This window comes from Tenrec ecaudatus, chromosome 13, assembly GCF_050624435.1.
Source record: "Tenrec ecaudatus isolate mTenEca1 chromosome 13, mTenEca1.hap1, whole genome shotgun sequence".
In the NCBI taxonomy this organism is placed as follows: domain Eukaryota; kingdom Metazoa; phylum Chordata; class Mammalia; order Afrosoricida; family Tenrecidae; genus Tenrec; species Tenrec ecaudatus.
In genome coordinates, this window is record NC_134542.1 from 17,441,828 (window position 1) to 17,513,916 (window position 72,089).

A 72,089-nucleotide genomic window follows, 5' to 3' on the forward strand; every position below is an offset into this window, starting at 1 on the left:
ACGCAGGAGTCACAGTCCTGTCAATTTTGCTGATTAAAAGAAAAGGACATGGACATAAAAAGTACTCCACTACAAAATGCCGTTACATGTTGAAGGACACAGATAAGTGATTTGGGAGTTTAGAGGTCAGCTGTAAGCCTGATGTTGGCAGTGACTGCTTGGAACAGGGCAGCTTTTGGAGTGGATCTTGAAGAAGGGCGAGGAAGCGAGAGGGAAGTGTCCCAGATAAAGACTCTTTCAGTGAGAATGTACATGATAAGTTGAGCGATGAGTGGCAAGTTCTCTCTCTCCTCTTTGGTTGTCTTCAAGTGAGTTTAATATTTTTAAAATGTTTATTCTTTGTATGTTTTAGAGCCATCATCTGTCCGTTTGTCCAATGGTCATGCATTCCATATAGCTATGGCACTGGAAGCTAGGCCACTGGCATTTCAAATACTCCCAAAGTCACCCAGGGTGAACAGATTTCAGCAGAAATTCCAGACTGAGATTGAATACAAAAGTAAATTAGCCAATAAAAACTCTAGGGACTGCAAAGCATTCGTTCAATACAGCGCTGGAAGATGAGCTTGGAGGGTACTCAAGATGCATGCTGACGTCAATCATAAACTTGAGCATGGACATGGCTCAAGACTGAGGTTCTCTTCTATTGTCCAAGGGACATCATGAGTCAGCGTCAACTCAACAAATCCACGAACAACACTAATAGTATCATTTAAAGAGAAAAAAAATGAACAGAGCTATTCTTGCAGTAAAGGAAGCTCTAGCGGCATACTGGGTCCTGCGTTGGGCTACTGGGGGAGAGGTCAGCAGTTCGAACCTCAGCCCCTCTGCAGGAGGAAGATGAAGGGTCCTGCTTCTGCAAAGTCCCAGACACTCACGGGGGCAGTTCGACTAGACTCAGAATCAACCTGATTACAGTGAGTGTGAGTTTCTTGGATCCGAATAACTGTTTTTTTTTAATTAAAATATCATTTTATTGAGGGCTCTTACAGTTCTTATAACAATCCACACATCAGTTAAATCAAGCATATTTGTACATGTGTTGCCATCATTATTTTCTAGACATTTATTTTTTATTGAGCCCTTGGTATCAACTCCTCCTTTCTCTCTCCCTCCCCCCTGGTGATCCCTTGGTAAATTATAAATTATTTGTTTCACATCTTACACTGACCACTGTCTCCGTTCCTCCATGGTTTCTGTTGTTCCTCTCTGTGTGTATGTGTGTGTGTGTGTGTGTGCCATTGTGATCAGTTCCCCCTTCCCTCCTCGCCCTTCCTTCCCCCTACCCTCCTGGTATGGCTTCTCATATTCCTGTCCCTGGAGTCCCTGTGTTGTGAGCTCTTATCTGTACCTGTGCACATGCTCCGGTCTAGCTCACCGTGAAAGAAAGGCAGCACTGGGGTCATGACAGTGGGGTGTGTGTGTGTGTGTGTGTGAGGAAACCTCAAGGAACCGGAGGAATGTTGTGTTTCATCGGTGCTATACTGGTCTCTGGCTGACTCATCCCTACCTTGTGACCCTTCTGTGAGGAGATGTCTCATTGTCTACAGAAGGGTGTTGGGTCTCTGCTCCAAAGCCCCTCATTCACAACAATATCTTTATGTTTGTTAGTTTTGGGTCTCTGCTGCCTGTAACCTGATTTTGTTGACACCTCGTGATCACACAAGCTGGTGTGCTTCTTCCATGTGGGCTTGTTGCTTTTCTAGAAGGCCGCTTATTTAACTTCAGGCCTTTAAGACAAAAGACACTATATCTTTTGAAAGCTGGGCACCATCTACTTTCTTCACCACATTTGCTTATGTACCCATTTTGTCATCAGCGATTTTGCCAAGAGGTTGAGCACCACAGAATGCCAGGTTGTTAGAACAAAGTGTTCTTGCATTGAGAGTGGGCATGAGCAGAGGCCCGGAGTCCGTCCACTACCTCAGTGTATTGCCTGATAAATATATGTACACAGGCCAATACCTCTATTATTATGAATTAATCTATTTACACATGTACACACCTATAGTTATACCTCTATTCAGAGCTTTGCTCGTCTTAATTACCTCTAAGAAGCACTCTGGCTAGACATATTCCAAGACTAATTGTTTATAATTTTAGTAGTCCATGGTACTTTCAATATTCTCCTCTAGCACCACAATTCAGATTTGTCAATTCTTCTTTGGTCTGCCTTATTCAGTGTCCAATTTTCACATGCAAATGAGGCGATGTGCCATGGCTTAGGTCAGGCACACCTTAGTCCACACAGTAATATCCTTCCTTTCCAATACTCTACAAAGGAGTAGTGTAGGCAGTTTACACAGACTTCACCCCTTTGCCACTGGGAAGCTCTGAGTGAGTGGTGACAGGGAGAAAAAGAAGTCTCAGTGGAGGTAAATGTTTGAACATGCAGTGTAGACTGGTTCAACAGAAGCATTTCTTAAAATGTTCTTTTGACACTTCTGGAAAACAAGATAAAAGTTCTAAAAATTTATATTGGTGAGAATGAGGAAGTAGTGAAGAAGAGGGTTTTTTTTCTCCCCATTTTAAAATTGACCTTTGTTTTTGTTTTAATTTATTATTAATGAGGAGGTAATACATACATCATATCATTCCATAGTTCAATCACAACAAGCAGAATTGTACAACTGCTTCAATAATCAGTTTCCAAACGTTCCTTATTGTCCCCCCCACCACTGTGCCCACCTCTGCCCTACCCCCGAAAACACTTTTTATACTTGCTGCCTCTGTTTGTTCCTTAATCCTGGGTGTCATCTACCAACATAAATAAAATTATATAACACAACTTCCCAAGGAAGGTCTCTAAATGGCATAATACTTCTGAGATACACCCTAATATGAAAAACCAAAATAAAACAAAAATCAGAAAATGTTGAAAACCAGATCAGGTCCAACATACTTCAAAGGGGGGAATCAACTGACACTGTTTTAACTGTTCACCTAAGATTTATGCCTTTGATCTTGTATATTTAGCTCATCAATGAACTCTGTTTAGTAACCACTTTCCTCCCATCTCTCAATTGTGGATAGCGGGAGTTGACCGGAGGTTTGTTTCCTGTGAATATATATATATATATATATATATATATATATATATATATATATATATATATATATATATATATATATATATATATATATATATATCGTGGGCACCCACTGTCATCCATAGCCTTCTGCAAACTGCATTCTCACAATTTAGCCTCTCATACTAATCCCTCCTTTAGTTTCGGATTACATGATTTACACTCCTTTAGTGCTTCTTCCATGTGGATTTAGTTGACATCTCACCTACATGGCTGCTTGTTTGGAGACGTATCTTCAAGACCCCAGGTGCTATTTTATCTGATAGCCAGGCACTATCTAATTTCTATGCCACATTTTGCTATAGCACCTGGATCTTCTGTGTTTCCTTCCTGAATGTGAGTATTAAGCAGGGCCATCATGCAAGAACAAATTGTTCTGTTTCAATGCGTGAAATTGAACCTGAAACCTGTATTAGGTATGCTGTTTTTATTGAATACAAAATCTACTGTTTTGATGAAATTTCATACATATCGACTGCTCCGACCAAGTTTCAACCACTTGTGGTACCAAAATAATCAAAAATGAATTCACAACTGCTTCTCTCACTGAGGTCCAAAGGACATCCTTGTTGATCTAGGGAGTATCTGGGTGGTGTGTGGGGCAATTGGGCTCCCTGCTAAATGAACAGTTGGTAGTTCTAGCATTCTTAGAGCACCTAGGAAGGAAGGCCTGGCAGTCTCCCTCTGAAAAACCAGCCATTGCACACCTCCTGAAGCATAATCCTACCACGACACACATGAAGTCGCCGTGCGTTGGAGTGGACTTCCTTTTTTCAGGTCTATCTTGGGGGTAGTGAGGGAAAGCTTGCAGAACAGCATCATTTTGAAAAAGAGGTTACCTCTTAGACATGCCAACCAGTCTTTTTGGGACCTTGCTACCGTCAGGGATATTTAAGCACATTAAAGTGCTGACAAGTCCCAATAAGACATAAAACAAAAGGCTTCCTGGAGTTTGGTGGATTCCCTAGAAGTTGCTGTCTCTAACATCCCACGCAGCAGACAGCCGTGGACTATTTAAGGAGCTGGCTATTTTTAGTCTTCCCCAGTTAGTTCCTGGAACTTAAGTCTATACCATTTATTTCCACTTACTTTCTCAGCCTTTCCTCCACCAGAGGTTAACAAGAAAAGAAAAGACACATCTCTCTCTCTCTCCCTTTCTTGTTTCTTGTACCTGGTGTCAGGTCTGTGATGAACCCATTTGCTAAGGTATTTGCTGTTAGCCAGTCAGGGCCTGCTGCTGTCTGTTAGTCTTCAAAGGAACCTTTTCCAACAACCAGCCCTCTTTCCTCAGACTCAGTAGCCTCAGTCTAAACACCTCCTGTCCGAGATGCCAGATTAAAATGGCACGGTCATTGAGGCCATCATGAAATGGCCACAGAGGGACTGACAATATGGTACCCTGGTAAGGCCGCCGATGCTGCGGCTGTTGTTGTTGACTCCTGTTTATCAGTGATCTCTTGATCCACGAAGGACCCCTAGTGGCATCATGGATTCAGACTGGAGCTGAAAACCAGAAGGTGGGTATTTCAAGACCACCAGCTTCAGAGGGTGTCTGCTCCTGTGAGACTGACAGCTGCAGACACCATGGGGGCAGGTCTGCCCTCTCCACAAGGGGCATTAGGAGGCCTCAACCACTCGCAAACAGGGCATTCCGGTTTCAGTAACCCTATGGTTGCCACAACCTGTCGACAAGGCAGTTCTGGATTCGTGGTCCATGGACACGGAAACAGGCACAGACACGAAGGAGCAAAAATGCCCGGCAACCAGAGAATGGCACACTGTCATTTGAGAAAAAGGATTTTTAAAAGCTGAACATAATACATTGATAAAAGGAAAATTGCCTGCTTCTGATATCTCAGCCACAATGACTATTGTCTAGTTGGCCTACCTCTGAAAGAATGGGATCCTATGTGCAATGATGGTAAAGAATAAATCACACAGGGGTTGGTGCTTGGATGAAAGCAAAGAATAGTGTATGTGAGGATGCCATTCAGGAAGCCGTATCTTAAATAATAGTTTTATTGATTTTTGTCAGGTATTATTGAATATTTTTCACTAATCTTTTAAACTCTTCTAACATAATCTTGTTTCATGTACCACTTTTATTGTTCTCAGTTACATATTCCCTGTAAGAAATAATAAAGTAACTTTTGGGGTGTGTGTGTGTGTGTGTGTGTGTGTGTGTGTGTGTGTGTGTGTTACATTATCTGTTGTCAATTTGAGACTTCAGAGTGAAGGGGTAGAGTTTAAGTTGCAGCTTGATGACCTCATCCAAATAGGAGATAAATAGCTTGCTGGAGACTGGACATGTGCTTACTCTCTGTGAGACATTCCTCTTGACAAGACACTTGGAGCTACGCTAGAGCCCTGGAGCTGAAGGAGTCACATGGAGACCCATGCCAGCACTGAGATGCTTCCACCACCACTGGATCCACAAGACTTGTCACCCACTTGCCTGTGATCTTCCTGCATTTGGCGTCATTGCATGTGTTGTTTGAGTCTGAAGAGGAATTTATAGATTGGTATCAGACATATAGGCTTATATTGGACTTGTGGACATGATCTGGACTGGGCTAGGATGTTTTCTCAATATTCAATTGCTCTTGTATATAAGGCTCTTTCTTATATACATATATCTATAAGTTTGTTTCTCTAGTCCTTACCTAGACCATATCATATATGTATACTTTATAAAGTATATATATGTGTGTGTGTATTTATATATAATTTAAATGATCATTAGGGCAGCAATCATTTTTTAAGTTATTTCAATCCTACCCCTTCATATCATCTCCTTACAATTATTCATTCACAGTGGGGCATTCAGCCTCACAAACCTGTCAAGTAGCCTTGCGAAGCTGCCGAAAGAAGAGAGCCCCCCTGTTCTATCCAGCGTCTGCTGGGTGAAGTAAGCACCAGCTGTCACACAGGTTGCCAGAAGTGTCTCCTGATGACACTTAGAGGTTTGGGAGACAAATTTGAGGGTCCCATCATCCCTCAGATGAACAAGGTTCATCCGGGCAACTGTTTCCCAACGTGTTGTCATATTGATCTGAGTGCACTGTCAAGATGCATGCTTGGGTGGTGTGAGTGGCAGGGGGTACTTGAGAGTGAAGGGAAGCCACATTCTTTCTCGGTCAGAGCCCAGCAGTGTTTCATGCATTTGCTGTGGCCTTATGTAATGTGAAGCTGCTTTTCGTCAAGTCAGTTCTGACTCATGGCAACCCCATGTGGGTCCCAGTCGAACTGGGCCCCAGAGGCCTTCCACTGGCTTCTTTTCAGGACGTTGTTCTCTAAGACATTCTTCACTTCTCATATGTCTCAACTTCTATCCCTGGCCTCCAAGCCTGTTAACCACTTTCACTCCTCTGGACTTCTGTGTTATCCCTTTTTATAGACTTTGTGTACAATTCCAGGAATCCACGTGGCATTGCAGTTTTAGGTGATCCCAAGGACAGAAGTTCAATACCAGCAGGCATCTCATCCGGATATCTCATCCTATAAAGAGACCCACTCTTGGAAACCCACTGGGTCAGTTCTCCTTTGTCCTGTGTGGCTGCTAAGAGTCAGCATGAGTCGAATCCATAGCAGTGCATTTGGAATTTTGTTTGTTTATTTGTTTGCTTATGGATAATTCCGTTGATTCACCTTTTTTCACAAGCTACATCAAAAAAGTCACCTTCATAAGATTGCCTTTCTTGAAAGTTCATTGGAAGAAAATGCTCATGAGAAGAATTGAAATGCACTTTGAAACACAAACCCTTGTACCAACATGAGCCTCATGGGATGATGCACATCCCTCTGGGAATCTTCTCAGAGGGAGTCAGGAGAAGTGAGAAAAGTCCCTGTGAAATTTAGAAAGTACCCAAGAGGCATACAAGAACGAGTGCTCAGTTTGGGAAGTTGTAGACAATACTTGAGCCAAAGCACCAGCCCCTGCAAGCCTTGCCTCCACACTCTTTTTGGCTTTGATGAATGACGCACAATGGGAGGAGCCCTCTCAACCTATGGGCTCTCGGACCCAAAAGCTTAAACATTACAACCATGTGGTAAAAACCAAAACTAAACAAAAAACTTGATAGCAGGAAAATTTGGCAAAATTAATAGTCTGACCACTCAGACTTATAAACTGTGCAGAATTTCCTCTGCAAACCTTGGAACAACGTGGTCCTTTGCTTTAATCTTTTTCTTGGGATGACCTTGGCTTTTCCTCCCACAGGGAATTGAACATATTCGAAGAGACAGAGGTGTTAGTGGCACATCACCTTTCTCTCGATTTTAAGTATTAATTTCCCTTTATACTTAGCCATTGCCCCAGCTGGTGCAAATGGTTAATACCCCGAGTGGATAACTAAGTGTTGGCATTGCATTGACGTTCACCAAAATATGCCTTGGAAGAAAGACCTGGCACTATTCTTCCAAAATATCAGCTTCCAGAATCAATCTCCACAACATTGAAGACACTTCAGAGCATTATTCTACCCTGGCATGCATTGGGTTCCATGATCTGAGATCAACTCAATGGAAACTGCTTTAAACACATGCGCGTGCGCGCGCGCGCACACACACACACACACCTTTATATTTGCATTGGGTGAAGGTTTACAAAGCATATTCCATCTATCAGTTTCCCATTAAATAATGCTTAGACATTTTGTTCCATGTCATTGGCTTCAATCCCATGTTAAACATCGTTTATCCGACTTCCTTCCTCTCTTTCTTCTTTCTGTTTCTTCATCTTTCTGACCCTTTGGAACGTTGTCCTTGGATAAAGGCTGTTCTTTTGATCTCAAGTGACTATTTTATTGTTTGTGTATTCTGTTAATATTAATGTTTCTCTTATGCATTTGTCTATTGTTTGGTTAAAAACTGAGCCAGGAGGGTGAGCGTAGTACCAGATCTGAAGGGTGACTAATAGTCTTAGTCCCACCACTCTCTATTTGAATAGAAACTTAACTTTCTCTTTTGTTTCCCCCCCCCACTTGTTCTAGCATCTTCTAATGTATACCGTTTATAGCAGTTGTTTGTGGTAGCTGGGTACCATCTATTTCTTCTGATCTTGGGATCGTGGAGACTGGTGATTTCATGGTTCACTGGACTAATTGGTTCTTTGTGTCTTGATTTTCAACACTCTTCTTTCCTTTGCACAGGGAGAGACTAATAGTTGCACTTTATTTCGTTGCTCCTGGGATTTTTGTATGGCAGGGAGGAGGAAGTTGTACACTCAGCCCCAGAACCTACTGTAGTCACATAACAGATGATGGCTATAGCTTTTACCTGCTGAGAATCTGGTCATCCTCCTTTGGTAATACATTTTCTCATCTTGGATATTTTCACCTCCACCCTCAGTGGACCTGTCTCTCATGGTTTAATGGGTGGCAAGTAACCCAAGCCCACATCCCAGTACACTGTTAGTCATTCAGGGGAAATGTATAAGTTAAGTGAATCCAATCAGCTCTTTTCATGTTACTGCTATAGTTGCCCAAATTGACATGCCTGTTGACATGTAAGCTTGGAGGTATTTGTGTCAAAAGTGGAAGTTTATAAAGAACCAGACTCAGATGAGGATCAGAGGCAAGGAGGAATCAAGGAGGAGAAGGAGGAGGAGAAGAAAGAGAACCTAATGACTTATTATTGTAGAATAAATACAACCAAACTTGGAACCATTTTTAACTATGTCTCTGTCTGTCTGTCATCATCAATCTATTTAATAGTTAGGATATCTTGAATTAGATTTTGTCATTGCAAAAAAAAGTGTCCCCCCAAATATGTATGCCTAATATAACAAAAAAACTGGTTAGCAGTGAAAAGAGGTATGATATAATATTAAGTACTCCATCATTTATCCTTGTGATACGTAGAACGGTGTGCTGAAAGAATTAATCAAGTTTAGTCCACGCAGAAAAGAGTTTTTATAAATTTACCTAGTGTCCAAAGATAGGATTAGAAGAAGCTATTTTATGAAATGGAACTGGAAACTGGGCCATTGTGGACCAAATACAATGTACAATAAGATAGCTTTTTCGAGGCAGAGCTGCTGAGACTAAGCTATCTACCAAATCCATTTAAGAAGAGGGGCTTTTCCAGAAAGGTGCTCTCTGCTGTCTTGTGACATGTCACAAAGTGCTACCGGCATGCAGCGGAAGAGCAGAAACCCAAGCCCAATCCACTGTCACTGAGTTCATTCCGACTCTAGGGACCCTGGACAGAACAGAACTGCCCACAGGAGTTCCAGGCTGTATCGCTACTTCTACAGAAATAGATGCCATATCGTTGTTCAGCAGGAGGACTGGTGAGTTTGAACCATCAACCTTGGGTTAGCAACCACCTCTTTAAACTACAGAGCCACCAGGGCCACTTCACAGAAGCACGATGGGCTAAATCGCACTGAGTCCAGCATTGAGAAGGACTCATGCATTTCCATAGTTTGAACGGTAGCTCAGCTCGTGTTCTTATGAATGTGGGAAAATACCCGAGTCTCTTCTCCGTGATTCTATTCTGACAAGCAGTCTTGGAGTGTGTGGCCTGTGAAGCTCATGCTCAGCGGGCCCCAACTTGTGTAATGTTCTGTCTTGAAATTCACGGTCATTTTGAACACCAGGCCTGACATACTCATTTTGCAATCAGCCCTGCAAATTATGTCACTGGTCCTGTCTCCTTTATCACTGCGTTTTCCCCTCACAGATGAATCCATAGGGATTTTGCACACCGAAGATCAGTCTTTGGGGAGCTAGGGTAATTAAAGGCAGTGGACCACCAAACACAAGCACTGGTTAAGCACTGGGTTGTTATAGCAAGATTAGCAAATTGAACCCACCAGCCAAATGCCCTTCGTGAGAAAGAGGATGCTGTCTGCTTCCATAAAGAATTTCAGTCTCAGAACATCTACGGAGCCGAGTCAGCTGGACCACGCCGGGGGGAACGTGGGTCCGTTGACGCACTCGAGTATCTGAGCCTCTGAGAATCAGAATCCAGAAGGTGACAATTTTTCGGGTACAGTTCTCACTTAGAAAGTCCCATATAAAGCCTGTAAAGCTTTAAAATCTACTTAGCTTGAAAGTAAAGTATAAATACCTGTACCACTGGTTTATGATGAATAGAGAGATAAAATGATCCCTTCCAACGGGCAGCAATAGATCAGATAGAGGCGTTTCCTTCCACTGCTTCTTATGAATTTGTCATTTAGGGTTTTATAAATATAGCCTATTTCTTAGATCTCTGGATTATTTTAAGACTATTTACAACCACACAAAAGCTCTCCTAAGAAGAGGCTACTGGAAACCTAACCTTTAAAGCCAGTATTGTGGTGATTTCCCCCAGAAAACAAACTCACTGAAATAGACTCAATATCACAAAATGATTTTTAATCACCAATAAGGTTTTTAATGGTCATCTTCTCCACAGCTTTGTTCTGTAAAACAGCAAATCACCACCTTTGTTTTGTTTGTTTGTTCCATCTGAGAACATGACAACCAACTAGAGCCTCAACTATTGAAATGCATTTTTAAAGAGGCTTATGCATTATTCAGCAAGCTACCTTGAACCAAACGTACAAAAGCCCAGGAAACAAACAACAACAACAAAAAATAATGTACAACCAATATTACCACCAGATTGTAAACTTTGTTATCCTAATTCCAGTTTACAAAGTCAACATCAGCATAAATATTTCATGCATTTGCTACAACAGAGGCAAAAGGCCAATATAATTATTACGGGAAGTGTAGCTGAGGACCACCTATCTTTAATGGCGCTGTTGTGTTTTACTGCTGGGCCACCGCTCTTCCTGGGCATGGGCTAAACTGCGAGTAGATGGTTGCCAAATGGGTCTAAGAAGCAACATGCTCTCTTTTATAAAGTACTGTTTTATTTTAATTTTTTTTCAAAGTCAATACATTGTTTTCAAAACGAATCCCCTCTCTGTGGCTGCCTTGGTCATCATGCACATACTTTATTCCACAGAAGGCCTTAATGAGATCAGGCATAGAAATACTTTATCTTTATCATTTTAAAGTGGAGCGCAAGCTACAAAAGAGCATGCAATATCAGATTCCCTATTTGGCCTTGTAATACTTTAAGCATCGGTGAAAAATCCTTTACTTAGGAAGTGTTTAGAGGAGGTGCCAGGTGGTCCAGAGAGCCCTTGAGACCCATCTCTCTGGTAAAAGGAAGTGATGAAGTCAATGCTTCAAGCTTTGCTTCTTTGCCTGCGAACTTATGTGCATCTTAAAGGAGAACTTTTGTTGTAAGAGTCCTTAGTTAATACAAATAGTTGGAGGTTCAAGTCCACACAGAGGCTCTTTAGAGGAGAGGACTAGTGGAAAACTGAAAACCGTTAAGGGCTCTAATCTTATTCTGACACACAAGAAGCACCATGAGTCAGAATAGATTCATCAGCAATTGTTGTGTGTTGTTTGTTTCATTTTTATTTTATAAGAGAACCAGCTGTCTAATGAATCCTCCTGAAAAACGTGGCACAAGATGATTTCAGTCATAGATTTCAGCTCATTGGAGCCTAGGAGAAAGATTTTGCTACCTGGGAGTTATGCTGGGGAAGGGAAGGAAACTTTAATCTGGCATTGATTGCTTAGGCTTGTTTAATTGATTCTAATCATAGGATTTAAAGGAGCATCAATTCTGTTTGCTTTCTATACTGTGTTTCTGTTTAGTCTTAAAACACAATCATTCATCAGTACATTAACTGTGCATATATCCAGTTCTTGCTTTACTGGCAGCTAGTGTCAACTTGATAGTTTATAATTATTTTGTCATATTTTGCACTGTCCAACATCTTCCTTCACCCACTTTTCTGCTGTCCATCAGTCAGGGAGGAAGTTCTATGTAGATACTTGTAATTGGTTCCCACTTTCTACCCCACCCTCTTGGCACTGGGCCTGAAGGGATCATCTGTCCTGGATTCCCTGTGTTTCCAGTTCCTATCTCTACCAGTATACGTCCTCTGGTCTAGCCAAATTTGTAAGGTAGAATTGGGATCAAGATAGTGGGTGTAGGAAGCATTTAGAAACTAGAGGAAAGTTGTATGTTTCATCGTTGCTACACTGCACCCTGACTGGCGCTTCCCTTCCCTACGACTCTTCTGTAAGGGGATGTCCAGTTGCCTACATATCGGTCTTGGGTCCTGTTGTTGTTGTTGTTTTGTTTTCTTTTGTTGCTTTGTTTTACTCTGTCTTGTTTTTGTGCATGTTACTATATCCACAGATCTGTCCAAATAAGAGAGGCTGGATGAACTATCTGGAGGAGAAAACCATGGTTCTGGGGGGACATGGGATAGGGGAAGGTTGGTGGAAAGGATGTGGTGTTAACAAACCCAGGGACAAGGGAACAACAAGTGATCCAAATCAGTGATGAGGAAGGTGTAGGATGCCTAGTAGGGTGTGATAAAGGGTAATGTAACCAAGAGGAATTACTGAAATCCAATTGAAGGCTGAGCATGATGGTGGGACAAGAGGAAATTAAAACGAAATAGAGGAAAGAGCTAAGAGGCAAAGGACATTTATAGAGGTCTAAATAAAGGCATGCACATATGTAAATGTATTTATATATGAGGATGTGGAAATAGATCTATGTGTATATATTTATAGGTTTAGTATTAAAGTAGCAGATGGACATTGGGCCTCCACTCAAGTATTTCCTCAATGCAAGAATACTTTGTTCTATTAAACTGGCATTCCATTAGGCTCACTTTCCCAACACACTCTCTGAAGACAAAGCTGCTGCATAAGCAAATATGGTGAAGGAAGCTGATGGTGCCCGGCTATCAAAAGATACAGCTTCTGGGGTCTTAAAGGCTTGAAGATAAACAAGTTGTCATGTAGCTCAAAAGCAACAAAGCCCACATGGAAGAAGCACACCAGCCTGTGTGATGATGAGTTGTCAAAAGGATCAGGCATCAAAGAACAAAAAAATCAAATCATTGTTAATGAGAGGGAGTAGAAATCATCCATTTTTATAACACTTAGACCAAAAGAAAGAACTAGACCATCTCTGGGTAACAATATTAATTGTTCTGAAAAGGATCATATTTGAATTTTATGAATAAAGTGTAAGAAAATGTGAAACAGAACTCAAAATCATAAAAGAGATGAGATTTTGGGGTCAGGTAGAGACTGATGGGACCATCAAGACTATGCTCCGTAGTAGTTCTGCAGGTCTGGAGTTGAACTGACCTCACGTTAGAATAATTAACCATTTTGAATCTAAAAGGTAGCATTTACTGCAGGACAGAGAGTTAGGAGAGCAGGGATACTGGAAAGAGAACACACTGAAGGCAGTGGGATGGTCTATTGAAGGATTTAAACAAACTACATATTGTGTTAAATCATATCATAAATGTAAAACTCATTATCTCTGTCATTCTTCACTTATAAAAGCATTAAATACCTATAAATGGGATTAATGATACTGACCCTCATTAATTGACAATAATAAAGTATAATTGTGCCTCAGTTGTCAAATAGTTCCAAGCTAAAAATTTCCAGGATTCAAACAGCAAAGTTCTAAAAAAAATATCTGCTCAGTGTTTGTAACTTTGCTAATAGTTGAACCAGAAGTCCAACTTTTAAAAGCCTGTGTGGGTCAAGAGTGAGTCGCATGTCTAGTCTTGCCATGGACACAAAGGGAGGATACTTCAATCGATGCGCCTCTCACTCAGTAGGGCTGCAAGTGGATTCTCAAAACTGAAGGAGGTAGGCTTTGTTTCGATTTAACCCTAGATCCATTTCTCATCTGGCTTCATAGATAGAAGGAACACTCCTTTTTGCTTGTTAGTGCTCAGGACACAGACTAGGTCTGCAACCACATCAACGCATCACACCCTGGTAGACCTAGCAGAGGCTTTGTGCAGAACACATTCACCATGGGCGAGGCATAGCGCTAGCAACTACAAACCACTTGAGCAGCAGAGAAGCTGGGGAGTAATTCTTGAAGTCGATTGACTCACTGCCGTCTAATTAACCACAAGCTAATTGTACATCCAGTTAGTTTTCTCACCCTAACTTTATTTCTCTGTGCTCTGTGGAAGTGTCCTTGATTAACTTAGGGTGAACCAATTTCTTCCTTCACCGCAGACGATTAGGTACTTAAATGTCTATGTGCCGGTGCCTCTCACAACGCACCTATCACAATACTTACTCCCAAGGAGAGGGCCCGTTCTATCCGTAGTTGTATTTCATGTGCTTGTTTGGAATCTAGAGGACCTCTAGCATAGGTAAGTGTTGAGAAGTGTCTATTGGGTTTTAGATGTGCAATGTATTTTGCAGATGTGTCAGTAAACTCTTGCTGCTGCAACGAAAGACACCATATGTAGAGAGTCTTAAAGAGCAAAATTTATTTTCTCTGTATCAGTAGGTGGAGGATCAAATCAGCATAAACACTCCAGGGGAGTATCCTTCTTTTCCCAAACCCTAGGGATTGCTAGTAGTTTCTTCATGGCCACGTTTGCGGAAGCCATGCGCGTCTCTGTGTTTGCCATTTGCTTTGTAACTCAGAGGTCATTCTGTGTAGGACCCATCCTTAACTGGAGGAGCCCAGTTCAATTCACAGTGATAGACTGCCTGCTTCTTTATAGTCATTGTGTTTCACTTCATGAGGAAGACCATGGCCCTCCATTGTCAGTGCAGTAGTCTACTTAATTTTCAAATGCGATGAGCTTTTCTGCCTAGCAACAGTGGCACTGGGGCAGATTTCAAAGGAACTTAGACACACTAAGTTCAGTGTGTTATGGGGAGGGACCTTGATGGCATAGTGGTTATGTGTTGGGGGGGCACCTGTAGGGTTAGCAGTTCGAAAGCACCGATAGCTCAGAGGGAGAAAGTTCGATCTTTCTGCACTGGTAAACAGTTGCAATCACCCGAAACTCACAACGCAATCCCCCTCTGTCCTGTAGTGTTGCTGTATATCAGCATGAACTGGGTGGCAATGACTTTTGGTTTTGGGTGTAGTGTTGTGGTGAACTGAGTCATCAGTTAGTTCAGGGCTATGGTGTCAAACGTAACCATCACTTGCCACACATGGCTATTGAGCACTTGAACTAAATTGAGGTCGGCTCTGCTTCTGAAAACTGATTCTACAAAGAAAAGACAAAATAACACACCATTAGAAATATTCTACATGGATTACATATTGAAATATTGATATTTCAGATATATTGACTTTTAGATACTGCTATTAAATAGCATTAACATCACCTGCTCCTTCTCCTTTCTTTTCATGTAGCAACTAGAAAATTTTAAATTAGCATTATGCTTGTTTGAAAAACATTGGTCTATCTCAGGAAATTTTTCTGTTTTAGACTCTCTCCGGGGCCATAGCATCTTATTACATGGTTCTTCAAGAAGGAAGGGAAGGATACTCAATACACAATTTTCTTCTCAACACATTTTAAAAAACTGCACTTTTGAAAGTGGAATTAACCATCAATCATTGTTAGGCTATCCATGTCATCAAGTTGAACCAATTTAGATTTCTTGAAATTATATTCATTAAATCTTTAATTTAAAGCATTAAAAAGTAAAGATGTCACCTTGTAGACTAAGGTACCCTGGCCCAAGTCATACTATTTTCAATGGCATGGGACAATGGAACAAGGAAGAAGGATGACTAAGGAAGACCAAGGGAGGATTAGTGCATTGGAATTATACCACTGGCAAAGAATAGTGACTATGCTATGGGCTTCCAGAAGAATAAGAAAATATGTCTTTGTGCAGGCAAAAGTTCAGGCAGTACGTTATTTAGAATAAGGATGGTAAGACTCTTATTTCCTGTAAACATCTTGTCAGGAGGGACCAGACCAGGCAGAAGGACATCAAGCTTCAGTAGAAGGTCAAGGAAAAATTTGAAGCCGCTGACACTCAATGAGATGGACTCACACATTTGCTGCCACCTTGGTCTCCAGGATGCTCATGACTGTGAGGAGGGTACAGGACCGATCAGTGTGTCGTTCTTTTGTCTCTGCATCAGAACTGACTTGATGGCAACTAACAACAGTGCATTTATTTTTAAGCCCATATTAAAATGCTTTGATGCTCAAATTAATACTTTTATATGACAGTGGTAAGAGCCAAATGCATGTTTACAGAACTGAATGGAAAATGAGAAGTAATTAAAAAAGCGGACTCATCGGGATGTCAAGTACAATTTACAATCTTGCTCCAGAGTGAATAGAATGCAGAACTGAAGACTAGCAGACACCAAATGCCCCGCATTTTTAAAACAGTCCCAACAATTTGGAGGTTGATATGCCCTTGAGCAATTATTAAGAGGTTATCAGATGCGTCCTGCTGTCTACAACCATTTCACTCCCCTCGCTCCTCCTAGTGTAGGAAACAGAAGACAGAAATGAAAGAGGAAACAAAAAATTTTAAAGCATCATGTCATAGCCTATTGGGATATGCTTGACTTTCCCTTCCTTTTTCGGTGGGAGATGGTCGGGGACTGCTTGTTCCTGCTAAAGTCAGTGAACTCCTGGAGAATCTCTCCTATGGACACTGGGAGAGTCTGGTCACACTGATGTCTCCTGCTCTAGCTCTAGCCAGCTCAGAGAGAAGGGAGAACAGGGCAGAGCTGGTGGGATTGAAAGGATGTCATGGACAGATACTGTGTATCCACTTCTGGAACATGTAAGTTACTGATAGGACAAGTCAAGTCCCAGTGCTCACCCATACTCAAGAACAACTAGCAATGGCAGAGACTCATCAGCAAGAAGATCCAAGGTGATTTGCAGAGCGCTGGTGGAGTGGAATGAACATGTTATCATCATGTCCCTCGTCACTCCTTCAATGTAGAGTAGGGCAATTTTTCTTTAAATCATTTTATTGGGGGCTCATACAACTCTTATCACAATCCATACATCCCTCCATTGTGTCAAGCACATTTGTACACTTGTTGCCATCATCATTCTCAACACATTTGTTTTCTGCTTTAGCCCTTGGTATCAGCTCCTCATTTTCCCACCTCCCTCCACATTCCCTCCTCCCTCAATACCCCTTGATAATTTACAAATTATTATGATTTTGTACAACATCTCTCTTTACCCACTTTTCTATTGTCCATCCTCCAGGGAGGAGGTTATATGTAGATACTTATATTTGGTTCCCCCTTTCTACCCTACCCTCCTGGTATCGCCACTCTCAGTACTGGCCCTGACGGGATCATCTGCCCTGGATCCCCTGTGTTTCCCGTTCTTATCTGTACCAGTGTACATCCTCTGGTCTAGCCAGATTTGTAATACAGAATTGGGATCATGATAGTGGGGGGGCATTTAGGAACTAGAGGAAAGTTGTATATTTCTTCGGTATTACATCGCCCTGACTGGCTCGTCTTCTCCCTAAGACCCTTCTGTAAGGGGATGTCCAGTAGCCTATGGATGGATCTTGGGTCCCCACTCTGCACTCCCCCTTATCCACAATGATTTGCTCTTTTTTTCTTTGATGCCTGATACCTGATCCCTTTGATAACTCGTGATCACACAGGCTGGTGTGCTTCTTCCATGTGGGCTTTGTTGCTTCTGAGCTAGATGGCTGCTTGTTTACCTTCAATCCTTTAAGACCCCAGACACTTTATCTTTTGATGGCCAGGCAACATCAGCTTTCTTCACCACATTTGCTTATGCACCCATTTGTCTTCAGCGATCATATCAGGAAGGTGAGCACAACAATGATATGATTTTTTGTTCTTTGATGCCTGATGACTGATCCCTTCAACACCATGTGATCACACGGGCTGGTGTGCTTCTTAGGGAAATTTTTAATATTCTTGACTACCAACTAAAAGGCTAGAAATTTGAGTTCACCTAGATGCAGCTTGAAGGGAAGGCCTGGCAATCTTCTGTAAAACTAATATTGGAAATCCTAGGGAATATGGTTCTATTCTGTCACCCATGGGGTTGCCATAGGTCAAATATGGCTTGAGGACAATTAGGTTCTGTTTCTGTGTTTCTTTCCTACTAGATTCTGCAACACACATCTAGTAAGCTCACACTGAAGCTTTACTAGATATTCATAGCTTGAGAGTCCACAAATAGTAGCCAGTGTTCCCCTAAAAGGTAAGATAGCCAGAGTTCCCCTAAAAGGTAAGGTGAGTATTAACACAAAATCTAAATATAATGAGCAACTCTATAATTTTCTCTCAATGTCCATGTGTTAGAAAGGGTTCTCTAGAGTGACAAAACCAGATTGCCAATGATTATATATAAACATATATATTTATAAAGATAGCTAGATACATAACACAAGAAATGAACTGTTAAATGATACACAGGTAGATAGATATATAATACAAGAAATGAACAGTTAAGTTCTAAAGTAGTACAAATGGCTCAGTGCAACTCACTCCTGTGGGAGAGTTGTGAGACACTGGCAGTCCTTCAAGTCTTGAGAAGAGCCAGATAGTCCTCTGTAGAGAGATCCAGGCTATCCTGGCACAGGTAGCAAACAGCAAGGCAGGTCACCAAAAGGCAGTCCCTAGCTCAAGAGATGTAAATTCCATTTGTGTGGTCTTAAAGGGACCTCAGATTACAGCGACACAGTCCACAGACTAGGCATCAAAAAGGTAGTGTAGCTTTCAAATTGAGGCACAGAACAAGCAAGACAGCTGCACACTGGTCCGATGATCAAAAAGCAAGAGACAAGAAAGGCGATGCTCACCGAGCCATTTATCTCTCCGCCCTTCAGTTCATCCCACATATGTTTATCGGCCAGGCTGGCACAATAAACTAACTATCTCAGTCCACAAGGAGAGAAATGAGACACAGAAGGAAAAAAAAAGCAGAGTATATTACATCCTCACGGCAATTTTATCAGGTTCACAACTGATTGGCACTCAGAGCAAGCAGGGAACTAAATAGGAAGAACATGAAACGTAACATTTTTAACTGGTCTAGTCTGACGTTTTTGTTAAAAAGGAAAATCTCCGGAAAGTGGGGGGCCCAGTGCCTTACAACATTAAAGTATGTAAACAAAGGTACTTGACGGAGCAAATGTGAAAAGACACTGGAGAAAAATGCACATTTTCCTTCTCGGACCTCCTGGACTTCCATCTACTCAATGGACAGGTTGCTATTGGAAACCAAACATGCATATTTCCCAGTAGCCAGGGTCCTGGCCTGAAGGGTGGCAGGGATGCTCCATGGCTTCTCCTAAAATTCAAAGGGATTAGAACTGGGGGATCTTTCCTGAAGGAGGAGCGAAAAGGTGAGGTTAAGTAACCTCTGCTCCCACAGACGTCTGTCACAGGGACGGCCTCCTCCATTCTCCTTTTCCATTTCCATCCATCACTGCTGTGGTCACAACTTTCACCTCCAGTTAGAGAGGTCATCTCAACATCACGAATGTCTTCTTTCACAGCCCCATCATTCCGGAGTCCTTGGAGGTGAATTGAGGGTGGAAATTAGCTAGAAAAGCTGTGAAAAGGGATCATTTCTAAAAGTTCAAGGCGAAATATTATTCAAAGAAAAATTTCCCCAAACAAATAAAATATGAAAATAGGGTTGTTTTGGGTTAAAATGTGTACCCCGCCCATCCCCAAATGTATTGTCATCTCGCCCCCTGTACATAAACAAACCCTGGTGCACTTCTAAATACTGGTGCCTTCATAGAAAGTGGTAACGCTCGTCAACGTGTCTTGGAAGATAAGGTTGCTCCCTACCATTGAGTCAATTCTGATCTGTGGCAGCTCTCTAGGACAGGGAAGAGCTGGCGCTGTGGGGTTCCCAGTCTGTAACTCTTTACAGGCATAGAGTAAAGCCTCATCTTTCCCCCTGAGGCAGCTGGTGCTTTTGAACTGCCAACCTCCCATAACCTCTCTGCTACCAGTGCAGCTCCTTGGGAGAAAGATTGTGTTTTATATTCCAAAAACAGTTACACTTTCAGAAACCCACAGCAAGGTCACTATGATTCAGCATCATCTCCATGGAATGAGTTTGGTACATTTCTGCTTTGGGGGCTTTTGTTGTACCCAATGTTGGCAACTTGAATCCACCTAGTAGCTCTGTCAGTTTCTTACACCCGACAATGTTTCCATAAAGATTTTTGTGTTATTATTAGAGGTGGTTGAATCCATTTTGATTAGTTGCAACGTCACGTACAACAGAATGGAATGCTGCCCTGTCCTGCGCTATTCACACAAGTCTTGTTCAAGGCCATTGTTGTAGCAACTCTGTGCATCTGTCTCATGGGAGATTTTCCTTTTATTTGCTGACCGTGTACTTGGCCTAGCATAGTGGCCTTCTCCAGGGATTGAGCCCTAATGATAATATGTTCAAAGTAGGAGAGACAAAATTGTGCCACCCTTGATTCCAAGGAGCATTCTTGGTTCCTCCATTATTCTTTCCCAACATCCTACTTTAAATGCATCAACTATCCTTAACTTTGGTTAGTATCACCTTATTCCTTAACCCTTAAAAGAAGTCCTTCACAGTTGATTTGCCCAATGCAATATTCCATTTGATTTCTTGAATGCGGGTTCCCTGCACATCGATTCTGGACCTAAAACAAAATGAAATCCTTGACAATTTTAATCTTTTCTCCTGTATCACGATGTTGTCTGTGGTTTCAACGGTGATGCTTTTTGTTTTGTTGATTTTGAGTTGTAACACAGATGGAAGGCTGCTGTCTCCCAGTCTTCATCAGTAAGTGCTTGGATTTCGGTCAGCAAGGTGGTATCATCTGCATATCACAGGATGGTAAGCCCTTTTCCTCCATCCTGACACCGCATTCTTCTTCACGTGGTCCAGTATCTAAGAATATTTGCTTAGCAAACAGATTAAATTAGTGTGGGGAAAGGACACATCCTCAGAGCCTGCATGTCCTGAGCTTCAGAAATTCAGTGTGCAATTGCTAAATTCAAGTCTTGGGTTCCTTATGAGCACAACTATATGTTCTAGAATCCCCATTCTTCAGCATATGGTCCAGAATTTGCTATGGTCTGCACACCCAAATCCTTTTCATCATCTTTAAAATGCAGACAAGCCTCTGTTTGATATTCATCTGAAATCTGCCATGAAATCCTTTGTTCCATGTCCTCTTCTGAATTCACCTTCTGAATTGCTGGCCCGTCTTTGTCCTGCTGCATCACTGTGGAATTATTGTCAGAAAAGTTGTGCTTCTAGGTGCTCGTCATGATATTTTTTGTTACTTTCCACATTTTGTTGATTTATCTTTCTTTGGAATGGACATAAATATAGATCTCTTTCAGGTGGTTGGCCGGGTAGCTATCATCCATGTTTCTTACTGTATTAGTCTTGGTACTTTAGAGAAACAAATCCACAGAAATTCATGCATAAGAGAGAGTTTTATATAAAGGGTAAGTGAACATCAAGAAAGCATTCCAACCCAGAGCTGTCCAAGCCCATAAGTCCAACACTAACCCATTAACCCATGTGGCCAACACCAGTCCACAAAGTTCTCCTCCATCTCACAAACAGACACAACAATGCCGACTGCAGGAGGAAAGCCAAGTCAGTGAATGTGGAAGCATCTCAACTATGGCAGGGGTCTCCACATGAAGCAGGGAACTGGCTAAGGCAGCTGCACCCTGGTATGACCATCAGAAAGCAAGAGACCCGTGAACTAGAAAGGCGAGGGTCACCGAGCCATTTATCCCTCCACCCTTCAATTAATCCCACATGTTTTTATCAGCCAGATTGGCACAATAAACTAACTAACTCACTTACCTTCAATGAATGAGACCCTATAGCACATCAGTTGGTTGAAACAATTCAAGTGCTAACCTGTCAATGCCTGCAGCCTTGTTTTCACCATAGCTTTCAGTGAAGATTTGATTTCATCCCTCCATACCAATAATTATGGGCCATGCACTACCTCCTGCAGTGGATGAAGGTCAGCTAATTATTTTTTGTTACAGTGGTCAGTGTAGTCCTTCCATTTTTTTGGATGCTTCCTGCATCATCAGTCAATATTTTGCCCATAGAACTCTTTAATGTGGAAACTGACCGTCAAACTCTTTTTCTTCCTTCATTTCAGCGTGAGAAGTGGGGAGCATGCTCTTCCCTTTGGGTGTTTGAACTCTAGGTCTTTGGACATTACATTATAACACTCGGTCTTCCTGAGCCTCCTTGTGAAATAATCTGCTCAGTTCCTGAACTTCATTGTTTCTTCTGTTCTCTTTAGCACTGTGTGTTCAAGAGCCAGTTTTGTGTCTCATCTGACATTCATCTTGCGGTTTTCTTCCTTTCCTAGATCTCATTTCATCTTTTGCTGTTTTCATGTTGGCTGTCTTTGATGTCGTTTCACAACTTCTCTGGTTTTGGGTGCTTAGTATTCTACGCATCCCGTCTATTTTAAGCACAGTCCCTAAAGGCAATGGGATACACTCATAGTTGTTGGTTGGTTCTCCTGGACTTCTAACATCTTCTGCCAGCTCACATTTGAACAGCTACCTGAGTAATTGATGGTCTGGTCCTCAGTTGTCTGTCGGCTTTGTTCTGACTGATGACATTAAGCCTCTCCCTTGTTTCCTTCCATAATTGCAGTCGGTTTGATACCTGTATATTTCATCTGGGGAAGCCCACACATGTGCTAGTACTGTTAGGGGTCATCACATTGACTCCAAATCATTGCACACCGCTGTCAAACTAAATGGAACCCGTACAGGCACTGCTGTTCAAACAGGTGATTTCTATCGACTATTTCATTGTCTTACAAGATTCTAGCCTGCAAGCGCTGTGCCGATTCTATTAGTACGGCTCTATTTTGAAAGTGATGGCACCTCTCTGTTTCCAACTTTTGCATTCTAAACACCAATACTTCTCTAGGTATCTTAATTGCCTGTTTGATCGATATCAGACTGCAGAAGAGGGTAAAATATTCAATTTCTTCATTTAAGGTATTCGTTGTTGGCTTGTGAATTTGAATCTAGTTGGATTAACTGGTCTTCCTTTTGGATCTATAGGTATAATACCATCATGGGCAGCGTTAAACATTCAGGATACATTTTTAAATGTTCTTTCTGAATTTTAATAAGATTTGTATTAATTGACCTTCCTTGTAGACATATGGATGCTTTTCTATCCCTCACAACATCTAACCACAACAAGCATACAGTCTAAGAAATCCTATAGGACTGTTCTCCTCTGTCTCATGGGCTCAGTAGAACAATCAACTCCATGGCACCCAAGGACCATCTATTTGTAAATGGGATCCTTTTAGAAACAGGGCTTGCTTTGTTAGGTCAGTTAGACCAATTCCCAGAGGGTGGCTTCTAATCACTCTTGACTTAGAAAAATTAAGCATAGACACAGAGACACACATAGGGAGAAGAGGAAGGAAGAAGACAGACACAGATATATCAAGAGTTTGCTGACCTTAAACGTGGGGTTATCTAGTTAGAGCCCTAGGTCCATGCCTTCTAGTCCGACTTGTAACCTTCTGAATTGTGATGAAATGAATTCCTGTCTCCAAAGTTACTGTAACAGTTCTGTTAAGCCATCACCAGCTAAGCGAGATAAGGCTCATTGATAACATTACATAACACAATGGAGCCACATTTTTTTTCTGGCTTTGGTGAGAAATTATTTTGTTACTTGTGTTGAAAAGGACAGAATGATGATATTTTCCTAAGAATGGAAAGGTAATATTCACCTAGAGTTAGTATGCCTTACAAAAAAAACCTTTCCTCTGCTTATTTTAAAATGTATTGGTGCTCAATATTTAGGGAGACAAGGAATGTAAAAGATAAAATGCAACAGACTCTAGTAGAAGAGTTCATCATTACAGTTGAGGACCCTGAAATACTCTAAATCATATTAATAATTGATTTTCACTACTGCTTTGTATTAAGTTGAAAAATGACACTCCAGGGTAGGGTTTGAATGAGAAATTAATCATGCTGTAAATGATTGTGTTTAGAAAAGAGTTATACAGGACGCTTTAAGAGAGAAAACCAATGTGATATTTTAAAAGCAATAGTCAAAGGGGAAAACATATATATTATCTCGTGGGTGATACTGACTCATTGGATAATTGGATCTCATGTCATAATACGAGAGAGTAATTCCCCTGAGCTCATGATGCACTTAAACAAAATAGGTCAAGGATATGAATATCCGAAGAGGCAGTTACAAAAATTCAGAGTCAGCTTTGAGACTATTTGAAAACAGTTTCTATCTCAGGAGACAGTTTTGTTTTCATTAATAGCCAAATATTCCTGAACAAATGAAGGAAGAATGAAGGCAGATAAATGTATCCGGACTTAAACATAGATACCAAAAGCGTGTCTACATGCCCACTGAGTACATCGGCAAACAGTACAAAGCAAGCAGCAAAAGATGCGGGCTGATGGCTCATTTGTATTCCCTTCTTGGTTGAAGAAGAGCTCGTTTTTCTTCTGCAAACCCACGTTGCACTTGGCCTCCATCCAGGCCAAGAGTATCTGTCCTAGTGATCTTGGCTTTGACTTGATGCCTGTTCTTTTACTCCTCACGGAGGAGTCTCATCCCAGTGATGGGATTCAAATATTTGCTGTCTTAATAACCATTCTAAGTTAAAAAAAAAGAAGATATACCATTGTCTTACCTTTGGTGGTGGGTGGGAGGGTGGTACTATATATCCAATCTGGTAATGGGTTGCCCCTTTCTCACTCCTGACCATCCCCCTACCCTCATGCTATCGCTACTCCTATTACTGTTCCCGACGGCAAACAATAGACAGTGTAAGATATGAAATAACAATATATAATTGATCAAGTATATACAAGGGTAGGAGCATCGGGGGGAGGGGAAAAGAGAGAAGCTTGTATCAAGGGCTCAAGTAGAAAATGTTTTGGAAATGATGCTGGCACCTTATGTATAAAAATGCTTGATACAATTGATGATGGAATGTTATAAGAGCATAAAATGATTAAAATAAGGTACTCTTAAAATTAGTTTATTATTTCATACAGCTAATACATAAATGAGAATAATAAAAGAAGTCCCCAAATTAGATTATAAGAAAGATTTAAAATATTAGTGAAAAAATATCAAATAATTTTGGACAAAAAGCAATAAAACTCTTATTTCAGATATTTCTAGATGATCTCTTGATTGACCTCCACACTTGCCATAAATATTGTCCACTTCCATCTGAGCAGCATTGGCTGTGTGATTGATCCTTCATCATTTTCACTGTAGGAGTAGGATCTGATTCCTCTAGCGGTAGGCCCATCAGACAATAGTCATCGTGGTTGAGTGATAAGAAACCTTTTGGCAGCTGCTCTGCTCTGAATAGATTATGTCCATCTTTGGAAAATACCTTTCTGCTCCTGCTGAACTACCAACAATTGCTCTGAGCATATATTTAGCCCTTTGAACACATGCATCAATCACTCATCATATCGTGTAGGGATTTGAGGTGTGACACAAAGCTTAAATGAAGCACAGTGTGTCACCTTTTTGCGGTTTAGAATTTCTTCTCATTACGTTCTATGTTTCCTGAAGGAACACATGCAAGAGAATACAAATGTAGCATTTCATCAAAAGTATAGCAACATCAGGTGGCTGCCCAGCCCCCATGTTAGAGAGAACCCGTGATTCCAGGTGACATCTTAACAACTGGGTCCCTGAACTCAACAAAATGTTAGCTATCGGTTCTGCCCAACCTGTGTGGACCAGCTGAAGCACACCATTGTTCTTAGCCTCAAACATATTCTCCACAATACTAATGATGTACTATGACAGACGGCCAAGGGAGATCACTTTGCAGTGTACCTATTACCAAAGGAGCTAAACATTGAGATATGATTTCATACATGTCAAGTAGGTCACGTATAAAGTCTGGGTGAGTCCATATGTCTCACAGCATAAGACTTAAAAAAAAATCAAATACACTCTAGTTTTCTTACCTGTTTCCCCCTTCTCTCTTGCTCTTCCTCCAAGTCTGACACTTGTCTCCCTTGTGTTTTGCACGTGAGAATATTATGATGTTCAGGAAAAATCTGGTATGAAAATCCAGACCCAGATATCAGGAACCTAATTATTAGTTCTTGCAACATTTAGGGAACGTCAGAGCCAAAGCTGTGGAATTATGAGCTGAAGTTATTGATAAGCATGCTCTTGCTTTCAGATGAAATCTTTGGCTGTTTATTTTTATTGTTTCCCTAGTTTCTAAAATACATTCATTTCAGAAGTGCCTGTGGGATTGCTTGCATGTCATCGTCCTACAGTAAACAGTTGACTGCAGGGTCAGATGAATATCTGGTTACTCTTTGGGGTAATAACCACAATGTCAGCATTTGGAAACCACCAGCTGCTTTGAGGGGAAACGATGAGGCTTTCTGCTGCCATAAAGATTTACATCGATGAAACACACTATATTCCTCTGATTCCTTGAGGCTTCCTCACCGCCCCCCCCCCCTGCCCCACTACTATGACCCCAGTGCTGCTTCCCAATTCAGACTAGACCAGAACATGTACACAGGTATAACTAAGAGATTGGAGCTCATGGCACAGAATACAGGAACAGGAGTGGAGTAGCGATACCAGAAGGGTAGGGGGAAGAGGGAAAGAGGAAGAGGGAGACAATAAGGTGGGGGTGGAGGGAACGGGAAAAAGAGGTGCTGATACCAAGGGCTCAAGAATGAAGGCAATATACGTACAAATTCATCTGATGAAAGCAATGTATGGATTGTAACAAGAGTTGTAACAGTCCCCAATAAAATGATATTTTAATAAAAAATTAAAGATCAAAGGGAAAAATATTTACAGTCTTATAAAACCAAAAGAGCAGTTCTATGCCTTCCTATAGGGTCACGTGGAACAAGAGTCAATGTAATGACATTGAGCTTGGTAAATTATATGATGCCATTTCACTATTTTAGTTTGTTTGTTGTAAAATACCATTGATTTGGTTCTGACCCGTAACAACTGTATGCATGACAGTATGATATAGTGTCTCCCCCATCCTGCCCCGTCTTCACAATTGTTCCCATGACAGAGCCCATTGTTGCAGCCACTGTTTCAATCCAACGTATTGAGGGCCCTGCTCTTTCATGTGGTCCCTTCACTTTACCAGTCATGATATACTCCCTAGGGAATGGTCTCTCCTGATAACATGTCAAAAGTATGTGAGACAAAGTCTTGCCATCCTTGACTCTAAGGAGCACTCTGGCTGAACTTCTTCCAAGACAGATTTGTTTGTTCTTTTAGCAGTCCATGGTACTTTCAATATTCTTCTCCAGCACCACAATTCAAATGCATCTAATCTTCAGTCTTCCATATTCAGTGTTCAACTGTCACATGTGTATGAGGCAACTGAAAATACCACCGCTTCCTTGGCTCAGGGGCACCTTAGTCTTCAGAGTAACATCCTTCCTTTTCTATACTCTGAAGAGATCTTGGGCAGCAGGCTTAAGTGGTACCAAAAATTGTTTGTGGTTTAACGAAGTGGTCATCTTACTCTGTGCTCTTGGGTGTATGAATGTGGGTGTGTGCTTATGTGTGTGTGTGTGGGGGGGGTGATGTTAGTTAATCAGAAAGTTAATGGGTGCCTACTTCAAGAATTGAAGACATTCAAGAATGAAAACAAGGATGTGATCTTGGATGACCCAGACAATCTATACACAAAAACAAAAGGATTGAGGTTAAATTAAAATCCCTTTTTGGAGTTAAAGCTTTAGATTATCTGTAATGGTTAGGTTTTATGTCAACTTGGCTGCACCAGGATTCTCAGTAGTTTGGTAGTTGAGTCCTAATATTCCCTTGAGGTTTGACCTAACATGATGTAATCAGCACCATGATAGGATGTGTTGTGAGCAGCCAAGCAGTTTTGAGAAGATTAGGGTGGAGTGCAACCCCCTTATTCAGGTCACAGCCCTGACGCCATTAAAAGGAAATTTCATTGGGAGTATGTTCAATAAAAGTGGACATTGCAGGAATACCTGTGTCCTCTTTTGCTGACCTCTTCTTCTGTTTACTTGAGCCTGCTGTATTGCCTGCTGATAACGTGAGTCATCCTCCACTTGGCCTTTGACCCAACAACCTTAGATTCATTCACATCTCTAGATACAAGCCTAACCTACTGATCTTGGGTTTATCCACCTCGGAAGCAACCAGTCTGGAGTCTTCTATTGTTCTTGGGTTCAGCACCCCTGAAGACTCCAGCTTAAACCCTGGCCCAAGGACTTGGAACCAGACTGATTAGTCTCTCTCTCTCTTTTTTTTTTTTTTTAACATTTTATTAGGGGCTCATACAACTCATACAACTCATACAACTATTTTCTTGATAAAAATCTCCTCTTTTCCTCTCCTCTCCTCTCCTCTCCTCTCCTCTCCTCTCCTCTCCTCTTCTCTTCTCTTCTCTTCTCTTCTCTTCTCTTCTCTTCTCTTCTCTCTCTCTCTCTCTCTCTCTCTCTCTCTCTCTCTCTCTGTCCCTCTCTCCCTCCCTCCCCACACACACACTCACACATATAAACACAAACTTATAAATATTGCTTGCATTTACTTCTCTAGGGAACCCAGGCTAACACAATATTTTGCCTTGGTTTTGTGTCTCTAGAGAAACCAGCCTAATAATACCAGTAAGGATGGATATGCATTTATGTATATAGAAGGTTGGTTGCATAAAAACAGTATTGTTTTCATTTTGGGGGGCCATCCAATTGACTCTGACTCACAGCAGTCCTGGGAAATGAACAACTGCTCTGTAGGGATCCCAACGCTCTCATCATCGTCTACATGGATAACGAGGTCTTTCTCCTGCAGAGCCACTGGGTGAGTTCAAATTCCCAACCTTTCAGGTGAACAACCCATGGTTTATGCACTAGCCACTTGCATAGTACAAGTCAAGAGTGGAGCCTTGGTGGTGCTGTTGAGTAAGTGTTGAACTGACAACTTCAAGGTCCCTAGTTTAAGCCCACCCACTGACCCGTAGGAGAAAGATATGCCTGTCTGTTTCCATAAATATTCACAGCCTAAGAACCTCAATATTGGCTCATAATATTTTGGAATCAGCTAAATGGCAATGGTTTGTGGGTGGTGTTAGAGTTGTTATTTTGGATCATCAGACTGCACTAATAAATTTGGTGGATTAGAATTTTCAACCGGGATTCTGAATATCTGAATGTGAATCTAGGCTCTGCCTCTCCTTCAGGATTCATTTGACCTTGGGCCTGTCTGGAATCTTCAGTTTCCACATCAATCCATTGAGTTGCATAACATGCTGTCAGCTTACTCTAAATCTGGAATGAAGAATTAAGGAGCCAAGAAGAGCAAAACAAAGAGGGAAAAAAAGGAAAATCACTTGATTGAAAAGGAGACTATTCCACTGATAAGTCAATGATATAGCATTGTCAGGTAAAATCAGGAAGAGTCCTATGAACAAATTTGTACAAGATGTCTGTGTCTGATGCGATTGACATTAGAGAATTATAAACTCTCCAGTAAGGTAATAACGTGATGTAAGTATTGGTATCAGGGTGGATGAAATCTGAGTTTAGAGAGGGCTTAAAAGACTAAGGACCCAGAGAAGGAATTCTATTAAACTAACTGTGATATTCTTTATGATTCCATTAGCAGGTGACACAGCAACTGCATATTAATTGTTTATTTTGGGGGTCAGGTGCTGTTAGTAAATATTTCACCAGTACTATGCCATTTAAGAAGTGAATATGAGAGCCAGCTCTGTGGGGAGAAAAAAAATAAGATAGCAAGATTTGCTCCGCAACACAAAAGCTCATGTAAAAACAAGTCAGTTGTGATATGAAGTTTGGAGTCTGAGTTCTACCAGAATAATGTAATGGTGTTATTAAGTTCAGAGAGCCTCTCAGTTTGGGGAGAGAGATTTGGCAATAACTTCTGGCCATGTTGAATGGGAGCTAATTTCCCCAAGGAAATATAAATACGGAAGTAGTGATTTTGAGCTATGTTATATGGAGGGTACCCTGGAAGCAGACAAAATTTTCCAAGCAGCAAACATAGAGAGAGGCAAATCTGATCAAAGGGCTTGCAGTTATGGAGGGTGTGATTATAGGTTGACGACAAGAGGAAGTAAGGATGCCATAGAGATACAAAAAAAAAGACTTGAAGAAGAATGGTCACCAAAATTAATCATAGTAAATAAGGGACAGAAAATTCAACTGCTGTTGAGGGCAATAGGCTGGGGCCGAGCTGAACAGGCAGGAAATAGGAGCGATGAGTCAAGGAGGTTTGAACAACGCCTGGAACAAATCAGCTCCTTTGGACTAGAAGGACTGAGCTTGATTCCTTCTACTACAGGCGTCAAGACAAGGTCAGAGAACTAGGGACAAAGGAGGTGGTGAATCGAGACAGTATAGGAACGGTGTTCAATAAGAACAGGGGATGTGACTCCAAAAGTGAAGTATCTGAAAAGTCAAAATATTTCAAAGGAAAAATACTTATTTCACTTTGTTTGATGCAATTAGAAATACAGAACAGATACTGGTGATTGCTAGCCCAACCGCCGTTCCCAAACCCACTCCCCTTCTTCTTGCTAAATGAACAAAAAACAAACTCACTGGGATTGAGTGAATTGTGACTCAGAGCGACCCTGTAGGACAGACAGCAGGGATTTCTGTGAGTTTATGAGCCTGTGACTCCTAACCCAGATTAGAAAGGTCCTAAGATAATTTTGGTTTCCGTTCTTCTCTGTTCAGCCTTTTGTTTCATGAGAACTTGGCTCCATTGGCAGCTCCTAGAATAATGTCTCTAATCCACTTCCGGTGGTCTTAGAACATGGGCTGATTCGTGTTTCTGGCATGGACCATGGGCGGTGACTGAAATCTACCCAGAGAGCCAGAAGGGGGCTTCTGCTAGGGGTTTTGTAGGGAAGGTTTTTCTGATTGATTAAAGAAACACGGAGAAGAACCTGACATTGTCCCTTCCTCGGCCTGGGTGGGATACCTGGACCAGTTGCAGCCATTTTACCACCAGGATAAGCAGCAGAGCAGGAAGAGTCAAGGAATCTGAGTTCCGGAGCTCCTAGGGAGCCATGCAGCACCTTGTGCCCCACGGCATGTTCCATCTCTTGCTCTGCTTGAGTTGGTGTTTCCTATTGACTTTGAAATGTAAAAAAAACAAAAAGCAATAGATTATAAGAAGGTAAAAATGATTGGGTCCTCCCTGTCTTAATTTTTCTATAATTGTTTTTCATTCAAGTTTTTGAATTTGTTTCCAGTAAAATTATTTTTATTGGAAATTCTACTACTCTGTAAAAATCCAAATTCTAATTCCTCATATGGTAATTATGGTTACAATTGAATGCTTAGTTGATTAGGGTGGGTGGCAGCGGGTGAGGGGAGGTAAAGAGTGTGTATGGATAAAGGAATGGTCTATTATTTCCCAATTTCCCTCTCTCTACTCGTGGGACAGATTTAAGAGGTACTCTGTATAGCATTATTTCAGAGGATTACAATAAAACGCACAATCTTTATATAACTTTCACAAACCTTTTGTTTGGGGCTCCCATTTTATAGTCCTTTCATTTAAGGCATGGCACTTTCATTAACGTGAGCAAGCAAAGCTGCGTCGTTCAGTAGGGTTCTCTAATGAGAATGAATAAGACTAAGTATCAGGATTGAACATTGAGCGTTTTCTTTTACATGAGGGTTTATAGACGATTACTTCTAATGGAGATTTGGAGAGTGCCTTTACTGTGAAGGAGAAAGCAGTCAGGTGCACACCGTGCCCTCTCTCGACAGCCCGCACAGCCACACACTTCCTGACAGAATGCGGATCTGACCAAGGGGCCACTCCCATACCCAAACACAACAGCCCTCCCCAAGCCGAGACTGACATTGCCCAATGTTAAATCTCAATAAAATACAATGTCTATAGAGCGGCTGTGTGTTGAAGGCAGAGGCTGAAACGAGTGGCAGTCTTTCAGAGTGCTCAAAATAGAAATTGAGAAGGGAAAGCCGTTAAAGAACTTCACCAGCCGACGGAAGCAAGGTCATTGTTACAGAATCCAGGGTGCTGATCAGTTTCTTGTGTCCCATAAAAATCTTAAAAGGCAACTGGTGGGATTATTGTAGAAGAGTCCTCTGGGATTTTCATTTTAATAATCTGAAGTGCCCTGGTGGGGCTGCCATGGGTAGGTCTTCCCTCGCGGGTTGATTTAGCTCAGCAGCTCGGAGGGAGAGCTAACACGAGGTCTGCTCCCTTGAATTTGACAACCTTAATATCTCTTAGGTTGTTTCATCTGCCCATCGCAGATTGTTCATTTAGTCTCTTCTGATTCCTGGGCCTTGTTCTTCTTAGAGTTTCTTGGGTGATTTTCTTAACATACAGATTGAATACGTATGGTAAAAGGATACAACCCAGATGCACACCTTAGCTGATTGAAAATTATTCTCCAGCTCCCTGTTCTGTTTGAACAAGTACCTCTTGGTCAGTGGACAGTTTCTTTGGGAGCACAATGGCATGTTCTGGAATTCCCCTTCGTGGAATGCAAGCTACAATTTGTTACCATCCATAAAGTCAGAGGTCTTTGAATAGTCAATCACAAACATCTAAGCCCTTTATTGGTATTCCCTGCTTCCAACCAAGATTTATCTGACGTCAGCAATAGCATCCCTTCCTCCATGTCCATTTCTGAATCCAGCTTGAAGTTCTGGCACAGGGTACAGTTGCAACTGTTTGCTGAATTAAATTCAGCAGGACATTACTTGTGTGTGATATTAATTACGTTGTTTGATGATTTCCACATTCTGTTGGCTCCCCTTACTTTGAATGGACAAATGTAGGGACCTCTTCCAGGTCATTTGTTAGGTAGCTGATCTCATGCAGTGCTACACTCGTTTTTTGAAATATTTCCATTGGTATTCCACCAATTCATGGAGTGTTGGTGGGCTTCTTTATTTTTTTAACCAATGTATTCAGGGCAGCTTAGATTTCTTTCTTTAATAGCATCAGTTGATGATCATATGCTACCTACTGAGCTCACTGGGTCATTGACCAGTTTCTGTGGGTACAGTTACTCTATTTTTCCATCTTATTCTTCTTATGCTTCCTGCTTTATTCAATATTTTACCCATAGAATGCTTCAATGTTTCAAGGTTATGCTAATTTTTTCTTTAGTTCTTGATAACTGAAAACTAACAAGAATGTTTTTTCCTTTCAGTCTTCTAATTCCATTTCTTTGCCTAGTTCATTATAATATTTTGTGTTCTTGGGCTGCCTTTGAAATCTGCTGAGTTCTTTTAATTCAGCATATTTTCTATTTACTTTAAAAATGTAAAAATTTTACAGTAAATAGAAATATCTTTTTCTATTTACCGTATGTTCAAGAGTAAGTTTCAGAGTCTCTTTTGGCACCACCTTTGGGCATTTTTATTTCTCTCCTGCCTATTGAATGGCCTTGTGCTTTATACATGTCTGATGGCCTTGCTGTCATCTCAAAACCCATCTGGTCTTTGCTCACTAATCCTCAGTGCATGAAAGATAATTTTGAGATGATGTCTACGTTTAAGTGGGATGTATCAGGTTGTTCTGTGGCTCTCATGGATTCTCTTTAATTTTTTTTCAGCTTTAACTTGAAGTTGCTTGGGAAAAATTGATGGTCTGTTCAGTAGACAGCCCCTGGCCTTGTTCTAACAGATGAGCTTCTTCACTGTCTCTTTCTAAAAATGCAGTTGATTTGATACCTGTGTATTCTTTCCAGCTGACAAGAGCCAAATGCATAGTCACTTTTTATGTTGTTTAAAGAATGTTTCCAATGGTGGTTGAATAGTTGGTTGAACTTTCAAAAATTGAAGTGATGATCTCTAGGATTATCTCTATCACCAGGGCCATATTTTCCAACTACTAATCCTCCTGCCATAATGGAAAGCCCTGGCGATGCAGTGGGTTACTCACTGGGCTGCTCATTACAAGGTCAGCAGTTTGAAGCCACCAGCCACTCCATGGGTGAGATGATACTTTATATTCCTGTAAGCAATTACAGTGTCAGAAACCCACAAGGGCATTTCTATCCTGTCCTATGTGGTCATACTGTGTTAGAATCAACTAGATAACAGTGAGGTTTTTTGTTTTGATTTTCTAAGATGGTCTCCCTTATGGTTGCATGAGTATTTTCCTATAAATAGCAGTATTATATTTAAGGATAGATCTTGAAATAGTCCTCTTTATGATCAACATGACATCATTCCTCTTTTTTGTAACTCCAAGCACAGTATACCATGAAGTTGGCCAATTCAAATGGGCATACTTCCTATCATCAATCTTTTCTCCAATAGAAATAGCAAGTTCAAATCACCAGCCTTTTGTTTCCCAGTTGGATCTTTATCAGTTGTAACATCAGGGCTTCTGTCTGTGACAAGTACAGCCTATGATACCCTACAGTACTACCCTCGCCTATAGGATTATTACCATTCCGAATAAACTAGATTTCACACAATATACCTTAATTCATTAAAATCATTTTGTGACCTCTGAAGCCTGTTCATCATCATGCCAACCCTGGACACCAACACCGTACTCTCCGATGGCAGATGGAATTTGGTTATCATTTGATCTACTGATAGATAATCAAATCAAGTCTCCTTCTTGAAGGCTTGATATTTACCATTGAACTACCAACGTTCTCTGCAGAACTATATAGGAGAGCCGCGCAAAGGAAAAGCAAGAACAATCTAAATAGCTCGACCACACGGAGAAAACGAGGCCCCAGAGAGTAGAAGCTGGGAGACTGGGTAGGAAGAGAAGAGAAGACAAGTTTGGAGATGGAGGCAGGGCTGTCTCATCCAAGATAAGCAAACTGGATAAGGCAGGGGAAAGGTCTGAGTTGATTCATTTCTATGGGAATAAAGGCTGGCAATGGAATGAATGTCACCTCACTGCCATCAAGTAGTCAGGCACATAGTGACGCCTAAGGAAGGGGTAGACCTGCCTTTTTAAATTTCAGAGACTGTAACTTTTTAAGGGCAAAGAGAGCCTTATCTTTCACTCAAGGGGTGGCTGGTGGTTTGCAAGAACACTCTGGATTAATTATTTGAACTCATCATTTTTAGTGTGCTATGATCAGGATATGTAGCCGGGTCCAAGAAAACCTGGGGACTAGAAGCCTGAATACCTATCAGTGTTGAAGAGAACTTCTATCTTTTCTACTCAGCTTGACATCAACATGTGGCCTTAACTGTTTCGTTTTTTTTTGGGGGGGGGTGGTTCTCTTGCTTCCTCATCCGTAGAGGACCCCAGTTCTACAGGTTCTTCTCCTTTTCTTTCTTCCACGATGCAGGCGCTTGTTCGTCAGCCTTGTTGTCTGACTGTGCCACCAAGGAGCTCTGCAAACATGCTTGATTTTCATAATATGTTTTGGTCTTCTTGAAAGCCAATACATGAGCCTCCTTCCCACCTATTTCACACAGCCGCCTACAACATTTCCTAGTTACCTAGTAAGGTGGAGTTAGGATAGCTTCACTTGCATACAATGGAACTGTGCCTGTAAGAAATTCTCTTGTCTCACAGTTCTGGTGGTCTAGTGATTAGATGTTGGGCTGCTAACGTCACGGTTTGCAATTCGAATCCACCAGCCACTCTGCAGGGGAAAGATGAGGCTTTCCCTCCCACTAACAGTTAGAGTCTCAGAAACCCACAGATGTAGTCTTCCTCTGTTTTTAGGGTCACTACGAGTCAGAAGTGCCTCCCTCGTAGTGAGAGCTGCAGCATTTACCAGCCCTTTCAAACGAAGAATTCCCAAACAACCTTACATCAGGCAGATTTTTTACAGGAAAAAAGATTTGCAGAAAACAAAATTGTGTTCTATTATTTTTTTCAACAGTTTTATTGGCATATAACTCAAGTATCCTACAATTCAATAGTTCAATCACATCAAGAAGAGTTGTGCAATCCATTTTAGAACATTTTCTTCATTCTTGTCCTCATTGTTATGAGTTCCCCATTCCCCCCAATCTTCCTTCCCCTTCCCCCAAGGAACCATTAATTCAGTGGCTTTCTCTATAGATTGAACTATCCTGGATTTCATACACAGAAAAAAACATTTAAAAATAAATAAAAGCAATAACAATAACAGTAATACAGATAAAATCCTCAATTGAAAAGAAAGTAGAAAATATTAACAACTAGTACAAATTTTAAAGGATCATAAGGGAGATCAAATGATAGAGTGCTAAAATGTAACCTTGCTGCCTCTCCAACCACGCACTTTCCAACGGGTTATGCGTGACAGCAAGAGGGAGTTGTCCATCCGAGGCTGAATCCACGTGCATTTTCTCTTCACTTTGATTCAGAATATAAGATGACCCCACGGTAGCCAGACAAGGCCAGGTTTTAGGCAGCATGTCAGCAAATCTGAAACATGATGAACTCCTCTATGGAGTGTTGGTGAAGCCATGGTTAAGCACTCCACGGCTTGTTGCAGGGTAAGCAGGTCAAAGCCACCCTGCTCTGCATACCAGGCAATTTGCTCCCCTCCAGATAGCAGCCTAGAGAATCCTATGGGGGATTTCTATTCTGTCACGTGGGATCACTCCCACTGAAAATTGACTGAAGGGAATCTAACAACAGAAAGGAAGCTTTAAGAATATATACCTGCTCTTTCATTTGACAAAAAAACAAAACAAAAAGACCCTCGACCCTGGACAGACATGCTTCCAGTGGTAGGTTTGGACCATTCTATTTCTGGACCTTTCCCTTTGCAATGGAGATAACCCAATGACCCTGAATTATAGGGCTCTCCAACCATTTCACCAAGCTACATTATACCACCATGCACACTAGCAAATTGATGTGTGCAATATTCCACTAAGGGGGACCCTGTGAACATCAAAACCCTACTAGTATTCTGCCATGATTCAGGACCCAAAATGACACTAGTCATTTTTCTTCACTGACAAGTTTTCATTATGTGGTTTTCCTAGGGCCATTTAGAAATTGATCTGCAGCTGATAGAGGCTGGGAGGAATTGGGCCCAGAAGTGTTCCCAAAGCACTGGAGCAAAGTAAAAGGAAATGCTGGGGCTTTTGTGTTGCGTACCACACCAGGGACCCCCTTTCCAACCCCCCTCTCCCCAGCTCCTGTGAGTCTCTGCCATTCTGCCTTTTTTGCCGACCCGAGGTTCTGCGAAGGGGCTCCTCACTCCTGGGACATTGCTTAGGCTTGAAGAGGTCATGTAAAAGTTTCTTTCCTCATCTGTTTACTTATCTCCTGCCTACATAGGTCATAGGTTCATACCCTTGAGAAAACAATTCCATAGTTATGAGTCTACTGATATTACACAGAGAGTCTTTTGTTGTCTACAAAATTGTGTAAATCTGGCTGAAAAGCTGGGACTCCATCTAAACTTGCTTTGTGTAATTCTAGCATGGGTGGCTGGGGTGGAGCGGGTGGAGGGGGGCTGTGGGATTACGTGACAGACAGAGTGGATGCGGATGATGGTTTTCAACCCCAGAGGATGTTTGGGGAACAAGATGCTTCTAAATGTGATGCTGGGGAACTGAGAAGGCCAAGGGGCTAGGTGCAATCTCTGGCCTCAGGAGGAAAGTAGGGCGATGATAAATGAGATTTGGACTCATGTAGAGATCTTAACTTGGCATCAAATGTGTGTGTGTGTGTGTGTGTGTGTGTGTGTGTGTGATGGGATTTGGGTGGGGATAGGGGGTAAGGTGGCATAGTAATTACAGGCTGGGCTGCTAACCACAAGATCAGCTCTTCAAACCTACCAGTCGCTCCAGGGAAGGAAGACTTGATTTTTATTCTTCAAGAATTTTATAGTTTCTGCTTTCTTTTGGTTAAGGTTTTTATGTGCTTATTTTGTTATTCTTGTTAGTTAATTTGTTTGTTTTTTAATGTTTTTCAGTTTATGAAACCCAAGATATATAAATCTGTAGAGACAGTCACTGATTCATGCTTCCTGATATGACTGGATAGATTAAGAGGGAGCCAAAAGTTATTAATGATGAGTACAAGAATAAAGACAATGTTCCAAAACTGACCATGGTAATGATTGTACAACTCTTCTTAGTGTGACTGTACTATTGGATTATGTGATGTGTAAGTTAAATGCCAATAAAACTGTTGGGAAGGAAATTTACAGCCTCTGGAACCAACAAAGGCAGTTCTACTCTGCGCTATAGAGCTGCTATGCATCAGAATTGCAATTGGGTTGGGTTGCTGGCAGTGAGCTTTGGTTTTACAGGGGAAAAGGGGATTTTCTGCACTGCAGAAAGATAGAAAGCACAAAGGTAAACATGGAGTGGTTACTCAGACGTAATCCTTGGGTGGTGCAAGCAGTTGACACACTTGGCTTACCTCAGGGCCCCAAGTCCCCCTGGAGGCTCACAGGGAAGAAAGAGCTGGATCTCTAACACTGAAACTCAGCCATTGAGCCCCCTGTAGAGAATAGGTCCTCTCATGTCATCTCCATGAATTAGAAGCAACTAAAGGGCAAGGAAAAGGAAATTATACGCGTAGTTTATTTCAATCAGAATGAGCCTGCCTTTCCCTCCATTGCACACACGTTAGTGAGTCAGCACACACCCAGCTCTCTGGAATTGGAAAAGACATCCCGCAGAGTAGTTCCACCCTTAATAACAACTCATTTACTGAACAGCTGTCGTAAGCAGGATCATGTGCCGAAGCTGCTGCTGCTGCTGCTTTTTTTTTAACCGTGTAGGTAGACTAGAGTTGATAAACTTGGACTCTGAACAGGCGTGTATTTAAATTGTGAGAAAAACTGAAGGAATTGGTGGGAGAATTTCACTCTCAAGTTTTCTTGATCAATGAGGGTCATCCTCACACCTGCTCAAAGTGTGTGGAGGGGGTGGGGTGGGGGGTGGGGAGCGTAAGACTGCCCTACAGTGACAATTTGATGGTATCCAATCTCCCAGCATCTCTATCTGTGTCTGAAATAATCGTTATGAAAAGTCAGTTGCCCACGTCTCAGTGCCTAGTAGTCAAGACCTAATATTGCCCAACTCGATGGTGGCTGTGTCTCGCTCACTGCCATCCGGTTGTTGCCGACTCATAGCAAGCCCACAAGACAGGCTAGAAGTGACCCCTGTGGATTTCGGAGACTGTCACTCTTTATGGGCATAAAAAGCCTCACCTTCCACCTTTGGCCTGGTGATCGGCCGCCCAACTCAGAAGGCACTATGCCACCAGGGCCTCTGTTGGCTGTGTAGTGGACAGAGAAACCTTAGAATTAATGCAACTTGTGGTGATATTTTATGACTATCAATTTAGAAGCTTATAGTAGCTGTTGATATGCTTGATGGCATACTTTTTATACATGCTTGTGTGATTTAATAATGAACTAACTCATTTTCTTAAAATATGTTATTATGCATTATGTTCTTTATTAAATGGGGAGAAAGATAAGCTGTTTGCTTCTGTAATATGTACATTCTTGGAAACTGACAGACGCAGCCCCACCCTGTCCTACAGGGTCACTATGAGTTGGCATCAACTCGATGGCAGAAAGTGTGGTTTGGCTTTTTATGGTATTAAACTTAACTAAAATGTATTCTCCAATATGGTATAAATTAAAATGAGTTTGAGTTTGGGATTAAACCAAATTATTTTTAATAATTTGACATTGAAAGTTTTATAAAAGCCATATTTTTAGAACATTTTAAATTGGTAGTGAGGTGGGATTTTACCTTTGCAATCATCGCTTTTGTATGCATTGGTTAGACTACTTAAAAGCTCATCCTAATCTCCCTCCTTTGTTATTCTTTCTCTGATTTGTGGATGACTATCTTGTCTCATTCATTTTTATTTATTTTTTAATAATAGATGCAAAGAAAAACCTGCTTACCTGGCTTAAGCTGTGTCCCAGTATAAGAGGGGTGGGGAGCCTCTTAGCTCCTACTGGTCTACCATTGAGTGACTCACCTCTAGCTGCGTAGTGGGTGTAAGTTGCACCGCTGATAGGTGAGCAGTTCGACCAGTCAGTCAAGTGAAGGAAGACAGACTTTCTACTCCTAGAAAGAGCTATCATCTCATAAACTCCCAGGGGACCTTCTGCCCTGTTCCATAGGCTTGCTGTAAGGGCGACTCTGCTTGGTGGTAATGAGATTGATTTTGGGGGAATGTGGTGGCTGGAGTTGCTTCTCTCTGGTGCGGCATGTGATGTGAGCTGGAATCGATAATTTCAAGGGCCTTATGTGGCCTGTAGAAACCCTGGTGGCATAGTGGTTATGTTTGGGGCTGCTAACCAGTAAACTTCAACAGTTCAAAACCACCAGTCCCTTGGTGGGGGAAAGATAACGGCTTTCCACAACTGTAAAGAGTTGCAGTTTGGGGAACCCACAGGGTCAGATCTACCCTGTCTATTGCATCACCCTAAGTAAGAATTTGAGTTTGGTTTAAGTATCTGTCTCATGGGCTGGAAGTTCCCTTCCCACACATTAGCAGTCATTCTGCTATCTTTAGCTGTCTAGTAATTGTACTAAAAAATTAAAAGCTAAGGAAGGAGCTGTTTCCTTGACCAGTAAAACTCTTAACAAGCCAGGAAAATGAGTAATTTTAAAATGGTTGAAAGAGTGTGTATTCATTATGTTTTAAATATGCCCAACTCTCTCAAAACATAGCTTGTACTAACAACTTCCATTCAAATCTCTGCAACTTCAACCCATTTACCCTCTCAGGACACTAGAAGTGACCAAAGAAAACCAAAAGTGTGGGGTGAATGCCAGCCCCCCACAACTAATTGTGGGTTCAAAAGGTGCAATTGTACGTTTAATATATATGAAGATTATAGTAAAGTCATAGAGAGCATGAGAGATAAAAGAGAGATTGAAATAATCGAGTCAGACACATTCCATATTAGCCTGCTCATGTCTGCCCCACTTGGTGGTCCACGTGGAGATGAGAGGCAGGAGGGCAAGAGAAAGGGAGAAGGGAAGGAGGACAAGGGGAAAGGTAACGGGAGAGAGAGCCAGAGAGGAGAGGGAGTTGATGATGACGAGAGGCCAAGAGGGGTTCTTTATTGCTAACCAAGGCCTATATATCTTTGGGAGGCGTGCAAGCCCACTAATTACAGGTAAAGACATATGTCACAGGAAGGGGTTGTACTATAGGTTATACAGCAATGAGAGGGGGACAATCTAGGGATATACATGAAATAGGAAGAGGAGTGATTGGGGTATACATGGGACAAGAAGAGCAGATCCTAGATTCAGGATGGCAGCCTAATTTTGGATGTCACTGAGCAGGTTTGACCTGTTCACTGGATCTCCATAGAAACCATTATCAGTAGGGTGTAAACCCTACCTACAAGGGACCAGACTAATGTTCACAAGCCTTTAGGGAGAAGTAACCCATTGTTCTTAACAGCAGGGAGTGGGCCCTACTTGTGGTAACACCAAACAGTAGTCTGTCAACTGAATGTCTTTAGGGAGGTATTTGACAATCATTTACCATTAGCTGCAAGCAGTGTCCTAAGTGTAACCTATATTTTGGGGGAGATGACAGGAGAAATATTTCGGTTTCCCACACAAAAGCAAAGATTATGATTCTTCTTCAAATGTAAAATTATGAAAACGTCTGCTTATGAATATACTACTTGTTATCTCTGTTTATTTCTGGCTTAGGTTGTCTGTGTCTCAGTTGAAGAAAGAGATGACTATTTTCTACAGATAGATATGTTGTTAGGCGCCATTGAGTCAGTTTCCATCCATAGTGACCTCATGCGCAACAGAAAGAAGCACTGCCTGGTCCTGTGTCATCCTCACAACCATTCCTAAGCTCAGTACCATTTTTGCAGCCACTGTGCCATTCCATCTTGCTAAGGATCTTCCTCTATTTCACCAGCCCTCCACTTTACCAAACATAATGTCCTTCTCTAGAGACCAGTCTCTCCTGGCAACATGTCCAAAGTACCTAAGATGAAGTGCCATCTTGGCTTCTAAGGAACGCTCTGGGCTTGCTTCATCCAAGATAGAGCCATTCTTCCTCTTCGCAGTCCATGGTATACTCCTGACAACATGTCCAAAGTACATCAGATGAAGTCAGGTAGACTCTTGTGTCAAAGTAACATCCTTGCTTTTCAAGACTCTAAATAGGTCTTGTGCAGCAGATTTACTCAAAGCAACACATCTTTAAAAAAATTTTTATTTTGACTGCTACTTCTAGGAGCATTGGTTATGGATCCAAGCAAGACAAAAATCCTCGACACCCTTACCTATGGGTCCACTTGTGAGGATATCAGGCTTCATTACATTGAGTTATTACCCGAACTGCAAATTCAAGTAGCTGCTTTCCAAATTCCTGGCAGAGATGAACAAAGGCTGACCTTCCCCAGCAGTGTCTCAAGTCCTCCTCACTTTCAGAAAGCAAGGTTATGTCATCCGCATATCAAAGGTTGTTAATAAGCCTTCCTCCAATCCGGATACCACATTCTTCTTCAAATAAGCCAAGTTCTCTGATTATTTGCTCAGCATACAGATCAAACGACTAGTGAGACCTTTCCTGATTTTAAACCAGGAAGCATTCCCCTGTTCTGCTCACAATTGCTTCTTGATCCATGAACGCGTTCCACAGGAGCCCAATCCAGTGTTCTCGAATTCCCATTCTTCTCACATTTGTTATGATGCACGCAGTCAAAGTCATGGCACAGTCGATAAAACACAAGTCAAGATCATTCCAGTATTCTCTGCTTTGAGTCAAGATCCATCTGACATCAGGAGTGATATTCCTTGTTCTACATCCTCTTCTGAATCCACCCTGAACCTCTGGCAACTCCCTGTCACAGTATTGCTGCAGCTGTATTTTGAATGATCTTCAGCAAAATGTTGCTTGCATGTGATACCAGTGATGTTGTTTTATAATTTTAGCATTGTATTGGGTCACCTTTCTTTGGAATGGGGACAAATATGCATCTTTTTCTCTTTCAGCCATTGGTCAAATGCTCCTTCCATATTTACTGGCATAGATGCATAAGTACTTCTAGTGCTTTATCAGCTGTTCATTTCTTTCAATTGGCATTCATCAATTCCTGGAGCCCTGTTTTTGGCTAATGCTTTCAGAGAAACTTGAACTCCTTCCTTTAAGATCAGGGATTCTTGCTCATATGCTACTCCCTGACATGGTACAATATCACCTAGTTCTTTTTGGTCCAGTGAACTTCAAAACATCTCTAGAATGGAAATTATAGGTACTCATTATATATGGTTGTTTCAAAAAGCAATGTGTGTGTGTGTGTGTGAATTTTGATAGCTTTAAAAAGTTCATGGGAAACGTTTGTGAACTTTTAATTCTCTATTTTATACAATCTTTTAAAGCTCCTCTAGTATAAAGCAACATTCTTTGTGAAACCAGTCCAACTCCTACCAGACATCCATGTGGCTCTGAATATTCACCACAGAGAAACATCTTCTGTAAAACACAATCAGCAGAACCCCCACCAGCTTTCTTTGGGAACATTTTCCAAGCACATTTGGGTCATTCACTGGCTTGGCAAAATTACTCATCAAATAAGATGATGAAATTCAGATCCCTTTTGAATGAAATTGTTTAAAAATATGACCTAGCCTTGAGGTCATGAGAAAGTCTCACCTTTATTTTCAAACTTTTTGAGTTGGTTCAATTGTGAACTGTTGAATATCAGCTCTCTTTCTGGGTTGTATTACTGAACCCTGATGACTCTCCTCTCTATTTAGAGGTTATCAGATTATGTGGGCAGCCTTGTAAATAATGAGTTGGTGTTCTGTTTCTACACAAAAGCAATTTTTTAGGGGTAGGCTTTGGAAAGGATTTTGAATGAAACCATTAGAAATACTCTTTTTAAATGGTTCAGGAAGTAATAGTGTGTGCAGTTTCCTTTTACTCAAATCTATTTGTTTCTAAAGCCTTGTATTAGAAATATTTACCTTCCCCCATTTTTATAAAATTTAGTGTACTCAAGAGCCATTGGGTTAGTCTCTCCATCTTCTACAAGTAAAACTTAACATAACTTGGTCAAAATCAGACCAAATGGTACAAATAAAACTCATTTCCAGGACTTCATATCTCAAAAAATCTTCTACTCAAATTCTGAGGTCACTTCTTCTGTTAGACTTGACATTGACTATGTTTACCTTCCCTGGGTGTATTCATAGCTTCTGACAATTTAAGATTCAAAATTAGACAGATTTTAAAGTTACAGTTTATAATAATAAAATATGTTCTTTATCCCTACCTTAAATAGCATACCTCTTAGTGGTGAAAGTTTTAAATCTATCCATTTCTTTTGACTAGAAAATAAAATATTCCACTTCAACATATTCTCCATGTTACAAAAGAGTAAAATCAAAAGGTAACTGCAGTCAATACCTCTGAATATATTTTAATAAAATTAGAAATTAAAGTTAAATGATAAGCATGGTAAAAATTATTTAATTACATTTTTTTAAACTTGAAATATATTACCACATTAAATAAAATTCAGAAATTTTGTTCAAAATATCAAGCTCTCTGTCAATATTAAAGAAACATATACAAATCATTGACATCTATGTGAATTTTAAGTGGCAGCATTTAGATAAAGCTAAAGCTTATTTTTTTCTCAGCTTTTTGAAATTTAACAAAATCTTATTGAATACTTTTATTATAAAAAATAAACATATTAACTGAAAGGTTGGTAGTTTATTTCACCTTTGGATTTAAACATATGTAGATAAATGGATTATATGTGCTAATTAGATGAATGAATAGATGCATAAATAAGAATAAAATAAAATTATAACTACCCATGGTCTTGCTATTCAATGTTCATCCAATTACCAATGTAAAAATTTATTACTATGCTTCATTTATATCTCAGACTACAAGGGTAAGATTAGTCAAATTATTAAATATTATACACAATTTCCCCACCACTACATCTACTGCAAGTAGTGTGCTAATCCATGAGTTGGTCCAGAATCATGAAGTGAAATGCAAAACCAAAGAAACAAATAACCCAAGACAATGGACACTCTATACCTACTAGAAAGAGTCCTAGAGGAATGATCATTGTGCTGCTAACAAGTTCAGTGGTTCAAATCCTCTAATCCCTCAAGGGAGAAAGATGAGGCTGTCTGCTTCCCTAAAGATTTACAGTCTCAGAAATCCTATAGGGTCACTGTGGTTGTTATATAACCGTCCATTTGAGAGGATTAAGAGTGAACGGGTGGAGTCTAATCTGTCAATAGGATCATAGCCAATGAGGCTTCTCTGTGGGCATGGCCTTCTCCTGAGAATTCTGGGAAATCTGGTTTTTTCTCCTTGGAGATGGGAGACTCTCTACTCACACCGCGGGAGACAGAGCAGCGGACTAGACACATGGGACCATCCTGATGCAGAGACCCCTGCCAGCGCTGAGATGTTTCCAGGGACACTGGATCCAAAGACGTTCTACCCACTGGCCTTGATCATCTACATTTGGTGTCATGCATATGTTTTGAGAGTCTCAAGAGGGCTTTGTAGATTGGTATTGGACATAAGGGTTACTGTCAGACTTATGGACTTGGACTGGACTGGGTTGGGATGCTTTCTCAATGTTCAATTCCTATCATATATAAATATCTTTCTTATACACATATGTGTGTCCATGGATTTGTTTCTGTAGTCTATGAGCACAGTCACTGTGAGTTGGAATTGACACAGAAGTTCGTGGCTATATGGAAGTGGGCTTGGGCTTGATCACCAACTAAAAGAAAACCTTACCAACTTCATTGTGAGAAGAACAGCAGCATTACTGCTCCCTGAGAGGGTCTCAAAGTTAATGAATGTACTCTTTCTGCTCCCAAAGTGCTTAGACCGCTCACTCAAACAGTCCCTGCCCTCCAAAACAGAGTCCACTTCCTTTGTCAGTAGGACAGCTGACATGCCTCCCAGCTATCCAGAAAACAAACAAACAAACAAACAAACAAACAAACAACTGCTGGTTGTTTTGAGGTAATGGGGAGAAACATTCCACTGGGGTCTGAAGTGACAAGAATGGATATTTACCTCATAGCATACCATAGCTAAGCTCCGAATTTCAGGTGACAGGACATCTGTGTGTCTCCCATAAAGTTGGGCTTCTTTGGCATCTCTGGGAACTTAAAACTTGTTTGTAGAATCCTTGAATGGTGCAAAATTTTAATAGTTGACTGATAGCCCAAAGGTTGGCTCTTTGAGCCTACCCAGAAGCAGCTTGGAAGAAAGACCTGCCATCCACTTCTGTAAGATTCCTCCATTGCTACTGACTTGATTCTGCCCCATAGCAGTCCTATGGGACAGAGTGGAAATCTTTATGGGAGATAATAGTCTCATCTTTCTCTTCCAGAGTGACTGGTATGTTCGAACCAAGGACCCTGAAGTTGGTAGCTCAATGCATAACACATAAAGCCACTAGGGGTTCATTAAAAATTAAAACAAAATACAAATTCAGATTACAACTATTAAAAACCCTGCTGTGTGTAGAGGAATTCTAATCTGACCAACATGGGCGCCATGAGTTAGCATCAAATCAGCCATAACTTTTTCCCCCTTAAGCTCGTGCACAGAGCAGGAGCTCAAATTTTCCTGAGCGTAAAGCAGGTAGTTAATATGAGTCTGGATCTCTCAAAAGTCTGCATGGTGCTTGCAGATAAAGCCGACACAGCATGTGAGTTGAGTGAATTAATGGCAAAATATTGAGTTCATGATGAATGTATATGAATCCCATATACCTTGTACCTACATCCAAATATACACCGGGAATTTTCATTTGATGAGACAATGCATTACATTCTTTTCTTCCGCTATTTTCGGATGGGATTCTGTTACTTGAAGTAGACAATCACAACTGTTATTGCAGCAAACCATTCTCCTCTTTTCTTCCTTCTTCTTCTTCTTTTAATTAACCATTCTATTTCTAGAACACTACTCACCAAGAAGTTCCCTGCCAGTCTTGACCACTGGGTTTGCCCTCTACCCTAAAATTCTGGGTCTTGTCTCATGTACCAAACTTTTCAACAGCACCCAATACCACCCAACCACCACTTCCCTTCTCCCACCGTCTGGTTTCCATTGGCCTTTTCCTAGATGTCCAAAACCAACTGGAATCACCAGTCATGAATCTGACAAGAAGATCAGGAGGACGTCTGAATAATCAAAAGTCCTGAAAGTTCTCTTCACAAAGGCAGCAGGACTATGCCCTTGACAGATCCATTCATCATTCATTACACGCAGACTTTGTTAAAAGGAATACATTCCTATTTTATAGTCCACTGTAGAAGAGAAGATTCTATTTCTTCAACCTAAACAACCAGCCATTAGAGCTTAATTCTGATGATTTGAAAATCTTTCTAATCTCATTTTTCTTTCCGCCTCCAGCCGAGTGATATTTTTTCATATATATTTAATCATTAACATAACGTCAGTGTTGTTTGTAAGGTGACACCACCGAGAAGCCTGTCTGGACGCTAATGGCTTGGTTGGAGGCTGCACATTCCGAATGATTATGCATTTGTTCGAAGCTTTCATTTGCACAGTAGCAAAGTAAACTCGGAGTAAATCATAAACTTCATTTTAGTCAGTGTATCGCATATCAAAAACTTTATGAGTCCATGGTGACTTTTTTGGTAAAAACCCAAGTCCCTAATCAGTCCCAAGAAGAAAAAAAACTCACAAAAATGCAGTGGGTGGAGTCATGCCCTACACTGACAATCTGTGTCAAAGAATACTTTCTTGCAGACTACACAAAAATATCATACTTAAACTTTTTCAAACCCACAGTTTATATAGAAATTATTTTATGTTTAGATATCACTCACTAGTCGCTGGTATCGAGCCAGTCCCAGAGCCACAAAAATACCCGATTTCACACATCCCATAGCTCACACAGCATTTTGTTCTAAGCTAACTCCCTAGTTGTAACTCTAGGTGCAGTTTAAGATCTAACCTCACCCAGAAGGTGCTCCTGCCTCCACCTTGTTTTTTTGCCTAGAAAAACATCAAGGGGATTAAAACACAGGGAAAGACTGGGAGGATTCACACACACACACACACACACACACACACACACACACGAGGAGAAATCAAATCTTACACGTGGACTTTTGTAAACTAGGGCTTCTTGTTACTGTTGTTATAAATCACTACCAGATGTCAAATAGCAAAATGTTCATTAACCCCCCCCCCAATAACAGAGTTGATTAATGAGGCACATTTACAGTGGAATCTTGGTCTCTGTCATAAATGGGCAGAGTTTAAGAAGTTTCAGAAAGAAATCATGCAGATGGGGAAATAACTTTAACTATCACGCTTCAAAGGCAAAGTAAATATTAGGCAGCTTGGAGCAGGGCTTGGTCATCTACCGGGTAATAACTTCCAAATGAAACGAGTTTTTTTTGTCAGAGAAAAGAAATGGCAGCTGTGTTCTAAGAAAGATAGCTGTCTGGTCACTCTATGGCTCATAACTTCTCAGTGTAGGACATCTAGTCAAGCAGAGTTCAGGTATCAACTTTTAAAGGCCTGGGATTGTCCTGCTCTCATTACCTGAATAATCAAGTCTGTCATTGGTTACACGCGTGACTACTATCTGTGCCATAGGGTTCTTATGAAGGAGATCTCCCTTTGCTACAGAACAGTCTGCATTTGAGAAGGAGCATCTATTTAGTGAGACCACCAGGTTGGGAATGCAATCCGTTGCCCTTTGCAAGCAACTTTCGTAAAGTGAACCCTTTGTATTGCCTTTCCATCCCAGTGCATCACTGTGTTGTTTGCACCCATTGCAACCACTCCTCATCGTCCTAAGCATAGTTCTCACTTCTGTCGTTACATTGTCCTTTTCCATGGAGGTAGGAAGTGACGAGGCTCAAATGAGAAGAAATAACTGCAAACAGCCATTAACAATCAGTATACGGAGTGTAAAAAGCATGAACCTAGGAAAAATATGAAGTCATAAGCAATCAAATGTAACACTTCAAGGTCAGCATCCTAGGCAGTAATGAGCTGAAATGCTTTAGTACTGTCCAGTTTGAATCAGAAATCATGTGCTCTGCTATACCAGGAAAGGCAAACTGAAGGGGAATGATATCACATTCATCATAAATACTCGAGTGTAAGCCACAAAAAACTCAGGTGGTGGGGGGTGGTTCAGCATAAAAATGTGCTGAAGTGTAGCAAGAATGAAACATATAACTTTCCTCTAGTTCTTACATGCTTCCTCCACCACCATCTCCCTCATCCCTCACTATCCTGATCCCAATTCTACCTGACAAATCCAGCTAGACCAGAGCATGTGCACTGGTACAGATAGGAACTGCAAACACAGGGAATCCAAAGCAGATGATCCCTTCGGGACCAGTGGTGAGAGTCGTGATACTGGCAGGATGGAGGGAAGGTGAGGTAGAAATGAGGAACCTATTATAAGGATCTCCATGTAACCTCCTCCCTGGGGGATGGACAACAGAAAAATGGGTGCAGGAAGACATTGGCCATTAGCGTAAGATATGACAAAATAATAATTTATAAAGTATCAAAGGTTAATGAGGGAGAGGGGATCAGGGAGGTAGGGGAACAATGAGGAGCTGATATCAAGGGCTCCAGTAGAAAGCAATTTTTTTGAGAATGATGATGGTAACAAATGTACAAATGTGCTTGACACATGGGTGGATGCATGGATTGTGATAAGAGTTGTACGAGACCCCAATAAAATGATTTTAAAAAGTAAAACAAATAAACAAGTTGTAATATAAAAATGATGTTTTCAAATATTTCAACTTAAATTATTTTGGCATTTGGCTTAGCTTTTCCACTTTGGAATTAGAAAGTTTTGTGGATCCTCATAAAGTGATTTTTTTAAAAGTATGCTGAAAAAACTCAGCTTATATGTATAGGCCTACACTGAAGACTAGTTAATACAGGTATAATGCAAACATATGCATCAACAAATAATGCTACAGATGAATAAGTTAATAATGAAAATATTTAAAATAATTTTTATCTTCTGAACTTGATCACCCTGTATACCTAAAAATTAAGATTTATTGACAATTACTGGTGATTAGAATGAGAGATGTATAAACAAAGAAAGGAGGGGCATTTGGAAAACATGACCATAGTAATATAAACAACCTTGGAGCTTGGGATAAAGTTGTGCAAGACCAATTATGCATTCATTGTAAATGCTTTGTCAATAACATAAATAGTAACTATTCACAGGGACTTCACTAGATGGTTTAAACCAGGATCAGATTGGCTCTTTTGTAGAAAGAAATGATAGAAAAGTTCGGTACTGTAAGCTAGAAGAAGGCCAGGAGAGAACTGTCAAACATGCCACCAATTTCTCATTTGCAGGTTAAATTGAAGCTGAAGACAATTAAGAGAAATTAAAGAAAACCAAAATATGACCTTGAGCATATCTAACCTAAATTTAGAGATTATTTCAAAAATAGATCTGCTATAGCAAACATTGATGACCAAAGGCCAGCTGAGTTGTGAGTTAGCATCATGCATCACATATGAAGAAAGTAAAAGGTCCCTGAAAATACAGGAAAGAAGTGAAGGGGGGAAAGGATTTGAAACTTGCTCTTGAACTTATAATAGCTAAATAAAATGATATATATATATATGAAAAGATTACAAAGGATTGCTAAAGAAGACAAAGCAAAGTATTACAATGACACCAAATTAGAAAAACAAAAGGGAAAATTCCTATCTTAAACTGAAAAAAAACTGAAACAAAAATAATAATCCAAATCTCGAGTCACAACATTGGAGGATTCTATAGGCAAAATTTTCAAGGCCACCAAAATCACACTAGCATCATGACAATACCTACTCATATGCCATAGTAAAAATGCCCATTTAGGGTTTATGGGGCTAAAAAATCTTTACAGAAATAGAAAACCTCATATTTCTCCCACAGAACAGCTAGTTTGAACCTTGGATCTTGTGGTCAGCAGCCCGATGTGTGAACAAGTGCCCAGCCAGAGTTCCTATGGAATGGCACAGGCCACATTAGAAACATGAAAGGAATTCACCGGCTCAAGGTACCAAAAAGAACAGATTTACAGCCTAAGATTTTAAGAGATTGTTTGTAATCAAGAACTGATTTTACTGATGGAAGAAATCTAAGTTGTCCTGAAAGCACTGGTGAAAATTACGCTCCTGAAATTGGCAGACAACCAACTGAGATATTTCAACAAACAGATGCAGCAATATAAATTCTCACGTGTCTATACCAGGGGTCTGCAAACGGTAGCTCCAGGGCCATGCAGGGCTCTTCTGGTATGTACATGGGACTCTGAAGTACAACTGAAAAAAATGTAAGGGATGTTATTCAGATCATGTGGATTTCATTTGTTTGTAAAAATATCTTTATGGCTCTCAAGTAATTTTAAGTTGTTGTGAGGAAAAGAATTTCTCAAAAGTTAGTCGGGCCCTGGTTTATATGAAGGAATTTAGAAGAAAGCTAAATGCCCAAGAGACCATGTGTCCATTGGTGTCCATCCTAAATAAAAGTTATCCAACAGAATATGCAGCTATCAAAAATGTCACACACAAGTAAAACTTTGCAGAAGATATTTAAAAGATATAGCAGTCATGTACAGAGGACTGTCAGAAATTCAAACTGGATTCACACCAGGACATGGAATCCATCTGAAAATTTCAGATGGATTTGCATTGAAAGAAGAGAATATAGAAAAATGGGTACCTGTTTGTTCTATTAACTCTGCTAGAGCATTTGGTTTTCTGGGTAATAAAAAGTCATGGATAATATTGGGGAGAGAATTTAAGAACAATAAATTGTGCTCATGCAGGACCCATACTATATACTGACTAAGCTATGCAAACACAAGGGGATTTTGAAAATGATGGCAACATATGAACAAACGTTCTTGATACAATTGATATATGGATTGTTTCCAGAGCTGTAAGAGCACCCAATAAAATGATTTATAATTTTTTAAATCTAGAAAGGTATAAAACAGGATCGGATTCCTTCACTGTAGTTGGTCAATCTGTAGACTGAACCAATAACCAGAGAATGTGGACTATGTGAACAGCAACAACGCATAAGATGCTAGAAAGATGAATTCACAGTCTGTAATATGCAAATGCCACAGTGTTGCTTGCTGAAAACGAAGGCAATTTGAAGCATTTGCCGATGAATGGTGAAGCCAATAGTCTTTAAGATGAATTATATCCCACTATTAAAGAAATCCTCACAGCTAGATTGAGAAGCATCATCACGCTAACAGAAAACTAATTTAATCCATTTTACTTGGATCTACAAGCTATGCCCAGGAAAGCAGCAGTCAAGATCTCAAAAGGCAGATTGAAGTAGGCAAACCTACTACAAGAGGCCCCTGTAGAATGTGAACAAGCAAAGACTTCACTTGGAGGACTATGGTTTTTCTGATCCAAGTTATGATCGTTTTAATCACCTAATAAAGATGTGAAAGCTGGATAATGAATAAGGAGGTCTAGAAAATAATTGATACATTTCAGCTACACTGTTGGCAAAAAGGATTGAAAGTGCCATGTCCTGCCAGAAGAACACACAAGCCCGTCTTGGAATTATAACACTCAGAATGTGTCTTAGAAGTGACAATGGCGAGCCTTCCTTTGGACATGCTATCAGGAGGGACCCGGTTTGAGAGAAAGACATTGTGGTTAGTAAATTAGAGGACTAATTAGTAACAAGAATCCCTCCGTGAAATGGATTGACACAGTGTCTCTAATAATGGGCTCAAACTAGGGATGGTTGTCAGGGCAGCACAGGCCTCCGGGGGGGGGGGGGGAGGGCGTCTCATTCTATGCTACACAGGGTTGCTATGATCTGAAGCAGCTTCCATGGCACCTACTAACAGCAAAGGGAGACAAAAAATAACACAGGGAGGAAACTTGACATTGGCAACTAATCAAAAGACTTGTATCCATGAGTCTGACCTAGAATGACTCATTGGCAGCTGGAGGTGAGGCACTTTGAAACCTGCAGGAACCCTGTCACCTGCGTGTCTTGGTACAACTCATTTCTCAATCAAGTGCATATTTACGTTGATGTAGATACATAATTGTGAAATTACATGTGTACGTATATGTGTGCATGCACCATTGACTGTCTTACTAGGCAATATTAGGTAATTATAAATAACATTGACCTTGGAATCATTCACAAACAAGTCTAAAGCCTAGATATGACTTTTGTCAGGTAATCTAAATTCTCTAAGCCTCTGTCCTCTCCCATGTGAAATGGAAATGTTAATAAATACATCAGTCCCTTACTTGAAAAATTAAAGTACACAGTACAGATGCTCCACTCCTCAATTAACATTAATAAATGTTATTTTTTTCACCCATGCTGACATCCCCAATTTAGACTACCTGGTTTTCCCTACATTACACCTTCCTACCCCCAAGAATTTTGCCTGGCTTGGATCTACAATCAATGGTCTTAGAAGCAGCAGTCAAGAGATCAAAAGTCAAGTTGCACTGGATCAATCTGTTGCCCAATACCTCTTTAGAGTATTGAAAAGCAATGATGTTAATGATGTTAGAGGCCTGGGGTGCACCAGACCCAAGCCATGGTATCTTCAGTGGTCTCATGTGCATGTGAAAATTGGACACTGAATAAGGAAGATGGAAGGAAATGAATGCACTTGAATTGTGATGCTGGAGGAGATTACTGAAAGTACCATGGTTGCTCACAGGACAAACTGTTCTGTCTTGGAGGAAGTGCAGCCAGAAATGCTCCTTAGAGCAAGGATGGCAAGACTTCATCTTACGTCCTTTGCACATATTGTCAGGGGAAGAACATTGTGCTTGAGAAAGCAGAGGGGCAGTGAGAAGGAGGAAGGCCTTGAGGAGACGGGCTAGTACCGTGGCTGCAACACTGGGCTCAGGCATAGGAAGAACCGCGCGGGACCAGGCAGTGCTTTATTCTGGTGCTCATAGGCTGCTATGAGTCAGAACAACTGGTGTTTAACCACAACCACAACCCTACCATCCAACTCCCCAAAGCAAACTCATTCCCATTGAGTCAACTCTAACTCATAGTTACTGTAAGACAGAGCAGAGCTGCCTCAACGGATGTCCAAGGCTGAAAACATGTTTCTGCCATGCAGAGTAGCTGGTGGGTTGGAACCACCGACAGGCTACACATTGCCAGATTATTCGGAGATTTTAGAATGCCTTTTCTTTTTGGGTAAAAAAATAAGACCACAAACTTTCCTCACTGACACACTTGCAATTGACCTTGAAATCATAGCACATGTTAGTCTTGTCTTTCAGCAAACCACCAGGTTCTTCCTAACACATCTCATTGTCTTTTATTCGAGGGCTCCCGGATCTGTGGACTAGAAGGAAGATTGCCTTACTAACACCAAAAGGAGGATTAGGTGGTTGAAAGGATGATTGAATACTACTGAACATAACCTTAATAAGCAACCTGTAGATTAAAAAATATAATTATAATCCCAACTCCTTTTCATAATAAAGAATGGATTTTAGTTAAAATTCTTCTTTGATTTCCCTAGAGAGCTAAACACTGTTTATCCACCCCTTGAGGTTAACCTTCTTTCTGAATGGCCCTCAGTTTCCAATATTTGGAGGCTGACATCGTTACTTTTCCTCACCGGGATGTCCTTTGTTGTCATTAGGATTAGATACTGGACTGAGTGTGAATGTCGCAGGATCCTTGGGGGTGCAGAAGTTGAAGCTCTTGGCTGCTAATCAAAACAGCAGCAGTTCCCACCCACCAACCTCAAACAGTCTACTCCAGGAATGATCGTGACCTTGATCCCCCTACTGGGCAGTGTTACAATGTTATGGGAACACTACCTGTTGGAATCAACAAGCTAGTTAGTTATATTTTAGTGCATGTTGCAAACCAATCACTTTTCACACCTTGGACTCTCTTTATTAATAAAGTTAATAATGCTGCTCTTCTTCAGGTGTTAGGGGCTTGTAGACCAGAAATGGCTTGTAGACAGGGGCTAAAGATAGGAAATAATAAGTGGCTTTTAAAAATATGTATTTTGGATTATGAATTCTGATGACAATGCCCTTTACCACCACCCCATCTCCTCTTCAAAATGGGAATTTTCTTCAACCAAAGGGAATAGAACCAAGGATTCGCAGATTGATCAGCAATCTGGTTTAACAAAGAGGCAGTTCATATTTCCTAATTGTGAAGCTTATAAGTAAGAGCAGTGCAAACTTGTAATCTTCATTATCGACTAAAACTTTCCTTTGAAGTCTTGCTTTACATACAGAATATCATTTTTGTTCTCACCCAACCTGACCGACTACGTAGACAGATCAGACCCTGTGTCCCTTGTCCTCCCAGAGGTGCTAGGCTTTTAATGGCAGGGCTGGTCCAGGTTTGACCCCACACAGTTCCGTAGTGGGAGATTCTCGGAAAGGCTGGTGTGACCAGTGGGGGCCAGTTTGCTGCTAGTGGAAAGGCAGCCGCTTGAATCTGGCTGCACAAGTCCAGTGGCGAAGCAGACCCTAAGCTGAGGCTGAAGGGCACCAGGGTCAGGTGTCTGCTGACAGGACGTCGAGTCCCGTCCCAGTCCCACTCCTGAAGCGATTTTGGGGGAAAGGCGACTTTTGCCCCAGACTCCAGTCTTCCTGCTCTCCAGTGACGGTGTCAGTCCATGTGCTCTGGGAATGCCCCCAGCACTGTGATTCCTTGGAACCGACAGGCGTACTGCCTTTTCAAATTAGTTCTGGCTTTTCAAATTAGTTCAAATGCTGGTCACATTTCAAGTTTTAAATTAATATGGATTGCCTCCATCACAGATGATTTTTCATTTGCTTCTAGTCCTTGGATTATCTCATAGAACTGCAGATGGGACGAGGGAGTCCTGGGGGCGCAGTGGCTGCAGGCTTGGCCACTCACCCAAAGATGGGTGCTTCCGACCCACCAGCTGTTCCATCTGGAGAATGCTGTGGAAGCGGGCATCCTTTAAAAGCGTACTCTGGCAAACCCCAGGGGAAGTTCTCAATCTCCCAGGTCACTACGAGTCCAAAGGAACTCAATGGCAACAGGTTTTACATCTGGGAATTACCACAGCAGGATATCTGGTTTCAGAGGCTGGAATCTCACTGAGACTTGAGACCAGCTCAGAGAACCAGCCAGCTCAGTGTACATACAGGGGACCCATCAGGGGACACTTATCACAGAGGAGTACAGCTGAAGGAAGACCAAGGAGAAGGGTATACTGGTGTCACTTACTGTCCTCCGGATTTGGCATTCCTCAGTTCTCTAGGCGATCTTCTTAAAATGTTAACTCTATCTTTTTGTGGAAATCCGCGGACTTGAATGTGCACTGGGATGCCACGGGAAACATCTACATACTGCAGAAGAGGGACTGTGGGGATTTTGTTATTCTCTCCGGTTGTCCATCCTGAAAATGATTCTCTGCACTACGTAAGGTCCCCAGGCTCCAGAGGACTTTGTTTTGATTTTTAACAGTCATCTGATAAGGTGGGATTTTGTAAAAGGGGAAAAAGATGGGATGTGCTGCCCGCTCAGTGCACTGTTCCGTGGGACATGGACGGGCCAGCATGTGGGAAATGAAAAGACAGAAGGTCATTCATGATGTCCATTGTTGCCACCTTTACAATGAATATTGATCACCACACATTGGTGCAGCTGGAGCAATTACTGGTAATCATGGAGATGGCTAAAATGAATTGATTGGCTGTTCATTTGTCCAGGTTACCAGCTGTATAACCAGCTGTGGAGCCACAATCCAAGATAAATCGTATCGATGGGATCCTAAGGCTTTCGACCAGGCACCCATTTGAGGAAACGTATTAGGTGGGCACTTGAGGATTCTACAACTATTAGGACACCTCCTGAGTTGTCTGATACCTGGAAAAAGCAACTGCTCACCTACCAGGATCCCATCCAATGATATTAGTTCTGCGTAATACACATCAAGACCTGATTAGATCAAGCATAATTTGAAAATACTCTAAATCAAGTAAACATTTGAATTCTGGCCTGGTTAATTCCATGCATCCTGTCAAGGAGAGTTAAAAAATCATGTAAATATAAATAATAAAATAATGCCTCTTTGTCATTTATATACAGTATATTTATATCCCCATTAGTTTCTAAATGGATTCAATACCCCCACGTGTACATGCACATACATGCATGCAACGCACTCACACACTCACATGCACACACACCCCCCCCATGTATTAAGAAAAACAGATGCCACCATTTTTCTCATCGACTGATATTGCTTATGACATGCGGGTGGCTGAACAGTATTTAAAGTCATGTGAGCTGCTAGATGCGACTCTTAGCACTGACAAGTTCTGTTATTTATTAAAGACATTTTGTTAGTTTAACATTGGTTCCGCATGAACAATAGTTGTGTAGTTTCTGAGTCATCTTTTCACTTGCATGAAAAGAGGACAACCTTAACCCAATGGCAGCCGGCTCTGACCTCTCTGATGTTTTCCATCTGCATTACATTCATCAGACCGTGGGGCTTGGGCTCTGCAGCCTCTTTGTGCAATTTAAGTAAGAGAGCAGAGAGAGAGACAGGCACTAATAAGCCTCCCCTAGGGGAACCCACACGGCTTCCAGCACTATCCCAGGGATTTGGGTCAAGGAAAGACCAAAGTTGCCATCCTGACAACTTACCTTCAGACAAGTGCAAACGTGGGGTTGGAAATCGGTCTGTGGCTGCTCCTCTTCCCCTGTGGAATTCTGCGCGTCCCCAAGGTTGTTATTGTTTGAACTAGATGCCTCATCCTTTCCCCGCATCAGATTGGAATGTTCAGGTTGTCCCCTCCCGCTCCCTGGGGACCCAGAGGAGCTCCGGGGTAAACTCTGGCTTGATGGACTTCCAAAATGGGAGAAGAGAGTTCGTGATCTAGTATCAGAACTATTTGACTGGGTTCTTAGTGGCTATTTTCCTTAAGGAAATTTGTGAAAATTCATGAAACACATGGCCTAATAACAGGACAGGATATTGGCAATCAGGACTGCCCTGGAAGTCAGGACTCTCCTTGGAAATCCAAAACACATGGCTCCAACAGTAATCTTCCAAATTGATTTCCAAATGGTGCCACAATGATTGCAAAGCATCTGCAACCCTGACACCTAAAAATGTGAGAGAAAGACAATTGTTCAGGGTCACCCCATGTGCAGTACTGTGTTTAAGACTGAACGGACTTGCCTTCTTGAAATCACTTGGACTTCAGTGTGCAAAACCTGAGCCTCCCATTTCCTTTTCAGGAAAACGCGATTGTAGCTCTCCAGAATTCCTCCTCTTGGGTGTGCTAACATTCAAGTGTGCTTCTTGTTATCAAAGACAGAAATTACTTATCACGGCGTGTGATGGTCTCCCTCCAATGAAGTTTATATAAGTCCTGGGTCATTTGGACTGATGAGGCAAAACCATATAGGCATAATTCAAAAATTGTTAAATAATCCAAAAGGCAGTTATTTGTATTTATTTTTAAATATAGGTGTGCCTAACCTCATTGAAGTCTCTTGATTTAAGATGGTATAATGAAATATGTTACAAAGAAACAGATGGGAATTATCAGTATAATGCTTCTCATAGATATATTTAATTTGGTGCTTAATAAGTCACTATAAATCTAGGGAATGCTAGACTCTGTCCATCTCAACACTTTGAGCCCTCTACCGAATGTATCCTTCTGTAATTTTGTTATTTGCTCAAATCTGAAATTCCTAGCATGCCAAGATTCACTCAGTTCTGTTGTGGCTTCCTGAATACACCCAACTGGAAGGATGGCAGGTGAAACTCTCGTAGTAGCTTCATAGTAGGGAGACCTGTCTATTTGTACCTGTCAAAATTACAGTTAAGAAAGCCCTATATATTTTTAAAAATCTCAATAAAACCAATGGCAACCAGGAACTCATGGCAACCTCACAAATTTGAGGAATGGAATGAAATAAAAATAAATTATATATATTGCTTCAAGGAGCTTACATTGAAAAGAGCCAGGATTTAGTACTAGAACCTTTGTATCCAAGTATGTTTTGGTGGTTACCATCTCTGTGATGTTGTATGAATCAATTTACCTCTTTGGATCTCAAATTCCTCAGGAGGGAAACGAGTGGGTTGAAGTAGAGGAGTGCTTTGCCCAGGGGATCTGAGTTCCAGCAGAATTGCCCCATACTCAGCAGGAAGTGCTGGAGGAAAGAAAGAAGTTGTAGAGGCTAAATAGGAAGGGTTCCAAGTCCTTGCCTTCTGGTCCAGAAACTATAAATTCTCTTTTTTAAAACCTGTGGACACATTGGTTACATTAATGTTCCATGTAATATTATTATGAAAAAAGAGGGAGCGGCTAAAGCAGTTGTCCTCAGTGCCTTCCTCATGCCAGGACCCTTTCATACAGCTCCTCATGTTGTGGTGACCCCCCACTCATAAAATTATTTTCATTGCTACTTCATCACTATCATTTTGCTACTGTTATGAATCGGGTGACCCCTGAGCAAGAGTTGGTCGACCTCCAAAGGGGCCGCGACCCACAGGTTGAGAACCACTGGTTTAAAGAAACTTTGAAAATTGGACAACCTTCTGAACTCGGGCTTCTGTCAGGTTTGAGCTGGTTCAGTCATGGCCAGTGAAACGAAACTAGCAAAGAGCAGGGCTTTTGCAATTTGAATGATAACCAGAATGAGAAAAAATTATGAGTCAATGTCCTGGAAGATGAGATTTGAAGGAAGCATAGCGAGACACTTGAAAAGCTTGATGCACAACATTGGAGTATTGGCAAGACGGTGGAGAGCAACACATATTCAAAGAGGTGGGGTATGCCGCCATCTTTCAAAATCCCCTGGGCAAGAGATATGTTTATTATGCATCATGTACCTACCTCTATTTTTTAACAGATAGATTGAGTTGCTAGCAGCACTTTAATTCCCAATTTTCCTCCACTCTATCTAATTATTGTGCCTGTTCACCATTTTATTTTTTAAATCCAGATTTGTTCTATTTTCCATTTCTTGGCCAAGACTGAACTGGGATGGACCAGTCTGAACATCCTTTAAGTACAAGTTGGCTAATCAGGTTGTGCATGAAACACCTGCGAGCAGTTACAAAGCAATGCAGAGTAAACACCTCATAACAATTTAGCTCAGAAGCCCGAGGTTGAGTAGAGTCAGGTTTAGTGAACAAAATTAGGGCTGGGAGCACATGGTTAAGCTACCATGCAGATGGGTACATATCGATGAGAGATCATTTTATAATAAAAAGTAACACTAAAGTAATATTCAATGTCAAAATAAAATCATATCCATTGATTTCCATGGGTCTCTGCCTCCATACAGTGAAGACCTCTTGGTGCTTGTGGACTGAAGATTCTGAGGCACACCTTTACAGAGTAAAGAATATTCTCAGCTTCTGGGAAATGGAAGTTTGATCCTCAAACTGTGTGGCTGTTTACCATCTTTGGATAGTCTGCTCTCTTGTGCAGAACCTCCCCCTTTGAATAGAGCGTGCGCTGTAAACTGAACAGATATCTTTGATGCTGTGTGTGTCCGCCTCCTTGTATATTTGCCACACACACACACGTCTCTCTCTCTGATTGGATTCATTTCCATCTATTTTCCCACATATTTCAAGAATAAAGTAAGAAATGGCTCGCTGATTAAGAGACAGCCCACATTTTCAGTCCTAAATCCTTCTGCTTCTCTTCATCCTCACACAATGATCACAAGGTCTTCTGATAGAACATGAGAGGGAAAATGAAGCTCTTTGGCAATCACTCGATTCAATGTGTTTGAATCTCTCTGTAACCAAATGTTTTGCAGATGCTGCATTAAAAATATATATCTATAAAAATCAGGGGCGGGGAGAATCAGAGGGAATACAGAAAGAGTAATATAAAGTGAAGCTTTCATTGGGGGATTGGGGGGGATGTAGGCAGGAGGTTTTCTTCCCTTTTTCTGCCAATACTTTTTTTTTTTTGAGGACGTTAATTGCTAATATGGTTTCTGTCATCCTAATCTGGGTAGCTTTTTGCGACCTACTGGGTCAAGGAAGCAGTAATTGAAGAAGCCATGTTGGATTTCTTAGCACATATTTTCCATCAAGGTATTAAAGACACAAGGGTGATTCAGGGGAAAATGAGAAGAGAAAGTTGAGGAACATTTACTCAGCGTTGATCTATTTAGCTCGGCTCGATTGCCTTCTCCACACAAAGGGATTATTCCTAAATTTGGGGAAGATTTACTGTCTATCCATGGCCAAATATAATAGCTAGCATTACATGGTGTGAGACCCTGTACGCTATTTTACATTTTGTTAAACCATGCTACTGATGTAGCATCTGAGGTGTTATTGTTATTTGCTCATTTTACATATGAAGAAATGGAAACTCCCAGGGATTAAATAACCTGACAACATTATATATCTATTAGGAGGTTCAATTTGGATTTGGACCTGGTTTCTCTGAGTATCAAACATATACAAGGGGGTAACCCCCCCCCAAAAAAACAGGTAAAAAGCACTGCTGGGTGGAGCTTTTGTAGTAAGCATTTTCCCCACTAGACGAGCACATAGCAACTCACTCTGAGTTAGAACACCCGGTGGCATCACCTGGGATGTTTCTCTCTGAACACAATGAATTACTTCCTACAAGCAGTTTCTCTGGAACCTCATTTTTGTGGGGATAGCCTATTTAAGAGAACAGCTTGCAGCTGTGGAATTTTGTTTCCTGCTCGGGAAATATGCCACAGAAACGGTTGTGATGTTGAATACAGCTTACAAGGACAGCACATGGGAAAACTCAAGTGTACAAGTGGTTTTCTTGTTTTCAAAAAGGTGAAATGTAAATTGATGATAAATCTCATTCTGGATGTCTGTCAATTTCTCAAACAGATGAAAATGTTCACTCATAGCACATTTGGGATTTATTACACCAGGTCAGACTATTAATCAAGGTTTCTATGTAAAGGTTCTGAAGAGATAGTACAAGAGTATACAACAAACAAGGCCTGATTTGTGGCAGTCGGGGGACTGGGCTTGACCCCATGACAATGCTCATGCAGCCACATCGGTGTGCCAGTTTTGGGAAAAATACAGCATGTCTCTGTTGCCCCATGCACCTTACTCACCTGACCTCGCTCTATGTGACTTCGTTTTGTTTACTCAAGTGAATAGGGATATGAAAGGACAGTGATTTGATGATGTAGAAGAGACGAAGAAAAAAAAAGGGACGTGCTGTCAGCCATCCAAACAGATGAGTTTGAAAAATGTTTCCAAGAATGGAATCACAGATTTAACAAATTAATGAAGTCTAATGGAGAGCGCTTTGAAGGTGATAAGGTTGTTTTGTAAGGAATTTAAATACATCGCTTTGAAAATAAAATTCCCAGTCTTTTAATGGTACCCTCACCTACGCTGATCATTCAGCTACATACTCTTGATGCCTGATTCCCAAACACACTGAATCTGAATCTCTCTCTCCCACTAGGCTTGCTGTTATTGGGTGCCCTCAAGTCACGTCTGACACCAAAAGCTCCCAGGTGACAAAGTTAAGTTGCCTCATGAGGTTTCCTTGTCTGTAATCTTTCTGAAGGCAGATCACTGCATCTCTTACGGACACATCTTTTCTCCCTAAGAGCGTGGGGTCAGTTTACACTGTCAAGAAGTTTGAACTGGCCAAGCATGCCAGGATGCGTCACAGATATTTAATTGATGGCAAATGAATGGGAGGAAAGTTGCGAAAGGAAAAGAGAAGCGAAGGATGAAAAAGTAACAACAACAAACAAACAAACCCAACTTTCAACCTGTGGGTTGGGAGCTAAGATTCCCCTCCCCTTTCTCATGCTCTATTTTGGGCTATCGGCTAGATTTATCTGCAGACGCAGCCAACAACTGTCAGCAATTGCGTACAGGTTCCTGCTTGCTAGCAAAGTAGGGTGGAGCCCCGTGTATGCTCTACGTGTACGTATTTGAATGGCACGGCTTCATCCTCTGATGCACACATTGTACGATGGGAAGAGTTGGGCAGGGATCAAAGCAGAAGCAAGACCGTGGAGGGAACTGACCCAGAGGACTGCCTGCTATAGATCAGCAGATTTAGATCTGGGAAGGCTGACTAGAAGAATAGACAGACAGACAGCTGGAGATTTCACATTAGCTAGCCACTGCAGTGGACTCTCCATGTACCATCTATGGTTAAATGCTCACTCACTAACCAGTAGGTTGGCAGTCTGAAATTACCCAAAGGTGCTCTGGCAGGGTAGCCTGGGCTTCAACCTGCTGGAAAAGATCAGCACCATTGGGAATATCGCAGAGCACAGGTCCACTTCGGAACAGAAGCAGCCGTCCTGAGTTGAGATGGACTCGATGGCCACTATTTTGGTGGGACTTGTGTGGTGACTGTCCTTTACTGCAGGAAACAGAGTAAAGCAAAAGGGTTTCTGCTAGCATGGTGCTCCAACAATGGTTGCGTGTGACCTTGAGCAATGCTGGCTCTCGGATTTTGCTCCCCTACTCTGGAGGATATGGTCTGAGTCATGTCTGGTCTTTGCCAGGTACCATGGTCTCGTATGTGCAGTTAGGGTTTCTGAGTATGCACCTCTTTTGCAAGTTACAGCGCCCCAGCTACCACTGCTACCTGTGTTGATCCCTCTGCTCTCCCAAGAAGCTTACCCTGGGGAGTGGGGAGTGGTCCTAGAGACTTGGATGTGATTTGAATTTGCTCCGCCCCAATTAGGTGTAGCTTTTCTTATAGTTCAAAGAATAATTGCCACTGTCAAGCCGGAGTCTTGGGTATTGTCTTTGAAAGCTGTTTTCAAATCTATAGGTACAGTGGGTAATTTGAAGAACTGAGAAATCCGGGAACTCTCAGGATATGCTAGTTGTTTCTACTATATTGATATTTTAATTAGGAAAATCAAACCGAACAATTGAGGTAGGAAGTCATTTTCCTGCCTCCTTCACGTGAAGCTGCACTCCAAGAATTATTAGAGAAAAAAAAAGTTGAAGAAAAACAATCCCCGTAGAATCAAAAGAGATAATAGTTCTCTTTGTTATTTATTTTTAAGACATTTCATCCAATGATTCTCAAAATTAACTAAAACTAGCTTTCACAACAGAGGTTTTTTTCAGTCATTTTATTCAGTATCACTAGATATTAGATATTTCCTACTAATTATATGATTTTTTTAAGTCGATGTTTAGCACTGATGTTATCAATGGAAAGTCTACATTGTGAAGCTTTTTGTCCTTAATAATGTTGCTGCTTTTGCTCGGGGCCATAACCTCAATTCCGATTCCTCACCACCCTATGTAAAACAGAACAAGATCCCCCCGGCCCTGTGCCAGCCTCGCAATTATTCTTGTTTGAGTCCATTGTTGCCACCCCTGCGTCACTCCATCTTATCAAGGATCTTCCTCTTGTTCACTGCCCCTCTGCTTCACCCAGCATAATGTGCTCAGCCAGGCACCGGTTTCTCCTGATAACAATCATCATTACTAAACCTAGACACGCAGAGCAGGTCAAAAGAAGGAGGGATTTAGCTGTTCTATATGATAGCCCTTTAAGATTTGGAGAGCTAAGCCTTTACCCGTCATCTCTCTTAGCCTCCCAGCTACAGGAAGCCATTCCTGTTGGGTTTAATTCTTTCAGGAAACAGCTTATTTCTTCTGCTTCCACCCCTCTAAGTCTAAAGCATTGTCTGGTATGGTTGTGTAAAATCCTGCTGATAAGACTCCGCTTGGGAAAACAGCAAAGTGGAGAAAAATATTCACTCCAGCCTTCTCTTTCCGTGATTTGTTCCTTATGTAAACTTAGTGTATGTGATTTTGCCAGCTCTTTGTGATAAAAATATGAACTATGGGATACATGCTGGTTAATTTCTAGTACAAAGCTAAATTTTTCTTTAATGTTGGAGGCACTAATTTATGGCAGAAATTCTCACTTTTTTCCATTGCAAGACGATTTGTAAAGATTTCAGTGATGGTCTGACTAAAGAACATGAACCCTGTCACATATGACTTTAAAACTCCTCCATAAAGAAGTAAAATCCAGCACCTATTCCTTCTCATATTTGGATTTGCCCAATGACTTGAATTTACTGATCAAATAAGGCACTGGTGTTGTTATATAACTTCACATCCTGGGCCTGAAGAGTATGTGCAGTTTCCTCTCTTATCCTCCGGGAGATTCTGATACCATGTTGTGAGGAAACCCAATTATCCTCCTTCCAGATAAGAGATTACGTATAGGAAAGTGGCCCAGCCCACAACCAATACCAGAGGCTAGATCTGCTAATAAGACTCTCCTGGATAATCTTGGCTTCTTTGCCTCTGTTTCTTCCCCTCTGAACAGAAATGCCCATAATCTTTATCTTGTCATTGTATCTTGATTTTATGTTGAATGTGTTGATAACAGAACATTTGTCATTTCAGTTCCTAAGTCTCTAGACTTAGAGAAGCCAGGCCTCAGGACCTCTGCTAAAAGTGCTTCATCTGCATTTAGATTTGATGTAATTAGAAAAAAAAACCAGGAAGGTAATAAATTAATCAATAATCCTAGTGGATAAAAACAATCTTACAAGTTCTAAGATCTGACCACTGAAATAAAAGTGAACATATTGATGGACCCTTTTGGAAAATCCCTTTAACTATAAGTGGGAGAGATTTCTCTGTGTCTTCTATTTACTGTTTCTTAGAATTCAAACACAATGGCTGGATCATCTTGGATCTCACGAGTTAAGGAATGGTGGAGTAGATGGTTGAAAATTCCACAAGAGTTCAATGATTTCATGGAGAAATTAACTCTGCCAATGTTTACTGAAGTAACCATAAAGACAGACTGCGCATATCTGCTACTTCAGGGAACTCGGTTGGTCATCCCAGATAATACCTCTCTGGATTCACTTCTGTATTTGAGCCAAACCGCATTTCCCCTTGGGAGTTCTCAGACAATGACTGAGCCCAGCAGGGAGAGAGGATGGAGGAAGTCCTCATGGTTGATCCTGGCTGGAGGACTCATCCCAACTTTCTTTAAATTACTCTACAATTGCATCCTGTCTTCTCTTTTTGCTTTCACAAGCCATTGGGCCTGCCTGATGTTGTCTTCTTCCTTTTTGATTCTTCATGGATGCTGTCCCCGATAAATCTCTTATAGTTATAAATGATTTTGACTATTTATTATCTTAAGACTTGACCTGGCACAATTACCTACATCCAACTATTTTATGTAAAGAAATGGCATTATGGGTAGGTGTCCTTGAGTCAGTTCTGAGTCCCTAGCAACTCTGTGTACAACATAACGACACCCCGCCTCTGCCTGTAACAGCTTCGCTGTCATTGCTATGTGTGCACCACTAGCCAGCCATAGCATTAACCTTCTTCCTGTTGGCTTACCTTCTAGAATATCTAGAATGAGGTCCTTCTCCATAGATTGGTAGCTCTGGATAAGATGGCAAAAACCCATGAGAGAAAGCCTCATGGTCTTTGATGCTAAGAAGCATTCTTTTTATACTTCTTCTAAGACAGGTTTGTTAAATCACACACATTTTGCTTTAAAGCGTTATGTTTCTTTATCTATATTCATATTTGTTTCTATAGCTATTTAGCTATCTGTTTTTTCCTGCAGTGGAACTTAAGTCTAATTTTTATTCTTTATAGAGTAACTATTTTCATTTGCTGAGGTTTCCAGATTACAATATGATTATTTGTAGAGTTGGTCCAACATATTAGATTGTTGCCTGAAAAGGAATAATTCAACAAAAGAATAGTCTACCGAGGAATGGTTGAACATTTGCTCTTTGGTGAAACTAATAGAAAAAGGAAGAGTGATAGAACAAGATTTTAACTCGGGTGAATTGTGATAGGCACTCTCTAAGATGACCCACTGTTTCCACTGCATTCAGGAATTCACCTTCTTGTGTAGTGCCCTGCTGAGATTATTGGCTCCTTTTAAGAATATGAGCTGAGATTATTGAATATGAGCTGAGATTATTGGCTCCTTTTAAGAACTAGAATATGGTCACTTCTGCAATTAGGTTATCAAAGTACTGGGACTTTCGTTTGCTCCACACCCTGTCTACTGGGTCACTCGTGCTGAAGAAGGAACCTGTTATGCTGTGAGCATCCTATCTGGCAGGATGGGAAGCGGAGGCCCTCGGTCCTCCTGACGCTTACAATTTAACGGATGAGTGATCCTAGAAGCAGGTTCTTCACCCCGATTGAGTCTTGGGAAGACCTTGGATGACCTTGAACCAGATATACTTTGCTAAACCACTACCAGATTCCTGACCTAGAGACGCTGTGGTTTCGCATTTGCTATGTTAAGCTGTCCTGGAAGCATAGTGGTTAGGAATTGGGTCACAATCCACATGGTCAGCTCCTAGAAACTACCAGCAGCTCCTAGAAGGAAAAACTGGGCCTTCTACTCCCATAAACATTTACAGTCTTAGAACTCACAAGGGATCACTAGGAGTCAGCACTGACTACTCCATCGCTGTGACTTTGGTGTTAGCTGCTAGGAGCCCTGGATACATAGTAGATATGCATTGGGCTGCCACCACAAGGTCAGCAGTTTGAAACTACCAGTCAGCTCGGAGGGAGAAAGACTGAGTGCTTTCTACTTCCATTAAGAATTGGAAACTCACAATGCTCAGTTCTATCCTGTCCTCCAGGGTCACTATGGGTCATCCCTGACTTGATGATCATGAGTTTGGTTTGGTTTTTTGATGGTAAGCTACTCAATTTGGGGGTGCTTTGTTATGTACCAATCAATGGCTCTGACATGCACAGTATGATTTATGTATTCGTGCATTTAAGATAAAATAAATTGAGCATCTGTTTTGAACCACGTATCTGGATGGTGCAAACAGTTTGTGATCCAACACTAGCCTAAGAGTTGGTGGTTTGAATCCACCCAAAAGCATTGTCAGAAGACCCGATGATCTCTGAAGATTACAGCCAAGGAAAGGCTATGAATCAGTTTTCCTCTGTACCATGATGTTTCCAGGAGCTGGAATCTATAGGACAGAAGCAGTTTGGGGTGTTGGTACTTTGAGTTACTCTATAGAGAATTAGGGGTCCTGCCTTTCCATTTTCTATCTTTAGCTTCTAGAATAGGTGTTTTACATGCAGAGCAGCCTCCTGGGAATTAGGTTTTTTTTCTAACTATAAACAGGGGGTGTGGAGCATGGCAGTAATACCCAGTCAATCCTTTTATGTTCTGGCTCTCTAATCTTCCTGGTGAAAAACAGAGGAGCCAGTGATAGTATCAAGCCATTTGCATGAAACGGATATCAATATAAATCTGAGGGCTTGGAGAATAATGAAAAGCAAAAAAGTCAGACACGTTTGGCTGAAAAGCATAGTTCTGCATAGATGTTTAAAAAGTTATAGTCGGTTGTTGTTTGTTGTGATTGTAAGAATCTGCATAAAAATGGACATTTTTTTTACCTCCTCTGGCTTCCCTATTGCCATGAGACTGGGGTCAGACAAGGTTCCAACCCTATTCTGACACCCACTGATCCTCCCCCACCACGCTATGAGGCAATAATTCATTTCAAGGGCCACACAGAACCCACAGGCATTACTCAAGACTAAAGGGTTTATTGGAGATGTAGGCTACCTTAAGTCAGCATAGGCAAGCAGTAAGGGTACAGACATTGTTCTGCTCAGCCACAGCCAAGTCTCTCTCCAGTTCTCAGACTCGGACGGGGTAGCTAAGTCCATCTCTGGTTCTTATTCTTTCAGTCACATGGTCCCTGGGCCTTTGCTCCCATCGACCAGGAAGCCTCCCCACCAGTCACTGTCCCTCAATTCCTTAGTCTTGGGCAGATGAGAAGGTACCCCATGATCTTGGCACTGCTCCAGGTGATGTATCCAGTCTCATGGTCTCCGCCACTGCAGACACAGTTCTTGACTGTCTCTCGCGCCTGTATTATTGCTTAAAATGTGCCTCATTCTTACTGCTGAGAGGTGGTAACAAACACTGGCCAATCTCTATTCATGTTGTGCATGCCCTATTCACATAGTCCCACCCAATCTTTTGTTGGAAGCTACAGAAACTTGGGTAGAAGAGCCCTGAAATGAAATCTCACTCTGCCACAGATGTTGAATTAATACTGACTCCTAGAGACCTCATTTGTTCACAGTAGAACAACACTCTATGGGGTTTTCAAGTGATGCCTTCAGAAAGAGATTGCCAGGACTTACTTCCAACTAGGTAGTCTGGGTGGGTTTGAACCACCAACCTACCTATTAGCAATTGAGAGATTCACTATCTGTGTCACTTCATTACAATCTATGACTCTGATTACAGTCCAGAAGAATAACAAGGTACCTAAACAATCATGAAATGAAATACGCTACGGGTGGTTGTAGAAGAGAATTCCTTAGCCAGAGCCTAGAAAGGTCTTAGAAAGGTCATAGCATTTTTGAGAAGAAATGTGAAGGTAACAGGAAATTGCAGGAAGCACAAACAAGAGAGCTACTTGATTCTATAATAGAAGTGGGTTTTCTAAATTTTTGAATAGGAATAGTACTGGTTGCATGGTCCTCCGGGTGCCAGGCAGGGAGTAGCTGTGGAGCAGTGAGCTTGGACTACACACATGAGAGGTCAGCTGTGGGTGGAGGTGACTTTCCTTGCCTTGTTCCCTTAATTAGATTCTTGGCAACGGTGTCTCCACATGCAGCCGAATTGCCACTAAAGATTAGAATGCCGTTTTCTAAATACAATCTCTTCTTCAACGCGTGATATAATCCAGAAGTAAAATGAAACTGCAGAAGTCTGACTGCAGGGAGAGAGAGCAGAACTTGTCAGAACTGGTGAGCGAGATTATTGCATTTTTCAAAGCTACCAGGCGTTAGCATGAACCCTTCTTCAAGTCTGATGGCCAAAAGGAGCTAAACAGCTGTCAGTATCTTCTGACTGACATCCAAGAGACCTTGGTTAACTCCTAAAAATAGGTATTTTGATTAAGAACAAACAAACAAATCTGAAATGAGAAAAATTGATTGAGTAGAGATGTGTGCTTGATGTTAGCATTTTCTTAAAATCATCACATCTATCTGAAAATTATACTTTTAACCATTGAAATGCTGAACATAGAAGCTTCACGAATGTAATAACTTCAGAGTTCCTTAAAGCTTTACATAAAACAACTGCTGTTGATTAAATGAAGATTAATATTTTGACTAGGAAATATGATCACTCTCAAACCCTGATAATAGAGATGACAGTGTATAGCCTTAAATGTAGGATATTTGCTATTATACTTAGTAACTGAATAAGCAGGTTTTTAGCACAGTGCTTCTCATATTTCCCAAAAATACTGTTATTAAATTAATGGCACATTTTAAAATTGAAGCTGAGTTGTGGAGTTTAAATGTAGAAGTGCTGTGAGTAAAAATTGTAGCATGTGTGAGGAATATTTACAAGGAAAAGCTAGAGAAATTCCTAAGCAAACAAAATGCCGCAGATCATTCTTTTTTGCCATTCTTTGCTGTGATGCTCTAGAATTGTTGCCCATGCATGCATTGATTTCATTTAGAGAAATTATCTTCAAGTATATGCAATATGCTATTTAGAGGCAGCTTTCGTAATCAAATCTAAGTACTTAGGATTTCTTTTATGGGGGTCTATTATAAAGGCAAATTATTAAAATGAACATAATTAGCTATGCTTAATTTAGCTTACGTAGAGTGGAGTTTTATTAATTTTTTAGGATATTAGGCAAATTCTTACAAGAAAAAAAAAACAGGCTTCCAGAAAAATCTAAGAACACCCCTTGTGACAGTAGTGAGCATTTATTATGCCAATAAGTTACAGCCAGCTAATGACTTCCGACTGAAGATTGAATTCAACACCACTGCAATGAAGACAATTAGAGTCAGTCCCCATTAGCCACACAAACGAAGGAGAACTAAAATATGGAAAACTGAAAACCTTGCACAGACAAGTCTAGGGTCATTATGACCTTTTGGTTTCCTCCTTGGTTCTGTGTTTGGGACAAATAGGGATTCTTAAAATTAATATCTATGTATAGGCAGGGGTAATTTTTGAAAAGTTAGCTTTCTTCTTAACGCTAAATAATATTTCTGGTAAGAGAAAAATAAATCTAATAACACTTGACTCAGAAGTAACATTTGAAACTAGTTTACACAGCATAATAAACCCAACCTCCCAAATTCAACTGCCTTCAAGTTGATGTTTGTTCATAATAGTTCCCTAATGAATGGCATGGTAATTATATTTATAGGAATGGAATCATATTCTAGCTGTAGTAAGGCCCCTTGGGGACTCCGTATGTGATAGAGTAAAACTGTTTCACTAGGTTTTAAATGGCTGAAATTTGGTGGCGGGGAGAACAGAGATCTCTAGACCTTTCTTCCAAAGTGCCTCTGGATGGGAAAGAAGAGCCTACCTTCTGGTCAGCAGTGGTGTGTCTTCACTTTTAAGTCCCATGCAGTGAATTTTTCTCTGAAACAGTGCTTTCATGTCAGACTCTGTTACCCAGACACTGCTTTTTTATTATTTTCCATCTTAACAGATCATAATGGCAAGAAAGATTATGAATATTTGATCATCTTTGAGGACAAAACAGTGTCGACTCTATGTTGTCACTTCACCTTTTTAGAAGAATCTTCTGAACTGGACTCTTTCCATCTATAAAGCAATGGTTTCTCTTTATAAATCGACTGACTCTCTGCTAAGAAAAATCCTTGGGGCTCAATATTTCTAATGTTGCTAGGTGACACAATGACTTGCCCTGAACGCGTAACCTAACAGCATGCAGTTCCAACTCACCCAATTTTGCCACGGAAGAAAGACCTGGCGGTCTACCTCCATTAAGATCACAGCCAAGAATGTCAATGTGCTGAGTAAAAATTAGTCAATCACAAAATGACAGGTATTGTGAGACAACTGTTATTAAAAGTCAAGAAGAGGGTTTTGCACTTGAAGAAATATTCTTCCATAGTTCCTGGGTGCTGGAGGGGGAGGCTTGGAGGGGAAGTCATGGGTGGAGAGTAGATAAGTATTGATTTGAGAATAAGAGGGACGTTAGGAGAAATGTGTGGAGGCATGGGAACACACTGGGAGATTTGCAAGAGTTAAAGGCAACAGAAGCAAATAGTGTTATTTACACGAGCCCC